General features: G+C 42.2%; 1 protein-coding gene across 1 annotated transcript; it reads right to left on the minus strand.

The window, feature by feature from the left end:
* Positions 1 to 22,709: 22,709 nt before the first annotated feature.
* On the minus strand, positions 22,710 to 34,623 carry LOC309973987 (metabotropic glutamate receptor 7-like; the record flags this gene model as incomplete). The annotated part of the gene is made up of 3 exons (XM_082858444.1): positions 22,710 to 22,787; positions 24,749 to 24,830; positions 34,105 to 34,623. 2 exons carry the CDS (start codon positions 34,621 to 34,623, stop codon positions 24,795 to 24,797), a joined length of 555 nt encoding a protein of 184 aa, XP_082714570.1. The 3' UTR covers positions 22,710 to 22,787; positions 24,749 to 24,794.
* Between the last annotated feature and the right edge of the window lie 25,539 nt (positions 34,624 to 60,162).

Genomic DNA, 60,162 nt, shown 5'->3' on the forward strand with positions numbered 1-60,162 from the left:
AGGAGGACGGTGTATGGTCCTTTCCATCGAGGTTCCAACGTCTGGGTTTGATGCCGACGGACGTATACGGAGTCTCCGACTTGGAAAGGATGAGTTTCTCCCGGTGTTCCCGGTTGGTAGGCCTCGGCGAGTTGGGACCATATTTCTTTCTGGACCAATTGGAGTCCCAGTAGCCTTCCGGGGCATTGAAATCCCAGTTTGGCCTGACGAGTGGGAAACCAGCATCAATCTCGTTAGGCAGCTGGGTAGGTTGCCCATTGGCGCCTAATACATTTTTTCTGGCTTCTAAAAGAACCCGTTGCCTCTCCTCAGTCGTTAGGAGAGTCTGGAGCAGCTGCTGACAATCATCCCATGTGGGCTGGTGGGAGAAACAAGAGATTCTATTAAAGCGGTAAGGGCCTGTGGATTTTCGGAAAAAGTTGGGTTATGCATTTTCCAATTATAAAGATCTGCAGAGGAAAAGGGCCAATATTGGAGAGGTCTATTCCCTTGGCCGTCGGGGGGGCCATATTCTCTAAGAGGTAGGGCAGTGGAGTCTGGGGAGATAGCCCTCCCTCCTAGTGCCCGCTGAGGGACCCCTTTTTTTTTTTCCATCATGGATGGTTCCCTTGGTGCCGAGGGCAGTGGAGCTGGGGGTCCTCTAGGTGGTAGGGGATTTGGGGCCGGAGGATAAGGGGGTGGGGAATCCAAAAGAAGCAAATCGGACTGCGGGTCAGGATAAATCGCCTTCGGTGGATCCGGGGCGTCGGGTAGCTTCTCCGTGTTGGGGTTTTTCTTTAAGGCTAATATCTCCGACGCTGCTGATGTGTGCACGGACGTACCTGTTGAGGAAACAAAGGGCCGGACCCACGGAGGTGGGGAGAGAATTAAATCTTCCCAGACCAAGACATATGGTACTTGGTCTGGATGTCCGTGGGGATCTATATTAAATATCTTAGACTTCAGCAGCTTAATCTTGTCTAATAAAAAGGATCCTTCGGGGGGCCATCCTATCTGAAATGTTGGCCATTCAGAGGCACACAAAGTCTGCCACTTTCCTTTCTTTACCTCTACCGAAAAATTATGGGCTCTGGCCCGAACTTCGGTCCAATGGCTTAGGGTAAGGGAAAGAGGAGTCGTCATAGTTTGTCCCATTGTCGTCCGTCAGAGAAGAAGAATAGACCACAATACAGAAACAGTTAAAACTCCACGAAACACATATACGCATGGGCCACCGCGAGCTCGCTTCAAAACCGAAACCTCTTCAGATGGCAGTTATCACCAAGGGAACTGCCGAAACCGAGTGAAGGGGAGACAGAGTTTGCCTCTCCTTCCAGATGAGCCACCAGGGCGTCCCCTAGGGCTCATGGACGCCGGCTATTAGCACGTCTGCCTAGCCAGAGGTCCGATACAGATTCCATAATAAGCCGATTCTTACGGCTTTCCTCCGATAATGGCCCACAAAGAACAAGGGACAAACAGACAATCAAGCTCGAGCTTACCTGGTACCTCCAACTCCCGATGTTCTTGTGGTCCGGGGCGAGTGGAATCCCGGACAAGCCCCCAAATGTTAGACCTTCGTGGTCCCCTAGGAGTTTCGACTCGCCCAGGAAACAACAAGAGTCGGAAGCCGATGCAAAACGCAAGAGGTTTATTGAAGGCCGGTGCACCGGGGTTCCTTGGTCCTCACGCAGGAGGTCGAAGAAGGAACCCCTTTTGGGCGCGAATATGTCAGTTTTATAGGTTCCCACTTCCCCGTATGTAAATTATAGATTTGGTTGTGTTTTCCTGCTGATTGGTCCCGGTTTAGGCTCGGACCAGAGAGGGAACTTGTCCCCAGCTTCCTGATTGGTCTTTGACAGACACCTTTTTTACATTTTGTTTATCTCCCTCCTTCTCGGAAGGGGGCCGGACATCCTGGAAATTTACCCATTGTCTAAGAAGCCCCTATTGTCTGGAGAGTTCTTAATCATTAGCTGGAACAATGTCCCTCGAGTCCCACAGTAGTACTATTATTATTGTTACTTATTATACAATTTATTGTAGAAATTAACAGGGAGAGTATTAATAAATGTTAATACAGCGCTAAGTGTCACATTTATGATCTCAGCTAAATATTTGTTGATTCAACAAACATTCCACATATCAGAAAATAACCTGTTAGTATATATATATTTTTTTTTCAGAAGAAAAGAAACCCTGAGGCTTAGAAAGTGTAAACAATGTACCAAAAGTCACTCATTTAAGAGGTAATGGAATATAATTCAGCCTTAAAAAATGAAGGAGATCCTTTCATTTGTGACAATATAGATGAAACAGGAGTGCATTATGCTGATGAAATAAGCCAGACAGGATAAATACGAATGATATCATTTATATATGGAATCTAAAAAGAAAAAAAGCCACACTCATAGAAACAGAGTAGAAATCTGGTTGCCAGGGGCTGGGGTGTGGGTGGGGAAAAGAGGGGAAGACTGGTAAAAGGGTACAAACTTTCAGCTGCAGGATGAATAAGGTCTGAGGATCTACTGTATAACATAGTTACTGCAGTCAATAATACTGTATTGTATAACTAACATTTTCTGAGAGAATAGAACTTAAGTGTTCTCACCAAAAAAAGAAAAAAAGGAAAAGGTGTCATGAGCTGTTAGATGTACTAATTAACGTGATGGGAAGGATCCTTTTACAACAGATATGTATATCAAATCATCATGATATACTCTTTGACTATCTTACAGTTTTGTCAATTATACCTCAATAAAACAGAAAAAAAAGAGGTAATAAAGATGAGACTCCAATCCAGGATTATCCAGCTCAAAAAACTACACTCTTAACCATTACAATATAGTATCCATCCTTATGTTGTAACTGTAAAATGCTTAACACAAAGGAAACGGTATTTATTCTAACTCTAATGCTTACTAGATATTAGTTATGTGGTATGCTTTACTTCTAACTACAAGGGTATAAGGTGCAAATTCTTGCTACAGAACATAAAAGCCCCTGTGGTACCCTGTACGATAAACACGGTACCTGTAAATCTCTCATCTCTCAACCCAGAGTCTCCTCAAGTTGGAGGTCTTTACCCCATTTATAATGTGGGAATAATGCCTTTCCCACATTTGCACTGGGCATGAAAATCCATACTTCCAGGTGTATACGGAACCTCCACTTAGCTCCTCGTCACCTTGGAATCACCAGACCAAAGATCATTTATTCCATTAATATAAATGATGTAGGGATAGAAGTACAGAATATACAGAGAGTGTTGGAGGAATCCAAACAAGTCCTCCACTCTCAAAACAAATTTTAGAGTTCCAAAAGTAAAGAGCAATGTTTGGAAATAAAACTAAAAATGAAACTAACATCTACAATTAGCCAAGTATTTATTATGGGCCAGGCTACTTACTAGGCACTTGATAAACATTACAGCTCATCTTCCTGCAGTCCTTCAAAGCATATAATATTGTTTCTATTTCATAGAGAAGAAAATTGTATCTAAGCAGGTTAGTGATTAGCCCAAGACCACAGGGCTAGGCTGTAAGAAAAGAAGGCCAAAATGGTGATGGATGTTATAACTAGAAGATTATGGCTAATCAAATAAAAATATTCAAAATGGTCCTAATGTATTATTAGGATTTCTTTAGAATAACTTGGGTGCCTTAGTGAATACAGTAGTGGTAGGCACTACAGTCTCTTTAATTTGCTAATCATACAAATCTACTTTAATATTCTTGGCGACAAGGAGCTAACTACTGATAAGACAGCTTCTTCAGTTTTGGGGCTACTCCAGGGTGAAATGCCGGAACGTCTTACTGCCTGCAATGTTACCTAGTTCTACCAGGGGGAATAAAGCAGAACAAGTAGCCACTGTTCTTGACAAATGGATACAGTTTCAGTTTTTCAAAATGTGAGTGTCAGATTCATTCATTGTATCAGATAGATCTGTCAAATGGCTTTGCCCATTTACTAATGGATGGCACACTGCAGACACACGTTGGGTCAAAGGACTCAATGTCACCTCATTGATACTGTCATCAATATAACTTGTATTGGCATTTTGTCTCACCCTGACTTTAAGGACTATGTGAGGAGATCCAAGTCTCCAGACCATGGACTGATCGATCACCTCTGCTTGACACAGTATTCTCTGCTCATTTCCAGAGGGGACCAAGGATGAGCTCTTGTACTTCTGAGTCTATTCACCCTACCTGGCAACACATACTAGCTGGGCTGATTGGATCAAGCAGGAGCCCCAGAGTTTAAATTTCCAGCTGCATTAGAGGAAACAGAGGCTATGCCCCAATCCCATAACCCCTCACTTCTTACTGCTAGCCTATCCTAGGCTGTTCTCGCTGATAGGAGTACTTCATGCTAAAAATTAATTTTGCTTACCTGATGGCAGTCACACAACCTCAAATGCCATTTTTATAAATAAGGCAACCACCAATGGAGTGTGATTTAGGGTGTTTTCTTCTGTAGACCCTGCCTACCCTATAAAATCTCCCATTACTGCATCATGGAGACTATAATCCCTTTCTGAGGGAATAGATTCTTTCTAACCATAAGATGAAATAAGAACTTACATTTCCATACTGCCCAAAAGGAAATAAATTGATTACAAAATGCAGGAGAATGACTGATTTTCCACATTTGTTGTGTTCACTAAAGGGTTTTTGAATAGACTTGACAGTATTAAAGAAGTTCAACACACACAAAATAAAAATTAATAAATGAAAAGAAAAAAATTGCATTTACAACAAACAACAAAATAAACACACTGATATATAAAAGGTTGTTATACATCGATGAAAAATGGATGTCTAAAGTCACAAACTAAAAAGTATTAACAGCCAATAAAGATATGAAAATATGTTCAACCTTGCTATTATTAATCAAAGAAATACAAATAAAATAATTCAGGTGTCATATTTTACTGACTAGAATGACAAAGTTTTAAAAAACTTGATAATACTGGTATTGATATTGATAATACTGGTACTGATGAGTGTGTGTAAGAAACCACACTGGATGTTAAATTCTTGGTAGAAATAAAAAGCACGGTAACCTTTCTGGAAGACAATATGTCAGTATGTACCAGAACTGACAACCAGCCATTCAAGTTCTAGAAGTCCATTCTAAGGAAATAAACAAATGCTCAAAGACATATGAACAAGGATGCTTGTCTCATTGTTTAGCAGAGCAAAACAGGAATAATCTAAATGTTGAACAGTAGGGACTGGTTAAATAAATAATAGAATGCTGTTCAACCATTAAAAATGATGCTGCAGATTTTTATTAGGTGATGAGTAATTATACTTATATTACTAAATAAAAATATTATAGAACTGTTTTGTAGTTTGATATAATAATTAAAGGTATTTTATACTTGTATTGTATTTATATGCACCCCGTCACAAAAAAGTTTCAAAAGATACCCTCAAAAATGTTACAGAGATGATTTATCAGAAATGGGATTTTGAGTTATTTTTCCTTTTTTCTTTAAATCCTTTCAATTTTGGAGTTTCTGCAATGAGCCTGTATTATTTTTACAATTAAAAATATTTAAATTTACAACAAAAGGATCTAAATTCCTCCAGTTTTCCATGTATTTTCCACCCTGGCTCAGGGTATTTGTTTAAAAAAGAAAAAAAATCAGCTTATTTTCTCTTTTGTATCAATCTAAATTTACTTTTCATAAGTTAACTATTTTAGTCTGGCAAAAGTTTCACACAGGAAAATTGTTAAGGTCTGAGTATTCTATTACCTTTAAAAGCACTGGAAACTTTGAAATTATTTCTTTCAGAATTTTCATATAATACTGAAAGGCGGGGGGGAGGTAGCAAAATGAAGGCAAATAGATAGTAGTAGTCAACTTCAATTAAGAAAAAGCAACAAGAGGCAGTTTGTACTCTTTTGATACGGCAGAAGCCCCATGTGTCTACTCATGCTAAAAAATGTATATACACACACACACATATATATGTTTGTGTGTATTATATGTATATGTGACACACACATAATTAATCCACAGCCTTAGGCTAATCACTCATTGTGGCAGAAACAATGAGCTGTTGACTACACTTTAATTAGCTCCTCCAGCCTGTAGAGGCATCACTAGGACCAAGATAGGAACAACATTCTCCATCTCCGCTTGCATCTGGGTATGGTTCTATCCCAAAGAATGTGACCAGAGGTGACCTGAAGAGTTTATGTCTGAAGGATAACGAGTTGATAATTGTAGCTTGCAGCTTCCTCTCTCCTTTCCTTTTTAGGACGAACGTAGAGCCACTTGATGAAGGTGGTGGGTCCCTGAATAACTGAGCAGAAAACTGACCCGCAGACCACCAAAGTCCATACTACACTCCTGAGTGAGTGAGAAATGAACTGTCCATGTGTTGCTCCACTGAGGTTTAAGGTTTATTATTTAGTGTTTAACTAACGCATTTTTTCTTTAAACCTCAGTTGCCTTCTCTGTAAAATAAAGTCTTTGAAAAGGATCCACTGTAAGTTTTCTCCATTGCTTATGTTTTTATCTTAGTTTTTAATTCTCAGAAACATTGCACGCATTTTACCTTTTAAGTTAGTAAGTCTACTTTTTTTCCCACAAAGACGGGTTCTTCAAGTTATGGAGAAGTCATATCAGACTGTTGCTTCAGTTTAAGATACGCATTCACATATGAGATGAGAAGGGTGAGGACCCAGAGAAACGCATTTGACAGAGGGGAGTGAGAGCATACTGAAGAATGTTTAGTAATAAAGAATTCAGATGGGAGAAACGGATGGGTTACATCTAACAGATTTGCTCAAAGGAATTCTGGAAAGGCAAATATGTGAAAATGTATAGCAAAGACATGAAATGCCTTTTGGTCCCTAAATGGATTTCATTTCAAAGACGTGCATATTGCAAATACATGTACCATAACACTTCTCTGTCCACTTCTAGAATTTTCTAAAGCCTGACAGAACATCTGCAGAGAGAGGATGTCATTCCAAGATGATCGACTGCAAGTTACTAAATTAAGATAAAAATGTCCTTAGCCTTGAACAGTTTTTAAAGAGATTTTAGAAGAAAGGAGCCCTCCAGGGGGTTGTATAACTATATAATTGTACCCTTTCTAAAAGGCTATTTACAGATACATAATGTTTCCCCTCCATTCTTTAAAGTAAAATATAGGATAAAAACAAATAGTTTGGGGATAATATTTGTTTGGGACAGCAGGCACTGCTAATCAGTACCACTCTCTCCTTATTCCTTACTATCAGAGCCCTGGTTTAGGAGACCCCATTATCCTTAAGGCTAAGGTGGCCAGTTTAAAATCTGAGCTGATGAGATCTAAGTGCAAGTCTGCTGACCAACTGTGGTAAAAAATTTGCTCTCTGAGTTAGACATTGCCTTTTTTTCCTTACTTAATTTCTTTTTTTTTTTCCTTTTCTTTCTTCCTGCCCAAATTGTTGGAACACTATTGGAGATTCTGGGGTCACTTTGAAGCTATGTGGACGTGCTAGAGATGTGGAAGCTGGAAGAGCGAAGCAACCCAGTCCCCTGGTGATGCCCTTCAGCAGCTGGACTAACACTAGAGGGACTATCTCCAAACTTCCTGCTACCCATGGAAAGTAAGGTAAATCACTCATTCACTTTCTGTTACCTACTAACTGATCCAGAACTCTAACCTCAGGGTTCTAGAACCCTTCTCAGTATCCCATAGTCATACTCATGTTCCAGACTCCTGATCATCAGACTTGCTTATAGCAGATGTATGGGGAGGGTGGGCTCTTCTGGAAGCCCTCATACTTCCTCCCCTACCCCCACCACACACAAATAATGATCTTTATGTCCACTCATCCTTCTATCTACACTCAGAGGCCAGGGCCCCCAGGAAGGCTTCACTGACAACCCTTTACTCCTCTCTACAAGCAGAAAGGGTAGAGGTGTGGGCTCTGGAATCAGACTTCCTAGACTTGAATTCTTAATCTGTTACTTACCAGTTTAGGACGTGGGCAAAGTGGTTACCTTCTCTGGACACCCCTGTAAAAGAGGAACACTAAGTAGCACCTATGTACCTTACTGAAAGGATTAAATGAGCAAATGCAGGTAAAGTTCTTATAATTTTTTCTTGGGTCAATCAATTCTAGCTGCTATTGTTACCTTTGGCTAATTTAGGGCAGAGTCCCTTTGCCCTCCTTTGGTTCTCTGGGCCCGTCTCATTCACAAAACACACAACCGCATACTGCATTCACAACACACACAACCGCATACTGCAGAGTTTTGAAAGGTGGTTCTCAAAATGTGGTCCCTGGGCCAGCAGTATCAGCCACACCTGGGAACTGGTTAGAACTCTGGCACTGGAGCCCAGCAATCTGTGTTTTAACAATATTCTCAGGCAAATCTGATGCACACTAAAGGTTGACGACAACTGAGAACATCTGTCTCAGACTCTCCTGGAGGCATTCACCAAAAATAGAGTTACAGGACCTTACACCTGACCAGCTGGAGAAGGGGTCTAGTAATTGCCCTGGTTATCATGCTTGTCATGATTTTTCAGCACCTAAATGTTTGAGAATCACTGCCATTTTGAATGTGTGTTTCACTTGTCTGTTTTTCCAGTGGACTTTACTTCCTTGCAAGGAAGGTTTGTGAAGATTTGTTGCTGTTGTTTGCATTATTAGTTTTATTATGCTAATTCTAGAATCTCTGGTGCATAGTGCAATCTCAGGCAGGAAGTAGTGGCTCATTAAAACAGGTATCCCAAAAGTCTTAGTAGAACGTCAAGATTAATTCCTTCAGGAAGAGGTAAAATTGTCATTAGATGCAGATGATATGATACTATATAGAAAAAACCCTAGAGACTCTACATGAAAACTACTACAACTGATAAACGAATTCAGCAAGGTAGCAGAATACAAGATAAACATACAGAAATTGGTTGCATTTCTTTATACCAACAATGAAATATCGGAAAGGGAATGTAAAAAAACAATGCCTTTTAAAATCACAACCCCAAAAATAAAATACTTAGGAATAAACCTCACCAAGAAGGCAAAAGACTTATACGCGGAGAACTGTAAGACATTAATAAAGGAAAGTGAAGATGATTCAAAGAAATGGAAAGACATCTCATGTTCTTGGGTTGGAGGAATTAATATTGTTAAAATGCTCATACTACCCAAAGCAATCTACAGATTTAATGCGATCCCTATCAAATTACCCATGACATTTTTCACGCAATTAGAACAAATAATCCTAAAATTCATACAGAACCATAAAAGACCCAGAATCGCCAAAGCAATCCTGAAGAAAAAGAACAACGTTGGAGGCATAGCCACCCCAGACTCAGACAGTACTCGAAAGTCACAGTAATCAAAACAGCGTGGTATTGGCACAAAAACAGACATATGGATCAATGGAACAGAATACAGAGCCCAGAAATAAACCCACACACCTCAGTTAATCTTTGACAATTAATCTTTGACAAAGGAGGCAAGAATATATAATGGGAAAGAGACAGGCTCTTCCGCAAGTGGTGTTGGTAAAGTTGGACAGCCTTATATAAACCAGTGAAGTTAGAACACATCCTTTCACCATACACGAAAATAAACTCAAAATGTCTTAAAGACTTAAACATAAGACATGACACCATAAAACTTCTAGAAGAGAACACAGGCAAAATATTCTCTGACATAAATCATACCAATGTTTTCTTAGGTCAGTCTCCCAAGACAATAGAGATAAAAATGAAAATAAACAAAGGGGACTGAATCAAACTTACAAGCTTTTGCACAGCAAAGGAAACCATAAACAAAATGAAAAGACAACCTACAGAATGGGAGAAAATATTTGCAAATGATGCGACCAGCAAGGGCTTAATTTCCAAAATACACAAACAGCTCATACAACTTGATGACAATAAAAGCAAACAACCCAATCAAAAAAATAGGCAGAAGACTTAAAGAGACATTTCTCCAAAGAAGAAATACAGATGGCCAATAGGCACATGAAAAGATGCTCAACACTGCCAATTATTAAAGAAATGCAAATCAAAACTACCATGAGGTACCACCTCACACCAGTCAGAATGGCCACCATTAAAAAGTCTACAAATAACATATGCTGGAGAGGGTGTGGAGAAAAGGGAACCCTCCTACAACACTGTTGGTGGGAATGTAAGTTGGTGCAGCCACTGTGGAAAACACTATGGAGGTTCCTCAGAAAACTAAAAATAGACCTACCATATGATCCAGCAATCCCACTCCTGGGCGTATATCCAGACCAAACTATAATTCAAAAAGACACATTCACCCTGATCTTCACAGCAGCAATACTCACAATAGCCAAGACATGGCAACAACCTAAATGTCCATCAACAGATGAATGGATAAAGACGATGTGGTACATATATACAATGAAATACTACTCAGCCATAAAAAGAAGAATGAAATAATGCCATTTGCAGCAGCAACACGGATGCAACTAGAGATTATCATACTAAGCAAAGTAAGTCAGAAAGAGAAAGACAAATACCATGATACCACTTATATGTGGAATCTAAAATATGACACAAATGAACCTATCTATGAAACAGAAACAGAATCAGAGACATAGAGAATAGACTGGTGGCTGCCAAGGGGGAAGCAGGTGGGAGAGGGATGAACTGGGAGTTTGGGATTAGCAGATGCAAACTGGTATATATAGATTGGCTAAACAACAAGGTCCTACTATATAGCACAGGGAACTATATTCAATATCCTGTGATAAACCATAATGGAAAAGAATATGAAAAAGAATGTATATACATATGTATAACAGAGTCACTTTGCTGTACAGCAGTAATTAACACAACGCTGTAAACCAAGTATACTTCAATAAAAAATAAGTTAATTAAATTTTTAAAAAGATTAATTCCTTCAGAAGAACAAGTACTACACATTCACAAAAAAAGCACCCTTTGAAAGTTTAAATTTTTGAATTTCTTTGCCACTTCCTTAGTTTTGATCATCTTGGACAATATATTTTCAATACTGACTTTTAAAAAGAATTGTGTTTCAGTGTTTGCTATCCTTAGAGAGACAGAAACAGATAAGTACAACTAAATACTTGTTTTTCAAAAGTCTCAAAAGTATAAGGGAAATGAAAGTAATTATATCTTCAAATGATTTTGTGGTATGTTTCTAATCTCATACTTCTGATGCGATTCAAGATTAAAACTGTATTAAGACATTTGAGACATGCCGCATTGGTATTAAATGAATTTAATTTTGTGTAAAGTGGCAGAAATATTTTCTTCAGCAAACATACCTGCAGATATAAAATCACAACCATAAATATACAAAAAAGCAAGCTATTGAATGAAATCTGATTGGTTATTTCCCTGCAGTATGGATCTGCTAATAATTTAATTTACTACTTGCTAACAGAAGCCAAAATTTAAATATACATATATATATATATATATGTGTGTGTGTGTATATATCTATCTCTTCAATTTTAAATCACTCATATATATGAACAAGTATACATACACATATATAACAACTGTTCATATATATAAACAATTTAAATTAAAGAAAGTACATCTGGTGGCCTATTTTTTTCCCCCCGATTTCTAAAGAACACCATATTCTATTCTCGGCAGTGGAATGTCAATCCACCTTAAGGGTTGTTCAGTGAGCATATCTGAGAAACCACTGGTTTAGCCAATGATGTACTTATTGAGGGAGGCCCTAGTGCCACTGTCAAGAGCTTATCCACAGGAGAGATAAGAAGGTACTTGTTTGGTTTGTGAAAAGAAGGAGTAGTGAGGAATGGCAGGTAGCTGCAGGCTGATGACACGTGATGTCCGTATATATGTAGAACCAACACACCCATAATTGCACCCATTTTCCATACCCAAATCCAAAGCCTTTATATCATTAATCCCAGGCAAAAATGGTAAGATTCATGTGTGTTACTATCCCACGGCTTCAAGATGCCTATAAACTCATTTGAGTATGTCTTAGTTTTATCAGTGGAGGACAAACCAGGCTTCTATCACCAAGCCCCATTCCATAACAGGCAAACCAGTCCAAGACTTCTCTGAGTGCAGCAGGAGAGTCTATGGAAGGGGCGCTCACTCCACTGTGATGCCTAAAATGCCTTTGCACAGAGCAAACATTCAATACATGCTGAGTGAATGAATGAGTGAACTGGCTCATTTCAGGGAAATTCCATTCAACAGGCTGGCATTCCTTCCTACCCATCTTAACTGTTAAGCTTGCCATCAGACAAAAATTTAATTATAAAACGTTAGAGCTGAGGAAATTTTAGAAACTATCTACTCTCCAGAGGTATACAACTTTAATTTCGTGGTAAAAATCACTAGGAGTGATTTAGGAGTCTATCAGACCTCAGTCCAAATTCCACATCTACCATATTTTGGTGAGCAAATAACTACTTCTGAGGCTCTGTTCCATATATGCATTATGGGATATCATAATAATACATACATTAATTGTATGACAGGGGATGAAATGACACAATCCATTTGCCATGGTCGGCTAAGTAATTTGCACCAAGTAAGCACTCAAGACATTAGCCAATATTAATAGCGGAGAGATGAAAACAAAACTCTGGGACTGATGCCTACCCTAGTGGCCTCAGTGGTCATAATGACTTTCTTCCATTCAGCCTGCTCTCTTCTCACTAAGACTAAGGAAGAGAAGATGAACAAATTAGGAATAACAATTTGAAAATGGTTTTATACTCCCTGAATGAATGGAATTATAATAAAATGATTCATGAGTTCTGCAGAAATATGATGAGACTTTAGATCTTTATGTTAGTTCTCTACAAAACCAATTTATGGCCCTAAGATGTACCTTCCCACCCAGCCCCATCCTTATCAGGATCAAATATCATTGTAAATGGAAAAGTCAACAACACATAATCAACAAGCTAAGTTACAAGCCAGTGAAGTCTCGGAGCTTTGATAGAGAAAATTCAGATTTATCATTATATGTAAAAATAAGATGGGGGGACCTTGAAGATGGCGGAAGAGTAAGACGCGGAGATCACCTTCCTCCCCACAGATACACCAGAAATACATCTACACGTGGAACAACTCCTACAGAACACCTACTGAACGCTGGCAGAAGACCTCAGACCTCCCAAAAGGCAAGAAACTCCCCACGTACCTGGGTAGGGCAAAAGAAAAAAAAGAAAAAGCAGAGACAAAAGAATAGGGACGGCACCTGCACCAGTGGGAGAGAGCTGTGAAGGAGGAAAAGTTTCCACACACTAGGAAGCCCCTTCGCGGGCGGAGACTGCAGGGGGCGGAGGGGGGAGCTTCGGAGCCGCGGAGGAGTGCACAGCAACGGGTGCGGAGGGCAAAGCGGGGAGATTCCCGCACAGAGGATCGGTGCCGACCGGCACTCACCAGCCCGAGAGGCTTGTCTGCTCACCCGCCGGGGCGGGCGGGGCTGCGAGCTGAGGCCGGAGCGCAGGGAGAGGACTGGGGTTGGCGGCTTGAACACAGCCTGAAGGGGTTAGTGCACCACGGCTAGCTGGGAGGGAGTCCGGGGAAAAGTCTGTACCTGCCGAAGAGGCAAGAGACTTTTTCTTCCTTGTTTCCTGGTGCGTGAGGAGAGGGGTTTAAGAACGCTGCTTAAAGGAGCTCCAGAGACGGGCGCGAGCCGCGGCTAAAAGCGCGAACCCCAGAGACGGGCGCGAACCGCGGCTAAAAGCGCGGACCCCAGAGACGGGCGCGAGCCGCGGCTGAAAGCGCGGACCCCAGAGACGGGCGGGAGACGATAAGGCTGCTGCTGCCGCCACCGAGGGGCCTGTGTGCGACCACAGGTCACTCTCCACACCCCTCTTCCGCGGAGCCTGTGCAGCCCGCCACTGCCAGGTTCCCGGGATCCAGGGACAACTTCCCCGGGAGAACGCACAGCGGGCCCCAGGCTGGTGCAAAGTCACGCTGGCCTTTGCCGCCGCACGCCCGCCCCGCACGCCGTGCCCCTCCCGCCCAGCCGGCCTGAGTGCGCCAGAGCCCCCAATCAGCGGCTCTTTTAACCCCGCCCTGTCTGAGCAAAAAACAGACGCCCTCCAGCGACCTACACGCTGTGGCAGGGCCAAATCCAAAGCTGAGCTCCTGGAAGCTGTGAGAACAAAGAAGAGAAAGGGAAATCTCTCCCAGCAGCCTCCGAAGCAGCGGATTAAAGCTCCACAATCAACTTGATATACCCTGCATCTGTGGAATACCTGAATAGACAACCAATCATCCCAAATTAAGGAAGTGGACTTTAGGAGCAAGATCTATTATTTTTTTCCCTTTTCCTCTTTTTTCTGAATGTATATGTGTATACTTCTGTGTGAGATCTTGTCTGTTTAGTCTTGCTTCCACCATTTGTCCTAGGGTTCTTTCCGTCCATGGTTTTTTTTTTAACTTTTTTTTCTTAATAATCAATTTTAATTTTAATAACGTTATTATACTTTACCTTCGTTCTTTCTTTCTTTCTTTCTTTCTTTCTTTCCTTCCTTCCTTCCCTCCTTTAAACAACGAATCATCCCAAATTGAGGAGGTGGTCTCTGACAGCAAGATTTATGATTTTTCCCCCTTTACCTCTTTTAGTGAGGGTGTATGTGTATGCTTCTGTGTAAGATTTTGTCTGTATAGCTTTGATTCCAACATTTGCCCTAAGGTGCTATCCGTCCCTTTTTTTTTTCTAAATAAGAATTTTTTAATTCAATAATTTTATTATACTTTATTTTATTTTTACTGTGTCTTCTTTCTTTCTTTTTTCCTTCTTGCCCTCCTTCCTTCCTTCCTCCCTCCCTCCCTCCTTTCTTTCCTTCTTTCCTTCTTTGCTTCTTTCTTTCTTTCTTCCTTCCTTCCTTCCCTCCTTTCCTTCTTTCTTTCCTCATACTTCTACTAATTCCCTCTACTTTTTCTCCCTTTTATTCTGAGCCGTGTGGATGAAAAGCTCTTGGTGCTCCAGCCAGGAGTCAGGGCTCTGCCTCTGAGGTAGGAGAGCCAACTTCAGGACACTGGTCAACAAGAGACCTCCCAGCTCCACATAATATCAAACGGCGAAAATCTCCCAGAGACCTCCATCTTAACACCAGCACCCAGCTTCACTCAACGACCAGCAAGCCACAGTGCTGGACAACCTATGCCAAACAACTAGCAAGACAGGAACAGAACCCCACCCATTAGCAGAGAGGCTGCCTAAAATAATAATAAGGCCACAGACACCCCAAACACACCACCAGACGTGAACCTGCCCACTAGAGAGACAAGATCCAGCCTCATCCACCACAACACAGGCACTAGTCCCCTCCACCAGGAAACCTACACAACCCACTGAACCAACCTTAGCCAATGGGGACAGACATCAAAAACAGCAGGAACTACGAACATGCAGCCTGTAAAAAGGAGACCCCAAACACAGTAAGATAAGCAAAATGAGAAGACAGAAAAACACACAGCAGATAAAGGAGCAAGATAAAAATGCACCAAACCTAACAAATGAAGAGGAAATAGGCAGCTTACCTGAAAAAGAATTCAGAATAATGATAGTAAGGATGATCCGAAATCTTGGAGATAGAATGGACAATAGAATGGACAAAATGCAAGAATCAGTTAACAAGGACCTAGAAGAACTAAAGATGAAACAAGCAACAATGAACAACACAATAAATGAAATTAAAAGTACTCTAGATGGGATCAATAGCAGAATAACTGAGGCAGAAGAATGGATAAGTGACCTGGAAGATAAAATAGTGGAAATAACTACTGCAGAGCAGAGTAAAGAAAAAGGAATGAAAAGAACTGAGGACAGTCTCAGAGACCTCTGGGACAACATTAAACGCACCAACATTCGAATTATAGGGGTTCCAGAAGAAGAAGAGAAAAAGAAAGGGAGTGAGAAGATATTTGAAGAGATTATAGTTGAAAACTTCCCTAATATGGGAAAGGAAATAGTTAATCAAGTCCAGGAAGCACAGAGAGTCCCATACAGGATAAATACAAGGAGAAATACACCAAGACATATATTAATCAAACTGTCAAAAATTAAATACAAAGAAAGCATATTAAAAGCAGCAAGGGAAAAACAACAAATAACACACAAGGGAATCCCCATAAGGTTAACAGCTGATCTCTCAGCAGAAACCCTACAAGCCAGAAGGGAGTGGCAGGACATACTGAAAGTGATGAAGGAGAAAAACCTGCAGCCAAGACTACTCTACCCAGCAAGGATCTCATTCAGATTTGATGGAGAAATTAAAACCTTTACAGACAAGCAAAAGCTGAGAGAGTTCAGCACCACCAAACCAGCTTTACAACAAATGCTAAAGGATCTTCTCTAGGCAAGAAACACAAGAGAAGGAAAAGACCTATAATAACGAACCCAAAACAATTTAGAAAATGGGAATAGGAACATACATATCGATAATTACCTTAAATGTAAATGGACTAAATGCTCCCACCAAAAGACACAGATTAGCTGAATGGATACAAAAACAAGACCCTTATATATGCTGTCTACAAGAGACCCACTTCAGACCTAGAGACACATACAGACTGAAAGTAAGGGGATGGAAAAAGATATTCCATGCAAATGGAAACCAAAAGAAAGCTGGAGTAGCAATTCTCATATCAGACAAAATAGACTTTAAAATAAGGACTATTAAAAGAGACAAAGAAGGACACTACATAATGATCAAGGGATCGATCCAAGAAGAAGATATAACAATTGTAAATATTTATGCACCCAACATAGGAGCACCTCAATACATAAGGCAAATACTAACAGCCATAAAAGGGGAAATCGACAGTAACACATTCAGAGTAGGGGACTTAAACACTCCACTTTCACCTATGGACAGATCATCCAAAATGAAAATAAATAAGGAAACACAAGCTTTAAATGATACATTAAACAAGATGGACTTAATTGATATTTATAGGACACTCCATCCAAAAACAACAGAATACACATTTTTCTCAAGTGCTCATGGAACATTCTCCAGGATAGATCATATCTTGGGTCACAAATCAAGCCTTGGTAAATTTAAGAAAATTGAAATTGTATCAAGTATCTTTTCTGACCACAACGCTATGAGAATAGATATCAATTACAGGAAAAGATCTGTAAAAAATACAAACACATGGAGGCTAAACAATACACTACTTAATAATGAAGTGATCACTGAAGAAATCAAAGAGGAAATCAAAAAATACCTAGAAACAAATGACAATGGAGACACAACGACCCAAAACTTGTGGGATGCAGCAAAAGCAGTTCTAAGGGGGAAGTTTATAGCAATACAAGCCCACCTTAAGAAGCAGGAAACATCTCGAATAAACAACCTAACCTTGCACCTCAAGCAATTAGAGAAAGAAGAACAAAAAAACCCCAAAGCTAGCAGAAGGAAAGAAATCATAAAAATCAGATCAGAAATAAATGAAAAAGAAATGAAGGAAACAATAGCAAAGATCAATAAAACTAAAAGCTGGTTCTTTGAGAAGATAAACAAAATAGATAAACCACTAGCCAGACTCATCAAGAAAAAAAGGGAGAAGACTCAAATCAATAGAATTAGAAATGAAAAAGGAGAGGTAACAACTGACACTGCAGAAATAAAAGAGATCATAAGAGATTACTACGAGCAACTCTATGCCAATAAAATGGACAATCTGGAAGAAATGGACAAATTCATAGAAATGCACAACCTGCCAAGACTGAATCAGGAAGAAATAGAAAATATGAACAGACCAAACACAAGCACTGAAATTGAAACTGTGATTAAAAATCTTCCAACAAAGAAAAGCCCAGGACCAGATGGCTTCACAGGCGAATTCTATCAAACATTTAGAGAAGAGCTAACACCTATCCTTCTCAAACTCTTCCAAAATATAGCAGAGGGAGGAACACTCCCAAACTCCTTCTACGAGGCCACCATCACCTTGATACCAAAACCAGACAAGGATGTCACAAAGAAAGAAAACTACAGGCCAATATCACTAATGAGCATAGATGCAAAAATCCTCAACAAAATACTAGCAAACAGAATCCAACAGCACATTAAAGGGATCATACACCATGATCAAGTGGGGTTTATTCCAGTATGCAAGGATTCTTCAATATACGTAAATCTATCAATGTGATAAACCATATTAACAAATTGAAGAAGAAAAACCACATGATCATCTCAATAGATGCAGAGAAAGCTTTTGACAAAATTCAACACTCATTTATGATAAAAACCCTGCAGAAAGTAGGCATAGAGGGAACTTTCCTCAACATAATAAAGGCCATATATGACAAGCCCATAGCAAACATCATCCTCAATGGTGAAAAACTGAAAGCATTTCCACTAAGATCAGGAACAAGACAAGGTTGCCCACTCTCACCACTCTTATTCAACATAGTTTTGGAAGTTTTAGCCCAACAATCAGAGAAGAAAAGGAAATAAAAGGAATCCAAATCGGAAAAGAAGAAGTAAAGCTGTCACTGTTTGCAGATGACATGATCCTATACATAGAGTATCCTAAAGATGCTACCAGAAAACTACTAGAACTAATCAATGAATTTGGTAAAGTTGCAGGATACAAAATTAATGCACAGAAATCTCTGGCATTCCTATATACTAATGATGAAAAATCTGAAAGTGAAATCAAGAAAACACTCCCATTGACCATTGCAACAAAAAGAATAAAATATCTAGGAATAAACCTACCTAAAGAGACAAAAGATCTGTATGCAAAAAATTATAAGACACTGATGAAAGAAATTAAAGATGATACAAATAGATGGAGAGATATACCATGTTCTTGGATTGGAAGAATCAACATTGTGAAAATGACTCTACTACCCAAAGCAATCTATAGATTCAATGCAATCCCTATCAAACTACCACTGGCATTTTTCACAGAACTAGAACAAAAAATTTCGCAATTTGTATGGAAACACAAAAGACCCCGAAGAGCCAAAGCAATCTTGAGAACAAAAAAAGGAACTGGAGGAATCAGGCTCCCTGACTTCAGACTATACTACAAAGCTACAGTTATCAAGACGGTATGGTACTGGCACAAAAACAGAAAGATAGATCAATGGAACAGGATAGAAAGCCCAGAGATAAACCCATGCACATATGGACACCTTATCTTTGATAAAGGTGGCAGGAATGTACAGTGGAGAAAGGACAGCCTCTTCAATAAGTGGTGCTGGGAAAACTGGACAGGTATATGTAAAAGTATGAGATTAGATCACTCCCTAACACCATACACAAAAATAAGCTCAAAATGGATTAAAGACCTAAATATAAGGCCAGAAACTATCAAACTCTTAGAGGAAAACATAGGCAGAACACTCTATGACATAAATCACAGCAAGATCCTTTCTGACCCACCTCCTAGAGTAATGGAAATAAAAACAAAAATAAACAAATGGGACCTAATGAAACTTCAAAGCTTTTGCACAGCAAAGGAAACCATAAACAAGACCAAAAGACAACCCTCAGAATGGGAGAAAATATTTGCAAATGAAGCAACCGACAAAGGATTAATCTCCAAAATTTACAAGCAGCTCATGCAGCTCAATAACAAAAAAACAAACAACCCAATCCAAAAATGGGCAGAAGACCTAAATAGTCATTTCTCCAAAGAAGATATACAGACTGCCACCAAACACATGAAAGAATGCTCAACATCATTAATCGTTAGAGAAATGCAAATCAAAACTACAATGAGATATCATCTCACACCAGTCAGAATGGCCATCATCCAAAAATCTAGAAACAGTAAATGCTGGAGAGGGTGTGGAGAAAAGGGAACACTCTTGCACTGCTGGTGGGAATGTGAATTGGTTCAGCCACTATGGAGAACAGTATGGAGGTTCCTTAAAAAGCTACAAATAGAACTACCATATGACCCAGCAATCCCACTACTGGGCATATACCCTGAGAAAACCATAATTCAAAAAGAGTCATGTACCAAAATGTTCATTGCAGCTCTATTTACAATAGCCCGGAGATGGAAACAACCTAAGTGCCCATCATCGGATGAATGGATAAAGAAGATGTGGCACATATATACAATGGAATATTACTCAGCCATAAAAAGAAACGAAATTGAGCTATTTGTAATGAGGTGGATAGACCTAGAGTCTGTCATACAGAGTGAAGTAAGTCAAAAAGAAAAAGACAAATACCGTATGCTAACACATATATATGGAATTTAAGAAAAAAAAAATGTCATGAAGAACCTAGGGGTAAGGCAGGAATAAAGACGCAGACCTCCTAGAGAACGGACTTGAGGTTATGGGGAGGGGGAAGGGTGAGCTGTGACAGGGCGAGAGAGAGTCATGGACATATACACACTAACAAACATAGTAAGGTAGATAGCTAGTTGGAAGCAGCCGCATGGCACAGGGATATTGGCTTGGTGCTTTGTGACAGCCTGGAGGGGTGGGATAGGGAGGGTGGGAGGGAGGGAGACGCAAGAGGGAAGAGATATAGGAACATATGTATATGTATAACTGATTCACTTTGTTATAAAGCAGAAACTAACACACCATTGTAAAGCAATTATACCCCAATAAAGATGTTAACAAAAAAAATAATAAGATGATATGAAGAACTCAATCTAAAAAATATTACCTGGAGATCTATAATCTCTACAATAGTGCTATAAAAAGTAAAGAGCTAGAAATCTATTTCGATGGTTTTCCTTATAAGAAAGCACTTTCTGTATAACTTTTAATGTACTATTGATGAGAACAATTCAACAAAATTCAAATAAATATCTGCAGATGTCCTACGAGAAGAAAAGAACAGAGTTAGAAGTGACAGGGGATAACTGGACTTCAGGATGAGTAAGACCCTATACTTGACCTCAATAAATTAACATGAAATACAGTGGATGAGTCATGTACAGAATGTCAGAATTCTAAAAGGCCAAGCTAAGTACCAAAAGGAACACGTGGGGACTCTTAAGAAGGAAATAAAATATTGGTTAGTTGATTACGAAAAGGCAGAAGGGAGTAAGTTCCCTTTGGCTGCTCTTTGAAGAGATTACTTCCTTTCCCCCCTAGTCCTGAGGCTAGGGTGGCATGGGCAATAGAAGAATGTGGGGACTGAGAATCATTTCTACTCTCACCAGAGTGGCTGGAAGCAGATTTTCTTACCAGGATGTAGTAGTATGCTAATATTTAAGGGTTCTTGAGGTCAGAGAGAAGGGTTTGAATACTCCGGCTCCATCTCTTGCTGTGGGTCAAGTTTCTTACCTTTCCAACACCTCGGCGTCTTTATCTGAAAATTGGGGACGATGATAATGTCTCCCACCTGAGTGTGAGAACTATATGATACAGTGCATACGCAGGGCTAAATTTGGTGCCTGGCACACAGAAAGTGCTCAGTACGGCAGGCGAGTGTAGTGACAATAAAGGCAAAGATGACGGGGGTAGTGCCGGTGTTGCTTCTGCCCCCAGAACAGGCTCTGACTGGGAGAGAGTTAAAGCACCTTTGGGTTCATGGGGGTTTATACATAAGCAACGGTTGATCAATGTGAGCTGGTTGTCCAAATGATTATGTGCAATCTAAGAAAAAAATGGGCCTCGGATCTGCTCAGCTACTTAATAATATTAGCAGCGGGAGTAGTCAAAGAAGCTAAATTTTATTACGTGTTTATATGCCAAACAACGTGCTGAACGTTTTAAAAGGATTTACTCACTTATTACAAGGAGGCTATACGCTAGGTCCTGATAATGTTATTCGTCTCTTTCAGATGTTGACTGAGCCTCAGACGGGTTACAAAAGCACCTAAGATCCCATTGTCAGTACATGACGGAAATGAGTTCAAATCCAGCCTGTCTGACTTGTTCTTAATCACTAAGGTATGAAATTAAGCATGTTGCCCTTTGCCTGATTCTCCTTCTGAGGCCTGAATATTTCACTTAGCTCTCTGAGTGCAGAAGAGAGAAAATTCTCTCTCCTTGACCCAACTTGGCATCAATATCCAACTCCCCTTCTCAAAATGGGTTGCCTCAACGAGCAGCAATGAATGTCGGGTCGTGGACCAGTCACCTTGATGACTAAGAGTCAGACACTAGGGAAAGAAAATGCTCTGTGACAAACCTACCCTTGTACAGAAACAAGACAGAAATGGGGGGACAGGGCAAAAGATAATGGAATAAGGCATAGGAAAAATAGCACATGGCATCGTGACAGTAATAATAATAATAATAGTAGTAGTAGTAGTAGTAGTAATAGTAATAATAATAGACTTCACTATGCTCTAGGCATTGTATTAAGTGCTTGGCGTAAGTGACTTCATGTTAACATTGAAAACAAGTCTATGGGGATGAAATATTATTAACATCATTTTATAGGCAGGAGTATTGAGGTTCAGGTAATCAGGTAAATTGCCCAAGCTCATATGGTTAGCAAGTGGAAAGCAGAGATTTGAACCAGTACCTACACTCCTAACCATTATGCTATAACCATTATGCTGAAGACATAAGAATTCCAATGGTCTTTCCCCATAACCCACTCCTGCACTCCAGACTTAAATAGTCCAAGATCAAGAGAGAGCAAGCTTGGAGTTGCCACTCTTCAGTAAGTGTCAATCATTTCAAAACAGTGTATTTGCTAACAAGATGCACTTCCTGTGATAATCTTCTCAACCAGCTATCAAGAAACAGGAAGCAAAGATTCAAGTAACAGTATGTTCCTACTTATGAGGAAGGTGGGACAGCACAGTTGACACTGGGCTTAACTGTTCTGGAAAACGTGGTCCCAGTAGGCATACACGCTGGTACATTTTCCCCACCTACCAAATACAAAAGAAGTATTTCATTTCCATGTTGCTCTTCAAAGTTCCACCTCATTCGTGCCTGTCATTCATCCTCTGGCCTCTTCCTGTCTCCATTTCTGTACAGAAAGGTGCTGAGTCTCTGCTCTCGGATACGAAAAGGGTGTGTTAGGAGAGGGAGCCATGGTACCTCGATGTCTTTTTTTTTCATCTTAATTCTATTATGCCAACTCCACTGAACTTAATTAGAGTGAATACAGAATTACACAATTACCCTCTGTTCTATTCTTCAGATGTTATATTTTGATAAAATTTACGACATGCTGCTCTCCCCTTGAACACCAGATGAACACTAGAAATGGATGTGTGTTGACATAAAATCTGTTATAATTACAATTAAAGTACAGCTTACATAATGATAGTGTTAACATAAAATTATAGATGTGTAGAGACAACGTGGTCATGCATTTTTTAGTATAAGTACATGCTTAGACCAATATCTGTTAGCGGAATGAAGGTGAAAGAGAATTTTGGTTAAGCCCGAAAGGCTGTTTAAGGAGTTGCAGATAGCTAAGGGGAACTCAAAGACCAGTAAGATAATATTTCCCCTGCCATGTTTGCAATTGCAAAGTGAAGGGAAGATGTGAAAGTAAGTACCCCTATGGAAATTACAAGACAAGTACATTTTTTTCCTTGAGTACCTGGGTAAATGCTTAAATTCTAATGTATATCAGTGATGCAAATTTTCAACAGAGTTTGATAAATCATAAAATAATAATTATACATATATGTATATAAAACTGCATGGAACTAGACAGTTCAGAATTACTTCTAATTAAAGAGGTACCCTATGACAACTAACTTAAACCTTACAAAATATGGTTCCAAGTACCCTATCAGAGTGAAAAGCAGGAGACTGAAAGGTTTAGTGTAAATGTTTGTAGTCATGGTGTCTTAACTAAAACTACTGTGTCACAAATACTATTAAAATAATTGTGACATTTTATTCACTTTTACTGCAAACAACAAAACAAACTATAGGTATTTTTTCATTTCAGGTAATTATTTTAGCTAACAGTTATTAAATGTTTTGAGAAGACAGAGTGCTAATTGCATTACTTCATTTTATCTTTAAAATAGCGCTTCCACGTAATTATTCTTAATATCTCCATTATATTAAAGTGTATCTCTAGTTTAGACCTTTCTTCAGAACTGCAGACTTGTGTATCCAACTGTGTACTCAGCATCTCTACTTGGATGTCACGAAAACATCTCAAATCTTATACCTCCAAAACTGGTCTTTAATCCCCCAAACATGCTCTACCCCAAACTTTTTCCATCTTAGGTGACAGTAACCACACCTTTCCAGTTCCCCAGGCCCTACATCTCGAATTCACCCTTGACCCCCTCTTCCTTTCCATTCTTGCATTCAATCTACCACGAAATGCTGTCACAACCTTCCCAATGTGCCACTTCTGAGAATTACCAGCCGCTAGCAGCCTGGTGCAGGCCACCAACATAGACCTCGAGGATCCTGTAGTCGCCTCCCGAGATTCTCCCTGACTCCACTCTCTCCCCACATCCTCAAGACCACAGATAGAGTTATGCTTTTCAAACAAGAGACAGTTCATGCCACACCTCGGCTAAAATCCTGCCCCTGGCTGCCTACATTTAGAGTAAAAGACACAATGCATGTGATGGCCTCCCAGGACTTACCCAATCCATCCCATCACATATCCGACCTCCAGCCCTCCTGCTGTCTCTTCCTCCCCACTGACTAAGTCAGCCAGGGTGGCCTCCTTGATATTCCTCCAAGCTGCCCGGCATATTTCTGCCTTAGAGTTTTGGGACTGGTTATTCTTGCTCCCGGCGAGTGGTCTCCCCATCATACATTCTGACAACTCCCTCACTTCAAGTCTTTGCTCAAATGTCAACTTATAAAATCCACCCTGACTACCCTATTTAAAATCAGAACCTACCTGTACACTCCTCCAGCACTCCCAACCCAAGCCTCTTCAGTGAGCTTCACATCCTTTTCCTTATCCCGTAGCGCCCATCAACCTTGTGACAAAGCATAGAATTTATTTATAACATCCGTTTCCACACGAGAGTGTAAGGAGGGAGAAAGCATGCAAGAAGGAGCACGCAGGCAAAGGCTCTTGTCTAATTTATTCATTGATACGTCCAAGCATAGAGAACAGGAAGATGCTTGATAAATAGTCCTGAAAAAGATACAGATGAGGAAACTAGTAGTAAAGCTCAGAAAGTTTAAGTAACTTCCTCAAGGTTCTAGAGCTAGAAGAGGGTCACAGTAGAATTCACACTTGGGGATGTCTAACTTCAAATCTCTTAGCCTCTCTGCTATCTTTTTTTTTTTCTTCTTTGCGGTACGCGGGCTTCTCACTGTTGCAGCCTCTCCCATTGCGGAGCACAGGCTCCGGACGCACAGGCTCAGCAGCCATGGCTCACAGGCCCAGCCGCTCCGCAGCATGTGGGATCTTCCCGGATCGGGTCACGAACTCTCAACCACTGCGCCACCAGGGAAGCCCCTCTCTGCTATCTTAAGTCCATGCAATTCAGGATTTGTTTTAATCAGTGCCATGGAAATTCTCACTCCACTGAATAGGATCACTAAAGTGTTCTCTGTCTAGATTTATATATATATTTTCCATTTAAACAAAGGAAACAGAAGAGGGGAATTCATCATGGGTTATTGTGGTAGTTTTACAGCAATTTTAGCAATAATGACATTTAAGTAATAGTGATATTTAATGATAGCATAATAATAATAGAATAATAGCTCTTAAATGTATTGAAGACGAATCGCATGCTAAACTCAGTGCTAAAATATTTCCATGTACATTTTGTGCAAAATCCTTATGAATATTCTATCAGATGAGCTTTATGTGTAACTCCACCAGGCATACTTCTCTTATTCCGCTTTCAAAGATAAGGAAATTGATGAGAAGTGTGGTAACCGTTTGATCAAGATGAGACTGGTAATAAGTTGTGAGTATGAATTTAAATTCAGGTCTAACTCCAGAATTTGATTCTCAATCCATACATGAAAATTCTGATAATTCCTTTGATAAGGGTATGTTCTCTCCTGGAAAACATCCCCCATTATGTCTGCCTGTGCTCATACCTTCAGGACACAGTCAAGTTTGAAACATGATAAAAATGTTTAAATAGTGTGCTTTAATAAATGGAAATATCTTCATCTAAACAATAACACAAAAAGGCAGGCTCAGCCCTTTGAAGTGGCTTCGTTGCTACCTTCCATCCAGAACAAGAGAAGGAATCAACAGCTGCAGAGTAAAGAAAGCATGAAACCCACAGATGGAGGATTCTGTAAATGACCAATTACAAGACTATTAAGCCACACTTTCATAGCAAGAGGCAAAATATTCCATTAAACTGAAAATTCTTCTACCCCTCACTCCAAGGCCCACACAAACATTAATGTTGCATTTATTAGGATGTATTTCCTGTGCTCTATCAACTTGACTTTCAGCAACTGTATTAATACAGTCCTTTCGCTTTGCACATATATCTGAATGATGGATTCCATTACTGGAGTTTTGTAGAAAGAGTGGAGTGAATGAAGTAAAGTTTGGGAAGAGCCATCATAATCCATAATGATGGGCACTGAATCAGGACAAGAAGAAACCTCTCTTCTCATTTATTTGAATGAAAATTCTACTATATATTTATTGCCTCTGTACAGGGCCATCTGTTGAATAATGGAAAACAAGCATCTTTCATTTGGAGGTAGGATTTGTGTGCTCAAGTTTCTATGGGCCTGCAGAATTAATCTTGTTTTAGAAATGAAATAAAATGTAATTTCTTACTGTAAGTAGATGTGGTTAAGCAACTGGCAACTTTGATGTCTTTAAATCACTGCAGTTTCGGGGTAGGCAAATCTATAATTATTTCAAGCACTTCTTTATTGGTGCAACAATTGAGCAGTGTACATAGTGGTCAACAACCTGGGCATTGTCAGACGACTCTAAGTTTGAATCTAGACTTTGCCACTCACCAGCTATGTGACTTTCAGCTATGAGAATCACTTTCTTCAGCTTTACACTGTGGATTATTATATGCCCTTTGCAGAACTACTGTAAGAACTAAATGTATATGCGCACAGTGGCTCATAGTAAGGGCTCAAATTAGTACTGTGGTCACTACTAGTAGTACTGAAAAGAAATTAGAACTTCTATTCTCATAAAGTGGGATATGTGTCCCTTTATCATTGTAATTTCATATCATTTTACTTTTGACCTTATAATTTAATAGCTTGATCCAAAAAACATTTAGCAGTAAATATAATTGAAAGAAGATTACCTGTCAAACATGAAATACTGTAGTAACAAGTGTGCTGGCACAATACTCTTCTCAGATAATTAACCTGTAAAAATATGTTATTGTCTTCTTTTTAATTGAGCACATTGAACATATATATTTACTGTGCCAATTGGCGAAAGGTCCATTAATTAATCAGTCTAACTATATGTTGCATAAACGTCTTCTAAACATAATCGTATATGTATTTTATTTGTTGGGAAAATGTGTTTGAGATGGTTCTTTTCTGCCTATTTAAAGTAAAAGAGGATGAGAAGTAGAGTTAGGCTTAATGTACTTTGTACTCCATTATGCCATGAAAATGCTTCTGTGTCCTGGAGACAACAACAAAAGATTTGCTTTAATGACAAGAATCAAGTATGTTCTAAAGCTTCCAGGTAGGAGGCGTATAGGTTGCAGTTTATATCAGAAGTCTTTGCTCTCTCTCTCAACTGCGTCTAGATGGGAAAGATGTGGTCACAAATGCTTCAAGGTGATATAGTAAATGTTGGAAAAGAGGGGGGTAGGAGGCAGAGTTTTGAATATCTCAAACCTGAGCTAGAAGGATTTTATTTAAAGAAAATAGCGGATATTATTTTTCACTTAAGGAAGCAAACGTGACATTAACGTAGGAAATTAGCTCTTTTAGCTATGATGCTTTCAAATGCACATGGCTGAAAACAAATTCAAAATAGTCAAAGGAAATTTAAAAACAAAACCCAAACAACAACAACAAGCTCAACAAACAAGTACTAGAAATTCAGGGATGCAGCCATATTCAGATACAGTTGGATCTGGACGTTCCAGAGTATCAGCAGGGTTCCAGCTCTCTCTACATCGCTCAGCCCTGCTTACCTCTGCAAGACTTTATTTTACAGAAAGTCTCTTCTTGTGCTGGATGGTCACTGGGAGTCCCAGAGTCATATCTCCCCAGCTTAGAAATTCCAGAGAGAAAAGACAATTCTTCCATTTTGCTCTGAGACAAAAGTCCTGGGGAGGAGTCTGATAGACTTAGCCGAGGTCAGATGCCTACCCATGAGCCAATCACCTGCTTTACCGGAGTTCAGTCCCTGGGCGACTCATCCCCGGGGCCCGTCAGGAGGCAGGATGGCATTATCTGGCAGTTCTCCAAGAAAAGCCTGCTGTTTTTGTAAGATGAAAGGGGAGAGGACATGGATAATGAAACCTGTATCTGCTTCTGTAAAATCCACAGAATCTTACTCCCTGCCCTGTGTCGATGACCACGCAGTAAGCTGACCCAGGAGGTCATTTTTCCCACAACAGTCTTTATATATATGACTAAGGAACACACTGGTAAAAGAATATGGGAGAAAGTCTGAGTATGACAAGTCAGCTAGACTGATATTAACTAAAAAAGCTGTGTGAAAATATCCTTAAAAAGTTGCCCCCAACTCACTCAAAGTCCAAAGTTGGAGCTGGAAATACAATGTCATGGAGTTTGGATAAGAACAGGTTTTCTCCAAGCTGAACTATGACACAGAGATTAGAGACTTCCAGAAACTATACTTTTTCAAAGAAAAAACATCACATGAGAAAAATGAGGCCTAGAAAAATTAAATGACTTAAGCTAATTAATGGCAGGACTGAGACTAGAGTATACTTTGTGTAATTCGCTATGGCCTTGTTTTTGTTTTTGTTTTTGTTTTGTTATCACTTCAGAACGAGACAAACTTAAAGAAAGGAAACACAACCAAAACTCAATGGTTGGAAAAGAGATGGATGTGAACGCCCACTTGTTTCTTACGTATAAAGTTACCCCTCGCAGTGTTTTGGAGGAGAAAACGCTGGCTCTTCCCAACGTTGGTTACATACACAAAGATTCCAAAGACAAGACAAGTGCTTTGCAAACAAAGTAACTAGAACCAGCTCAGGCTTCCCCGCGCCGGGTCCTACGTTCCACGGTCAGAACCACCAATTGTATCCCCCCGGGTAACAAGGTGATTCAGAAAAGCTGGCGCCTTAAGAGAAGGGAGAAAACTTAGCCGGGAAGAGAGTCAGGAGGAAACTTGCTCAGCTTCTTACTGAGGTCTGAAACGATCCCAATAGTCCTTAAACCCCTCAGGTTTCCCCCATCAAGCACCCTCGCCTCCAACCTGGGCCACCCCAGATCTATCAGACGACAGAAGTCTGCGGACGCACGGAGAGCTGACCACCCCACGAGAGGGACCTACGCGCGGCCGCGCCCACTCACCCGCCGCTCCCTGGGAGACGGGAGACCAGCCCGGGGTCCAAGTCCTGGGCGTGGCAGACTCGCCCCTCTCCGGGCCATGCTCCAGCTCACCTCGGCGCGGCCCGCCTGGGCGCCGCCATCTTGACCACGAAGGGGGCCTCGCGCCGGAGGCCCCTGAGCGGGCGCCCTGAGCGGAGCCGGAGCGCCGAGGAGGCCCAGGTCGGCGCCCTACGTCCCCCGAGCGCTCGCGCCCCGTCCACGAGCGATGAGAGTCCCGCACGCAGCGCCCGACCCAGGCTTCCGCGGAACCGGCGCCCCGCGCAGCCCGCACCGCGGCTCAGGCGGCGCCGAGGGCGGCCCGGGCGGAAGAGCGAGCGCGGGGCAAGCGCTCGGTTACCTGGCAACGCGGAGCAACCTGGCGTCCCCGGCGAACCCCAGCCCTCTACCACGAGGAAGCACGGACCCCCTCACCCGCCGCCCAGCCCGCGCCGCCCCTCGGTCGCTCCGCCCGCCGCTGCCCGCTTGCTATGGTCTTTTAAATCCATGATACAACGTCTATATGTAACAAATCTGTTAAACCCTAAATGTTTATGATATTCAAGTAATCCAGTATCTGAATTATTCTTGAAGATAAAACATCCAAAGACTTCTTAATTGTATGGGTTTACACACATAAAATACACGTGGAGGTAACTTCAAGTATAGTATGTGCCTGTCTCTATTCCTTCCCTCTCCGCTCTTTTAAAAAATGCCCCTTTAAAAATTGCCCACTCACCATCTGTTAGGTAAATTTGCTGAAACACAGTAAATGTGGAGACAGAAATTGTTATAGAGACTATTCCAAATGGCACTGACACCTGTATTTATGAAATTTTTAAAAGGGTAAGTTAGAGTTGTTTTTTTAAAAAAAAAAAATCCCACTATAGTAACACCACATCATCCTAGGTGCCCACTTCTATCCAATTACATAAGATGGAGAAAGAGAGAGAGAGAGAGAGAGGAGACAGAGAAAGAAGAAAGGAAGAAAACCAAGTACTTATGTATAAAATGTTGCTGCCAAAGTTTGAGATTATACTCAAGCATCAATGAACAGAAGGAAAACACAAATTTACAAATGTATTTCATTTATGGTATGTGGGACACAGGTTTAGATTTGCAACACGCTCCCACAAGGGTCAAATTGACCACTTTTTTCTATCTAGTTGCTCTTGAGAGAACAAAACAATTGAAACAGATGCCATTCAATTCCAAGTCTATAGCTTAGACCATGTCACTGCACATGAAATATTGTTCATTCAGAGTCAGCACACAGCAAGAGTAATTTATACTCTCAGAGTGTTTGCTCTCAAGTCAATAGCAGAGAAGCCTTGAATAAAAACGTTCCCATTACTTTCCATTGTAATAGATCTTACTTATAGCCCATGAAACAGTGGTCAGAGGAGATTTATTCTTTGCACACCATATTATATAATCTCTCCACTTTAAGCCATCCCCCACTCGGCGATTATTTTTTAAATATGTTACTCGTAGTCAATATTAATTTACATTTAATCTTTCTTAGCATTAGGAGAGTATTATTTTGTACAGGCTCAGAAATAAATCTCCCGAAATTCCTCCCTGATGCTCCCTTCAGGCTGAAAATGCATTGCAGGGTGGCTGCAGTGACTTAATTCTAGTTGGCAGAGCCCTGGCCACACACTAATTTCATTAGCCTCAAACTCCTGGATTTGAAAGATCCACTGAATATGATTCCTGTCCTCTGACATGTCACTTACTAACCAATTCAGTGTGCATACAGAGGAGAGAAAGGACTTGCTCAGCTCTGGCCCACCGGCAGGCAGATGAGAATTCCCAGTCAGAGACACTGTTTACATCTGAGTGGTCATTCTTGCCCGGGTCCTCATTTTCAGGAAGGAAGTTCAATCCAGGCTTTGCTGGCAGCTGCAGCATTTGTTACATCCATTACTAGCTCCTTGTTCCTTCCTGCCCCCCAGTGCTTAGCATCCCCCATTTCAGTCACTAAGTCTTCCTTCCCCCAGCCTAGAAGCTTACCTCACCATAAATTTTTATCTCAAATGATAGGTTTGGCACATTCCCCACAGCAACCCACAGGGACTGGGGAAAAGAAAACTCAAATCTCTGGAGAGCTAAGAATTCAACCATTTAGAGGAGTTTCTTTTATACAGGACAGTCTTCATTGAGCTGAACCCTGCAATCCCAGAGAAGATTCACCTACCCGTTCATTTCCTCTTTCCCTAAAGTGACTGTGTCTTTGAACAAGGGGTCTGTGTTCCACTATTCTCTCTATTCATTTTGCAGGTTTACAGAGGCTGGGAAACTGGGGGCTGGACTTACATGCCAGGAGCTTCTAAGATCACACGCAAAAATAAGGCTACTGGAAGAGATTGTTGGAATCTATCTCTGTATATTTGAACATGGGCAGTGGTTAACCAGGATGCTCACACCAAGCTTATATCCAGCTTGCAGCACAAGCTACAAGTTGGTGCATCCCTCCTACTACCAGCCTCTTCTCAATAAATGCAGGTGAAAACTGGGGGCTCTTTTCCCTCAGCTGTTCAATCCAACATGAATAGCTGCAATTTGCAAATTAGAGGAAAATGACAGTGTTTTCTCTGAATGGTTTTGGTCCCAACACACACTGCTAATGCTGGCATTCAGTTCCTTTCCTTCCCAGCCCAGGGAAGGGGGGAAGTAACCATAAGGCAAGCGTTCTCTTTTCTTGCAAGTGCCTCAGATCCACACACCAGAGAAGGAATCAGCTCCCCCTGGAATCTTTTTCAGCAAACACAATCCTTCACTAGTCTGCAAGCTCTCTCTTGACTTTAAGATTTCACTCTTTTTTCGACAGGCAGGCCCATCTGCAAGCTCCCAAGCTCCAAGTGAAGGCACCAAAATAATTTTTTAAATGTCAAACAGCAAATGTGCCTTCAACCCCCAGAGCTCCAATAAAAATACTGTGAGTTGCCCCTGTGTTTCTCAGGTGACCTCTGGCCTCATCCTCCCTGCAGCGCTGCCTCCTCAGGTTCTCTAGTTTAAGCTCAGAGGTAAAGGAAGTGCTTCTGGGTTTTGCTTACGACAACCCAGGCTCTTCCTGAAAGCATTACCTCAAAGTGAAGGCTGCCCAGAAGCACTTTTGGCCTTGCAAACATCTAGAGGTGGCATACTCAACAGGTGCTAGGGATGCTCAGAGGCTCAGAGGGGCTATACCAGGCTGCAGCTTTAGACAGGCACCCCTCCTTCTGGCACAAACACAAACTTCATACTCCTGGGTGCTGATGTAGTGACAGCTTGAATCTCACAAGGAGTCCCCTCCAGAAACCCAACATGCTTCAGGAAAGGCACTTGAGAGGGAGCCGACTTTTTAGCTACGGGGAGCATAAGGGTCAGCCAGAACATCTGGAGAAGGGACTAACTGAGCTTGGGTCCTACCAGGCAGGGAGAGAGCTGTGCATTAGGAAAGGATCACTTCAAGACAGAGATGAACAAAAAACTTGGAGATAGGGGTAGAGAAGGAAAAGAGACGCAGAAATTGAAAGGGAGAACATAAAAACAGAGAGACAAAAAAAAAAAAAGCAGGGAGAAAGAGACACAAGGAGAGAGACACACAGGAAGAAAGACAGAGAAACAAGAGAACCCATAGTCACGCAGACCCTGAAACTCAATTTCTTCATCCAGAAGCCATCCATCTATACCCAGGGCAGCACAGGAGCCGTGGGGCCGAGGCTGCGGGAGCAGGCCGTGAGAGAGCACTGCAGCACCGCCCACCGCTCAGCGGGCCCGATCCGCCGTCCTCGCATCTTCCGCCGTTGCCCGCCTGTACCCGGAGCTAGAGGACCGCCCGGCCTTGCTCAGCGCACCCTACTGCCTCCCTCCAGGCGCCTTCTTGTCTGGCTCTGAGAATCGTCCTCAAAACCCAGGACTGGGGTTGGGGGCTGCGTTAGGGAGGTCGTGGGAAAGGATGGGCACAGGGTGGGTGCAGAAAAAGCGACTGTGTCTCGCAGTTAGCATGAGCTCACCTCCGGGCTCTGAGCTGACAGGAGTAGAAAGCTGATCGCCCGGCTCCTGCCAGTGGCCGGATCGCAAAGGCAGTTTAGACGGTGCAAACAACTGCCCAGAGCAAATCACCTGGGGGCACGTCTGCGGGTGGCTTCTCCCCGCTTGAGGACAGTCCCCACGCCTTCCGCCCCATGCCCTCGCAGAGATAGGTGACAGGTCGGGAAATCCAACCCGAGCGAAATGGGCAATTCACGTCCAAATGTAGGTGAAGACCTAGCCTTCGGTTTAAGAACTGCCTCCCTAAGCTCTTCTCGAAATTTTCCAAGGCAGCTGCAGCTTGTCGGGCGGCTTGGGGCAGGGAAGCTGGGGAGTTGAGAAATGCCTAGTTTCTAGGCGTCTTCTCATCTTTCATATTCTTTGCGCCTAAGTGGCTCTCACAGGAGCCCGGCACTTTTACAAGCCTGTTTTGGAACCATATTTCACTGGAATGCAAACCCATTTAAATCATCGCCTTGTTTTTCGGAGACTGTTTCTTGTCAATGGGGCCATAAATCCAGAATGTCAAGCCGGATGGAGTGGAGCGCGGACAGGGGAGAGATGGAAGGGAAATGAATCAAGCAGGGCAAGTACCTCCTCGGGTGAGGTGGGAGGGATTCGGCAGGATCTCCAGGGTGGAAATGAGCGAAGGCTGACCAGACCCCGCACCCCTGGAGTCCAAGCCAGCCTTCAGGATAAAGAGCGCGGGGAGCTACGGCGCGCTCTGCCCCGGAGGGAGCGCCCCCCTACCTGGAAAAGCCTCAGGATGTTGGCTACCATGATGGAGACCGAACTCCCCGAAGCCCCAATCACTCCAACTACTTTCTCGGGCTTGACGAAAACCGGAGGCTCGCCGTTGGTGCAGCGCACTTCGGAGGTGTCCTTCTGGATGAGCGCCTGGACGAAAGTGAGCGACTGTTCGAGCGCATAAGTGTCCCTGGAACAAGTGTCCAGGATCCGCGCTCCCAGCGTCACGTTGGGCAGCAGGTTGGGATCGCTGTTGATCTGGTCCAGGGCGTAGAGCATCGCTTCCAGCCTGTGGATCCCGTTCTCCCTCTTGATGTCGCCGCAGGGCACTCCGCTGGGACCCTTCGCGTGCACCGGGAACAGCCCCCCGAGGGTGACGTCCCCCTCGACCCGAATGGAGTGCGGGGCGTACATCTCCTGGCCGCGCGCCGCCGCCGCCAGCGCGCACAGAAGCACCTCCAGCACGCAGCAGGGAAACTTCATCAAAGTCAGGGCGCGGAGCAGCTTCCCCAACTGGACCATACTGCTCCCGCGGCTGCGGTGGTGGCGGCGGCACTCGAGGGGACGGTGGCGGGCTCGCCGGAGTCCTGGCCCCTTGGGGTGAGCTCCTCCGGGGAAGCCCAGGGTCTCCTGCGGGCGAGGAGGGTAGGGGCGCCCGGGGAAGGGCAGCCGGCGAGGGTGGGGGGTCCCGCGGCGCCTGCCAGCTTGGGGCGCCGTGCGCTCTTGGGTTCCCCGGCCAGCGCGCCGCGCTCGAGCTCGCGCTCGGTGGCTTGCAGCTCGAGCTCTCCAACAGCCCAGCACTGGGGAGAGAGCGAGGATGGCTATCGCTTTAAATGCGCGTTCGGCTCCCTCTCCTCCTCCGCCCACTCCCTCCCACCCTCGCTCGCTCTCAGGCTCTCCCCACCCTTCCCAGCGCCCACCCTCCCCACGGTTTTGCATCATCACGCAGGGAGGGGCTGCGTGCTGAGGTAAGGGGGGAGGGAATGGGTGGGCGGCTGTGGGGGGGGGAGTACCTCCGATTCGGAGTTTCGAGGTCCCCAGGGAATCTGGGGATTGCAGGTCGCAGGCGAAGGCTGAGCTCCTGCTTCGGTCTCACTGTAGAAGCCGCTCGCTCGCCCGCCTGCACCCACACGCACATTCTAGGCACAGGGTGGCATCAGCCCCGGACAGGGCGGTTCTAGCTGGGGCTGACTGCTTCCAACCCTGAGGTCCGGAGCCGGGACTGTCAGCGCCGGGAGAATGCGAGGTAGTCGAAGGTGATGCCGCCAAGCATGAAGGGTAGTAGGGAGACCCCAGTCTGTACTGCTAATTCGTCTGTGCCAGTTTTTCCTAAGAAAAACACACATACACACAGGAGGCTGATTGATGACCTAAAGAACCTTTACGCAGAGACTTCTCCGGGGCCAGGCACTGGGCTAGCCTGTAGGGAAAGATGCCAACAAGAAATGCTGGGAATGGAAATGCATCTTTGGTCTTCAGGGGTTACTGTGGCCGGAGCCGGATGAAGTAACCCTGGTCTCCAGTAAATCTGTGGCGGATTCGCTCCTTTTCTTCCTTTCATCGCAAGAGGTGGAACAACTGAGAACTCTGCAGAGCGCACTTTCTTCTCTGGCGCTGACAGGTGTAAGGCTCCCTCCTGCCCATTTCCAGAGATGCTTTTGGGCTGATGTCAGGTTTCCTCGGGCAGGAAATAGCAAGAAAGAGGTGGCAGTAGGAGGAGCAGACAGAAATCTCCCCATCGATCCAGTGATCCAGTGATCCATTCTTCTTTTTTTTTTTTTTTCTGGCTGAAGATTTGGGGGGTTTGGGGAGTGGAATCAGGATGCCAGAGCAGGTTGTAGTGCAGTTAGGAAGCTGTTTTTCAAAGGTGTCCCCTCCTGCAGGTCCAGCCCAAACTTGGCCCATTAAAGCAACAAGTGGCCCTAGTTCCTACACAAGGAAGGGCAATGTATCTGCCCTTGGTGCCCACGTGTACTGCTTATGGTGGTCTCTACTCTTGCTGAGCCTTTCTGTTGGAGTGCAGTGAAACTGTCTTATACAGAATTGAGGGCGCAGAGAAAACCAAAACAAGACTATACTTTCTGTTGTAATGTTAGTGTACTAAAGAAAAATGTCCTTGCACATAAACAAAACAACACACACACACACACCCCTAAAAAGTCAGAAGTTGGGAAGTTGGTTGTCTCTTCCACCAACCACCTGTCTGACCTTGGCACTTCTGTTCCTGTGCCTGAGTTTTACTTTGCCCATCTGTAAAATGATGACATTGAATTGAATGTTTTACACGTTAACTTTTAGCTTTCAAATCCTCTGTTGAAATAGGTCATGCGCCTTTGGCCATGGGGTTCTTTTTAGACCAATATCCTTTGTTGCTTTATGTGTAGGGCACCCGTTTTTTGATACCCAAACAATACTTCAAACATTTCCTGGTACAGAGGATTTTATTTTTTTTCTTGTTGACCACCCATTTATCTTCCTTCTAGGGAGAGTCCAGTCCATCATTTTCTTTTCAGACATGCCCCTCCTCCAGGTTTCAATACTTAAGGTTTGAGGAGGAAAAAAACCTTCTGGCTACAGTGTTCAAGGAAGGGAATAGAGGCTAACAAGAGTTATGCAGGGCTAATCCCTGGACTTCTGCTGGAGTAACGAGGTTGATGACATAGGGTTACCACTGTCCAATAGACAATCCGTGCCGGAGTTAAAAGAAAAAGGAGCCTCCTTCCTCGAAATGCTTTATGTATATCTTTTGGACAATGTTACACTATTTGATTTTGTAAAAACATACCATTTTACTGCCATCTTCAAGAAAAGTGATGTAAAAACTATGAGAAGCTACCCCTGTGTACAATGTGATCATCCGTCACTCATAGATGTGATGCCCTGCTATATAAGTGCACACCTTGTGCAACCTTATGCTGTGATGCGCCCGCCCCTTCCAGCCAGCCCTGGAGCTGCGAGCGTATAAGCCCGCAGCTGTGCCAGAAGCTCCCACATAAACAGGGAAATATTTGGATCCCATAATGAGAAATACCAGAGAGGAGAAAAGGCAGAGAGAAGAAGGGGTGGGGAAGAGAGAAAGGGACCTGGTTAGAACATGTGAACTCCTGGATCCACATGTGCCTGAAAGATTGCCTCTTTTTTTTCAATTATATAGTATTTTATTTCTGTTGTTTGAAGTTAAAATAATCCTCTTGTAACTCACCTATTCTGCTATTCAATACATTGGATCAAAAAGGCTGGAACAATCGAAATAGATATCCTGGTAAGGCAGCATTAGCTAATTTGGAAAGGGGGAAAGAAGCAAAGCAATAGAAAGGCATCCTTGGGAACACAAATACTGTGATCCTAGTATTTAGGCATCAGTACCTCAGGCTATATTTGATAGAGACTGTATCCTTATTTAGTTTTTAATTTAAGGCTATTTAGTCGGCACTTGGTGCCAAAAAATATATTTGAAGAGCTGTGTTACAAGTAATAACACTTGATTTTTCACCTGCCCATGTGAAGATCTATGTTCTCCTCTTCCATTTCCAGGTCACAGCTTGCAATTGCTCAACAAATAGTTCTTGGCTGACTGTTGAATGTTGCCTTATTCTGTGTTCTCTCTTTGCTCTCCTCATTCTCCCCAAACATCTGGCAGCAATCATTATCTTCTTTTTGTTGCAGTCATCTGTGTGCATGTTTTATTTCCCTTGCTAAGCTGGAAGATCCTTGAGGGTAAGGGGCTAGGTATTATAAGGGGCTAGGTATTATTTATCTTTTAACCTCGGACAATGTTCAGAATGGTGTTTTGTACCTAAGAAGCACTCATGTGTTGAATGAATCAGAATTGGTTTGCCATTCCCCACTGCCTTTATCTCACAATAACAGAAACATAAAGTGGGCAGAGCAGAAACGACGGCAAATAAATTGTCCTCTTAGTCGCAGAATGCAGTTTCTAGAACTTAAAGAATAATTAGTAGATTTTGAAATAATTTTGTTTTACAAAAATTTCATAAGATTGAAATACTCTAACCTTAAAGCTCTCGATCAACTCTAAGGGAGGGCTTTAATTGGCTCTTCCTGAGTCTAGTGTTTATTCCTGGGCCGATAACTGGGGCCATTGTCATAATAGAAAGTGTGATTTGTTACCAGAGAAAGAGGAAAGTGACGCTGGGCTTGCAAGATATTTATATCTTCAGCCAGAGTGCATAGGATCTGGAACTTAATTGGTGACGCAGTATTTGTTTGAGATTATATGAATGAAAAATCTTTGTGTAAGAGTGATTAATCTAAAACTTGGCCAGTCATTGTCCTAGTGTCATATTAAATTGCAGGAGAATCTAGTTTTAGGCACAAAGATCATAAATATAAAATGTGTTTCCAGGCTTGGTTCTGTGTAGTCAGTAATCTATACTCACCCACTCATTAGTAAAAATGAAAGTTAAGGACTCAGTCCTAACTTATATGTTTAGCATTGTATTTTGCTAACAATCTCAGTTTTAGTTTCTTTGTTCTCGTCTGTCCATCATCTTCTGCAGAAAATAATGTCTCCACTTTCAATTCCCTGTCTATTTAAATCCAATTTGTAATTTATAAAGTTGTCCTCCTTAAGGGCTGCTGCTTCTGCCACAGTAATGTACTCTGGCCATTATTATACTCTTCCATCTTTCATGGAGGTCTCCATCCATAGGTTTTGTTTTCATAGCTTTTTTTGTTTTGGCGGTACGCGGGCCTCTCACTGTTGTGGCCTCGCCCAATGCGGAACACAGGCTCCGTATGCGCAGGCTCAGCGGCCATGGCTCACGGGCCCAGCCGCTCCGCGGCATGTGGCATCTTCCCGGACTGGGGCACGAACCCGTGTCCCCTGCATCGGCAGGGGGACTTTCAACCACTGCGCCACCAGGGGAGCCCTATACTTATGATTTTATATTTACTTATTTACTTTTGTCTCCCCCCTCAGCTCAAGAGAGACTATATTCATCTGTGTTAATCACTGCTGTGTCTCCTGAACATGCCTATAAATCATACTGAACAATGGTGCCTGAAATTTGGTAAGGGATCAATCAATTTTCTTGGCTGGATGAAGAAATGTGTTCATAAATTAATGAACAGATCTTCGGGGCTTCTGACTTGAGGACTAATGGGAAGAGGATGGCAAATGGTTGGGACAGGGTACTGCAAGAAGTAGTATTTGGAGTACTCTGATAGCTATCCTAACAGATAAGATTGTGTTCATTTAAGTAGTTCTAATGAGAGAGCTGGGAACTAGGGACACACAGCATTAAGGTTTTTATAATGCATTCTGTAGAGTTCTTTTTAAGTCTGTACAAATATCATTGAAGATATATGCATACATATACACCTCTGTTACTTTACTTAGCGCTTTACGAGAGCCCCTCAAGGAAGGGGTAGTAGCAACTCTCAGTATCCTTCCTTTATGATGAGCTTAATTTATTCAAAGTTACATCATAATTTATTTGTAACTGTGAAACTAGACTTAGTTATTGAATAGACCCTCCCTAGAAACGTATGACATTAATAAAACCAAGAAAACTTTGTTCAGTTTCCAATGATAGACGCACTACAGACTCAAGTATGGGCCATCCAGTTTAATGAAGGGAAGAAGTGATTGAACAAATATAGAGCAAACAGAATATGAAGTTTTATCCTCCATTAACATTAGTAACGGATAGTGTGGGCTCCAATGCCTTCAAGATAGCTTGAGACCATCATCTCTGTGTCATGGGCAGGGGGATGTTCAGCCAGGATGTCTTTCACTGTCACTGAGAAAAATTTCCATAACATATAATGATACCTACTGAAACTGATATGGGGCATTCGGGTAATAAGGAATCCATTAGCATATTTTTCCGGAAGCCTTGACTACAAAATGAAGACAGTAGATTTGGACACTTTCAGCCATGAAGAAGTTGTTTGGATATTCATCTTTATGCCTAATGAAATAAGCTTATTTCATCTCTGCAGCTTCCCATATACCATTTTCCCACCTCTGTTTTATGTTTGGAAAGACTTTTAGAAATTGAAAGTCAAGTTAAAAAGTGAGTGACAACTTAAATGATATATGGAATATTTTGCTGACTTACAAGAGCATGCAGAATTAAATATGACCCAGTTCAAATGTTTATTTTAACGTGTATGTTGAGGTGGCGTTTTCAAGGTGCCAGAAAATGAGAATTCACCTTCCAGTGTGTGTTACCAGTTCTGTTCATTGCACAGAATCATCTTCATAAAACATAGTGTTTTCTATGTACCTGGTATATATCTCAATTAGTCTGAAGAATTTCTCAGATACCTCTTAATATGTAGTGCTCCAATTCCAATCTTGCCGTGTCCTGTACCAGTGACACAGCACACAGGAGTTTTATTTCTCTTTATTTCTCTGGGTTGTTCAGAACCCAATGAAAGAACAATGGAATGGGATCCAAGAGATCAGGGTTCTTGTCCCAGATTTACCATAAAATAATTGTGTCCTCTTGGGAAAATTATAGTCATTCTAGGTCCCTTTTCTTTACTTTGACAGAGCTGCACTAGATGACCCCAAATAATATAGCACTCTTTCAGTAGTCGCTTAGATGTTATTGGTATTCTGAAACAAATGAAGACAATGACACATGGAGCTGTGCAACATCTCTGTAACTCTGTTGTCTTAGAGTTGCCTCCATTTTACAGATGATAAGATGACTGTGCATAGAAGTAGATGTTTGGAACCAGCGGTTCCAAAGTAAGTGGAGGTAAACCGCAAATTTCCTTCCTTCCTGAAGCTCACTTAGCCAAAACATAGGCTTCTGAATATTAAGCTGTAAAGCATATTATCAGTACATTTTAAAAGAAGCTATTCTTCTAGGATTTCCAATTAATAGCAGGAGGTTTTGAAATTCTTAAAAGATCATCTAATTTTGTGAGATTTACAGTTCTATTTTCCTGTCAAGCAAGTTGTATTAGTGCCAGACAGTCATCTGAGCTTCTGGATGCTTCTCTGAACCTCTTGAAGTTTTCTTCTTGCTATCTGAAATTCATGCCAGATAAGCCTTTTTCTAGAGCGTATGTACAGACTTGTGTATTTTTATATAGGAAAGCGAGGCAGTGAGTCAAGTCGGGGGTTAAGCCCTCATTCTCAGAGTGGTATTGAGCTCCTGGTGAAATATAATCATCATTTCCTCAGAATCGAAAAGCAGTTATCTCAGGTGTATAATCCCATTAACTATTTATACATTTACGTATGATACATGGATTTATTGTACCTACGAGGTGTGTTCTCTTTGGGAAGTACAAAGCTCTTAGAGACATAGGTTGTTCATTTTTTGCTTTCCCACAAATACTGTGACCCTTTGAGCAGGAAGGTCTATATTTTACTAACGTCTAGAACCAGCAGTTAACACAGTGTCTAAGATGTAGTCAATAAATATGAAATAGATAAATGAACACATTTTTATGTAAGGGCCAGGACATGGACAAATAGAAATTTTTCATTTTCAGTCACAAAGCAACAACAGACATAAAAATGATACAGACAACAAGTGCTACGGTCATTCAAAGAAGGCATAGAATAGATAGAAGGATCTCCTCTATGGCACAGGGAACTATACTCAATATTTTGTAATAACATCTGTATGGGGCACCTGCTCCACACCAGGCCCTATGACAGGTGCTTACATACTTTCCCTCTCCCCCATCCTATGGGGAAAGTACCTCTGCTATAGATTGAACATTTGCCTCCCCCAAAATTCATATGTTGAAATCCTAACCCCCAAAGTGATGGTATCAGGAGGTGTGGCATTTGGGAGGTGATAAGGTCATGAGGGTAGAGCCCTCATGAACAAAATTAGTGCCCTCATAAAAGAGACCCCGCAGAGGTCCCTCGACCTTTCTGCCATGGGAGGTTACAGAGAAAACACGCCAACTGTGACCCAGGAAGAGGATACTCACCGGACTGTGAATCTGCTCGCACCCTGATCTTAGACTTCCAACCTCCAGAACTATGAGAAATAAATTTCTGTTGTTCATAAGTTACCCAGGCTCTGGTATTTTCTTATAGCAGCCCAAATGGATTACGATCACCTCTGTCCTTAGGTTTCAGACCCAGAAACTCAACTTTGTAGAGGTTACGAGAACCCTAAAGCCACTCAACCAGGCAGAGGCAGATTTGAAATTGAAGTCTCCAATTCCACATGTAAGTCTATCAGACCCTGTCTCCAGACATGATGTCATGAACAAGAGCTAATGCAACAAAGAGTTTACATGCAGCAAAACAATTAGCAAACAAAGTAAGAATATAGTAGACCGACTGTTTTTGTCACCCAATAGTCATTCACCACTCTTCCAGTTGAACAGAAGCCATGCCCCGTGGGCACATTCAGCCCTGCTGTTTTCACTTCCCAGATTTGAGGGGTAGGAAATTATTATCCCTCCTGGCCATCAGCACCCTGACCTCTACCACCCACCGGGCCAGCTTCAAGAACAGCTGGATCCACCTGTTCAAATGAAACAGGTCTGCTCTCTGTGGTGTTGGCTTCTAGTTCAAGCAGCTCTCCCCACATGATAGCAAAGCTGGCTCCCAGCAGTTGCAAGCATGAATCCTACCAGCCTAGCAGTCCCAACAGATACCTTTTAAGTATTTGTTCCCCAAAGCTCCAGTTAAAAGTCCTAGGCTGATTCCAATTTGACCTGCTCTGGACAAACATTTTCTTTACAACCAAGAAGGCTGCCAGACACAATACAGGATGCCCGCCTCGTTAAAGCTGAACTTCACATAAACAGTAATTTTTTTAGTAGAAGTATGTTGCATGCAATGTTGAAGACACCCTAAAAAGTCGTGGTTTTCATCTGCGGTTCAGCTTTAACTGGGCGCCCCGTGTGGGCTTTGCCGGCTGTGGTGGGCGCCGCGCTGGGTCGGCGGGGACGGTGGGGGACTGTGGCCCGAGCCGGGTTGCACACCCAGCCCACAGCGTGCAGGGAGAGAGGGGCAGCCTCGTCTCCGCTGCAGGAGCTGAGACGGGGAGAAGGGGAGCGCCCCAAAAGGAAACCAGCTGCCCCTCCCAGGAGAGAGGAGATGGCTGTTCAGCAGCCAGAAACAGCAGAGGAGCCAGAGCACAGAAGCGGCGGCCTCTGAGGACGCGGCGCACATATTTCTGGTGGGCGAGGGGCACGCGGGCCGGTCCGTGGGAAAGAGGGGAGCTCGCGCCAGCCCCTCCGCCTCCCGAGCCTGTGCGTTTCCCTAAAAGAGCAGCAGCTGTGCAGACTGACTGTTCACAGTTGTGATAAATCGCCTTAGGAAAGCACTTCGATTAAAGTCACATCTAACTAGAACGCAAGAAGTCATCCCTGAACAAATCAATTGCGAGAGGGGCAGCTCTGGGCGCGCACCCACCCCGCTGCTGTTTTGCTTTCCCCGCAGGACGAGGGCCGCTCACTGGGTCGCGGGGACAGCGCGCTGTCTCAGCTGGGGAAGAGGCGCTTGCTCAGGACACATGCAAAACCCAAAGTGTGAAAGGAGGCCTTTATTCCATTCCTTTGGGGGATTTCTTAATGACGTAAAGCCCAACTTGGTTTCAGATCTGCCTGTCATTTCCGTGACAGAACCTTCCTGGGGGGGGGGGGGGTCCACCAGCAGCGGGGTGGCCAGGCGCCACAGGGCTGTGCTCTCCTTCCCAAGCCAGTTCATCTCCATCTGTAGCATTTTCAGAGAAACTCTCGGATAGGTTTTCTCCAACAGGTTCTTTTTCCTTCACTTTATAAAGTCATTCTCCTGCACAAAATGAACGGCCTGAAGACATCACTGAGCCTCTTTTTCTCCCAGGGTCAGGGCCAGCACGGCCCCCAGACCACAGGGGCGCAGGACCTCACAATGGGCTTCAGGCCTTCCCCTCCCCTCCCGCCCCTCCCACCCCGCCCTACCCCTCCCCTCCTCCCCTGCAGAAATCACATCCCTTTCTCCAGACTCCCCACTTCAGCTTGAATTCCAGCAGATCTTTACCCTGCCAGTTAGTAATTCAGGACTAATTAGGTGATTGCTTTCATTTATGGTAGCAGTTGTGGGGGGGTGGATGAAATGGCTTTGCCCCTATTCTTGTTGGAAAAATAAATTACACCCACTGTCACTTGAGATCTTATTTTCCCCCCAATCAAGCAAATTAGCAGCGTGGTTCATTTTCCCAGCATTCACTCCTGAACAGATGGCAGTGCCCTGGAACGTGGCTTAGAGCTGTGTGGTCAGTGCAATTGTTTGGGGCTGTTTGTGCCGACAATGAGAGGAGACGCCTGTCTCCGGAAAGAAAAGTGGCCCTTGTCTTGCTTAGGCCAACGAGCTGCCCAGAGCGCTGCCCGCCTGGCTTCTGAGGAAGATGTACACCGCCATCTAGTGGATATGGGGGCTCACTGCAGTGTGCTCGTTCTCCCGCCTTTCCTTCTGGCCGGTAAGAACAAGCAATAATGCTTCTTGTAAGTTCCTAAAAATAGGGGAGGCCTTATATCACCAGGAGTGAAATGTTTGCCTCAATGTCTGTAATGAAAGTGCAACCCCATGCTTGCACAACGTCTGTCTTGTCAGTAGCCCTCTTTCATCCCGATGTTTAGGTCCAAGACAGGATCCTCATTGTCTGAGCAATGGGTATCTCTCCGAAGCTGGGTCGTTCTCCCCTGTCCCAAGTAGTGTGGGAGGAGACAGTCAGCACCTTCACAGACGCCTTCATCTCTGCAGCCTCGCCATCACTCCTCATCTCGCCCACAGCAAGCCCGATTCCAAAGTGCACAGGGTAGAGGCGTTCGAAAGTTGGCTTGTTCAACCAGGGGCATTGCCACTTCCCAGAGGGAACCAGAAACACACCCACTCCTAAGACTCTTTTCAGTCTTGGCGTTGAGCGGGTTCCCACTCTGTCCCCTGACTACACACAAGTCAGTGTCTTTTTCCTTTCCGCTCATTCTACCTACATGAAGAGCACGTTGATCTCCCCAGTTTTAACACAGGAACCATGATTTTCTTGGGTTTTGTGTATGGTGGGGGGAGAGAATGGGAGAGAGAGCAAGTACATCCCAATATGGAAGGGCTTGGCGCCGTGGTTCTCCACCAGGGGCAATTTTGCACCCAGGAGACATTTGAAAGTGTCTTGGGACACTTTGGATGGTCACAGCTTACGCGAGGCTAAAAGTCCTTCCATCACAGGACAGGCCCACAGCAAAGAAGCAACCAACCCCACCCAGCAGTCGTGCTGAGGCTGAGAAAGCCTGGTTTAGGCTCGCAGATATCGCCCTCCAGCAAGCCGGTTGGAACACTGATTGTCCTCAAATGGCCCACACTGCAGAGGCTGTGGATAGATAATGCATCCTCTCCCAAGTCAGTACTGACCGCTGTTTTTCTTCTTTTAGACTCTTCCATTTTAAACATAATTTAGCTGTCTCTTTTTTTTCCCTCTGCTCTGCTGAGAAGAGAAAGGATTGGAAAGGGGGAGGGGAAGGTGACAGAAAAGGAGGATTAGAGGCCTGACCTGTTTCTCCTGGAGAAGCTGGGCACATTCCTCTCTCACACGTGCTTTGTGACCCAGCAGGGTACAACTAAAAGCACAATAATTTGCTTGTTATTCAAGTCAGGCATTAGTCCGGGTAATGGCGTGCTTGGTGTAGACATGGATTTCCTTGTTCGGAGCTAAGCACAGGACTAGCTGAATTCTCCATGGAGAAATCTTGATTTGTTCAGGTCTTTCATGTTTTCTACAGAGAAGGGATTATGTCTTCCTAAAGAGGGGCGTTGCTTAAAAAGCTACAAAGTGTAAGAAAAGGATTTAGGGCAGAGGGGCCTGTGGTTACGTAGCGGAGGGGTACAGGGAATTTCAGAGCCAAGGATTATTTAAAGCCATAGAGTTAAAAAAATCATTGCTTTAGGGACTTCCCTGGTGGTGCAGTGGTTAAGAATCTTCCTGTCAGTGCAGGAAACACGGGTTCGAGCCCTGGTCCGGGAAGATCCCACATGCCGTGGAGCAACTAAGCCCCTGAGGATAGGTGCCAACTGGCACTCACCAGCCCGAGAGGTTTGTCTGCTCAGCCGCGGGGGCAGGCGGGGCTGCAAGCTGAGGATCGGGCTTTAGTCGGAGCGCAGGGAGAGGACTAGGGTTGGTGGCGTGAACATAGCCTGAAGGGGTTAGTGCACCACGGCCAGCCGGGGGGTGGGGGGTGGGGGGTGGGGGGGTGGGGGGGGTGTCGTCTGGGAAAAGATCTGGAGCTCCCGAAGAGGCAAGAGACTTTTACTTCCCTCTTTGTTTCCTGCTGCGCGAGGAGAGGGGATTAAGAGCGCTGCTTAAAGGAGCTCCAGAGACGGGCGCGAGTCGTGGCTAAAAGCGGGGACCCCAGAGACGGGCATGAGACGCTAAGGCTGCTGCTGCCGCCACCAAGAAGCCTGTGTGCGAGCACAGGTCACTATCCACACCCCGCCTCCGGGGAGCCTGTGCAGCCCGCCAGTGCCAGGTTCCCGGGATCCAGGGACAACTTCCCCGGGAGAACGCATGGTGAGCCTCAGGCTGGTGCAAAGTCACGCCAGCCTCTGGCGCCGCAGGCTCGCCCCGCACTCCGTGCCCCTCCCTCCCCCCGGCCTGAGAGAGCCAGAGCCCCCGAATCAGCGGCTTCTTTAACCCCTTCTTGTCTGAGTGAAAAACAGACGCCCTCCAGCGACCTACACGCAGAGGCGGGGCCAAATCCAAAGCTGAGCCCCTGGGAGCTGTGAGAACAAAGAAGAGAAAGGGAAATCTCTCCCAGCAGCCTCAGAAGCAGCGGATTAAAGCTCCACAATCAACTTGATGTACCCTGCATCTGTGGAATACATGAATAGACAACGAATCATCCCAAATTGAGGAGGTGGACTTTGAGAGCAAGATTTATCATTTTTTCCCCTTTACCTCTTTTTCTGAGCGTGTATGTGTATGCTTCTCTGTGAGATTTTGCCTGTATAGCTTTGCTTCCACCATTTGTCCTAGGGTTCTATCCGTCTGTTTTTTTAAAAAATTTTTTCCTTAATAATTATTTTTATTTTAATAACTTTATTTTATATTACTTTACCTTTTCTTTCTTTCTTTCTTTCTTTCTTTCTTTCTTTCTTTCTTTCTTTCTTTCTTTCTTTCTTTCTTTCCTTCCTTCCTTCCTTCCTTCTTTCCTTCCCTCATTTAGACAAAGAATCATCCCAAATTGAGCAAGTGGACTTTGAGAGCAACATTTATCATTATTTCCCCTATTCCTCTTTTTGTGAGTTTCTAAGTGTATGCTTCTGTATGAGATTTTGTCTGTATAGCTTTGCTTCCACGATTTATCCAAAGGTTCTATCCGTTCGTTTTTTTCTTAATTTTTTTTATAATAAGTATTTTTAATTTAATAACTTTATTTTACTTTATCTTCTTTCTTTCTTTCCTTTTTCTTCCTTCCCTCCTCCCTTCCTTCCTTCCTTCCTTCCTCCAACCGTCCCTCCCTCCCTCTGTCCTTTCTTTCTTTCTTTCCTTCTTTTCTTCTTTCTTCCTTCCTTAAATTAAATTCAATATAGATATTTAAATTTAAGGTAAAATTAAATTATAATTTGAAATTATATGTGGAGTTTTATTTCCTAAAGAATATTTTGGAAATTTCTACTCCTATTTTAACTTATATTTTCAGAGAAGGTATTTGGTCCAAATGAAGAATATCTTCAATTATTGTTCTTCTATTGCAAGCAAAAAAGGATTTATACTTCTTTTCATGAAATACCTTCTGTTTGACAACAGAAGGATAAATATTTTATATTTTTAGAAACAACAGTCAGGCTACTGATATTCTTAATGAGTTTTAATAAATCTGAATGCTTCTTATCATCTACTCTTTAGCTGGTACCTGAGGAGTTGTATACCTCCAGGAAGATATGTGCTCCAGACCCGTAAATATGCAGTTCACAGAGCCCACCACCAGAGGACAATAATGAAGTAAAATCTTGAAACCATGTAGTGAAAATAGTGGGAGTTTAAATAAAAGCAACATTTCACAGTATGCTTTTCTGACCAATGTTATATCTAATACCCTAATGGATTATATGTACATGGATTCTGAAAAGTCAGCAGCACACTTCACTGGTCAATTTCTATGATAAGGGGAACGGAATTTGAGTGTAGAAAAACAGTATACTTACATCTTAAAATTCCACCCCTACAGAATCTACTCACTATTGAAAACTGGTAAGAATAATAGCTTTCTGTGTCTCAGTGACCAGTTAACATTTTCAAGAGTAGAATTTATCTTCCTATGATGCTCAAATACACAGGAAAAATGCATATCTAGGACAATGAATAAACTCTATATGACATGAGAAAATAGTTATTCAAATGGAAAAAGTATAAGATCTACAAGGCACAGTTTTATATGCATTAGTGTGGATATATATACATAAAGAAGCTCTAAGAAACATAAAAATCACTTCCAGGAAGCAATTTTAGGTAGAAGAGAATTAACATGGATGAGGAAGAAAAGAGAGTTGGTTTTAAAATAGTTTCATTGACTTGTTTTTTTTGTTTGTTTATTTATTTGTTTTATTTATTTGGTCTTTGGAATATAAGAAAACAGTGGCTTTCAGATCAGTATCCCAGTGGAACAAAGGGACCGAGGTCTATCCTGGAGCCCAGCCATTGTTTGACACTCTTGTAATAATACTGGTGAAATACAACCAAACCATTTGAACTATAAGCATCCTCTCTGACAATAAACTTAAGACACCAACATTATATATTAAAGAAAGTAAAGAGAGAATACTGTTTTCTTTAGAGAAAATACAGATCCTGGACCAAATCAATAATGTCAGCAAACCTCATGGGTATAAAATATTCTGCTGTCTATCATTTAGAACATGCCTCTAGAGGAGGGAAACTGGGTGATAATTTCCCCAGATTTTATATTTAATTCAAATATTTTAGATAAGAGGCATCTCTAGTAAAACATTGTATTATTGATTCTTTCCAATATGATAGCTCAGAGGAGTTCCTCTTTCCTTCTCAAATACATATGGGGAAATGGAGGTGGGTGTGGGTTATAGGAAGTATCTAAATAGAGCATAATAATCAACAGTTTGTTTTTTAAAAATAGAAATTTCTATTCAAATTGTTTCCAGAGACAGAAACACACAGAGACAATTCCATGTGACAACAGTGAAAGAGACCAGAGTGATGCAGCTGCAAATCAAAAAACTGCCAACACCAGTGACTGATGGCCACCACCAGAATCTGGTTAAGACAAAGAAGGATCCTCCCCTTGAGGCGTCAGAAAGAACATGGCCCTCTCAACACTTTGAGTTTGAACTTCTGGCCTCTAGAGCTGTGATAAAATAAATTTCTGTTCTTTTAAGCTAACAAGTTTGTGGTATCTTGTTATGGTAGCCCTAGAGATGACAGTATTTGATTCCTGAGCTGGCAACTGTATTTTGACTATGTAATGACTATTCCAAGATAATCAACAGACACAAAGATAAAGGCAAAACTGAGACTAAGCCCAGTTCTTTTTATTCCCAGAATAATAAATGATTTTTTAATTAATTTAGATCTCTTTGTCTAACCCCTCTGCTTTTCAGAAGAGTATGTGGGACCAATCAAATATTAATATGTTATACTTTCACTTTAATTCATCTCAAATTATTTCTAATTCCCCTTATGAGTTCTTACTTGACTCATGAATTATTTAGGAATACATTCTTTAATTTCCATTTGTGATTTTCAACAAATTTCTTTCTGTTAACGGTTGCTTATTGCATTCTGTTGTCATCTGAGAGCACTCTCTGTATTGTTTATGTCCTTTAAAATGTACTGAAATTTGTTTTATGGCCTAGCATATAGTATATCCATGTGCATTTGAAAAGAATGTATATTCTGATGCTGTTGGGTGGAATGTTTTATAGATGGCTGTTACGTCTACTTGATTGATAATGCTGTTCAAGGTTTTTATTTTCTTGTTGATTTTCTGTCTGTTCTGCTATTGAAAGAAGGGTATTAAAGTATCCAACTATTATTGTAGAACTGTCTGTTTCTCTTTTCTGTTGTGCCGATTTTGCCTCATTGTATTTTGAAGTCCTGTTGTTAGGTGCATATAAGTTTATAATTATTATGCATTCTAGATGGAATAATCATTTTATCATTTTAAAATGTCTTTGTCGCTAGTAAAAATTTTCGTCTTAAAATGTAATTTTTTTCTGATATTTTCTTAGCCACTTGTTGTTTTGTTTTGTTTTTACTGTTATGGTATATCTATTCCAACCCTTTTACACTTCACCTATATATTTTCTTTTTTTTTTTTTTTTGGTAACATCTTTATTGGGGTATAATTGCTTTACAAAGGTGTGTTAGTTTCTGTTTTATAACAAAGTGAATCAGTTACACACATACATATGTTCCCATATCTCTTCCCGCTTGCGTCTCCCTCCCTCCCACCCTCCCTATCCCACCACTCCAGGCGGTCACAAAGCACCGAGCTGATATCCCCTGTGCTATGCGGCTGCTTCCCACTAGCTATCTACCTTACGTTTGTTAGTGTATATATGTCTATGCCTCTCTCCCGCTTTGTCACAAATCACCCTTCCCCCTCCCCATATCCTCAAGTCCGTTCTCCAGTAGGTCTGTGTCTTTATTCCTGTCTTACCCCTAGGTTCTTCATGACATTTCTTTTTCTTAAATTCCATATATATGTGTTAGCATACGGTATTTGTCTTTCTCTTTCTGACTTACTTCACTCTGTATGACAGGCTCTAGGTCTATCCACCTCATTACAAATAGCTCAATTTCGTTTCTTTTTATGGCTGAGTAATATTCCATTGTATATATGTGCCACATCTTCTTTATCCATTCATCCGATGACGGGCACTTAGGTTGTTTCCATCTCCGGGCTATTGTAAATAGAGCTGCAATGAACATTTTGGTACATGACTCTTTTTGAATTTTGGTTTTCTCAGGGTATATGCCCAGTAGTGGGATTGCTGGGTCATATGGTAGTTCTATTTGTAGTTTTTTAAGGAACCTCCATACTGTTCTCCATAGTGGCTGAACCAATTCACATTCCCACCAGCAGTGCAAGAGTGTTCCCTTTTCTCCACACCCTCTCCAGCATTTATTGTTTCTGGATTTTTGGTGATGGCCATTCTGACTGGTGTGAGATGATATCTCATTGTAGTTTTGATTTGCATTTCTCTAATGATTAATGATGTTGAGCATTCTTTCATGTGTTTGTTGGCAGTCTGTATATTTTCTTTGGAGAAATGTCTATTTAGGTCTTCTGCCCATTTTTGGATTGGCTTGTTTTCTTTTTTTGTTATTGAGCTGCATGAGCTGCTTGTAAATTTTGGAAATTAATCCTTTGTCAGTTGCTTCATTTGCAAGTATTTTCTCCCATTCTGAGGGTTGTCTTTTGGTCTTGTTTATGGTTTCCTTTGCTGTGCAAAAGCTTTGAAGTTTCATTAGGTCCCATTTGTTTATTTTTGTTTTTATTTCCATTTCTCTAGGAGGTGGATCAAAAAGGATCTTGCTGTGATTTATGTCATAGAGTGTTCTGCCTATGTTTTCCTCTAAGAGTTTCATAGTTTCTGGGCTTACACATAGGTCTTTAATCCATTTTGAGCTTATTTTTGTGTATGGTGTTAGGGAGTGATCTAATCTCATACTTCTACATGCACCTGTCCAGTTTTCCCAGCACCACTTACTGAAAAGGCTGTCCTTTCTCCACTGTACATTCCTGCCTCCTTTATCAAAGATAAGGTGACCATATGTGCGTGTGTTTATCTCTGGGCTTTCTATCCTGTTCCATTCATCTATCTTTCTGTTTTTGTGCCAGTACCATACTGTCTTGATTACTGTAGCTGTGTTGTATAGTCTGAAGTCAGGGAGCCTGATTCCTCCAGCTCCGTGTTTCGTTCTCAAGATTGCTTTGGGTATTCGGGGTCTTTTGTGTTTCCATACAAATTGTGAAATTTTTTGTTCTAGTTCTGTGAAAAATGCCAGTGGTAGTTTGATAGGGATTGCAGTGAATCAGTAGATTGCTTTGGGTAGTAGAATCATTTTCACAATGTTGATTCTTCCAATCCGAGAACATGGTCTATCTCTCCATCTATTTGTATCATCTCTAATTTCTTTCATCAGTGTCTTATAATTTTCTGCATACAGGTCTTTTGTCTCCTTAGGTAGGTTTATTCCTAGATATTTTTTCTTTTTGTTGCAATGGTAAATGGGAGTGTTTTCTTGATTTCACTTTCAGATTTTTCATCATTAGTATATAGGAATGCCAGAGATTTCTGTGCATTAATTTTGTATCCTGCCACTTTACCAGATTCATTGATTAGCTCTAGTAGTTTTCTGGTAGCATCTTTAGGATTCTCTATGTATAGGATCATGTCCTCTGCAAACAGTGACAGCTTTACTTCTTCTTTTCCGATTTGGATTCCTTTTATTTCCTTTTCTTCTCTGATTGCTGTGGCTAAAACTTCCAAAAGTATATTGAGGAAGAGTGGTGACAGTGCGCAACCTTGTCTTGTTCCTGATCTTAGTGGAAACGGTTTCAATTTTTCACCATTGAGGATGATGTTTGCTGTGGGTTTGTCATATATGGCCTTTATTATGTTGAGGAAAGTTCCCTGTATGCCTACTTTCTGCAGGGTTTTTATCATAAATGGGTGTTGAATTTTGTCAAAAGCTTTCTCTGCATGTATTGAAATGATCATATGGTTTTTCTCCTTCAATTTGTTATTATGGTTTATCACATTGATAGATTTGTGTATATTGAAGAATCCTTGCATTCCTGGAATAAACCCCTCTTGATCATGGTGTATGATCCTTTGAATGTGTTGTCGGATTGTGTTTGCTAGTATTTTGTTGAGGATTTTTGCATCTATGATCATCAGTGATATTGGCCTGTAGTTTTCTTTCTTTGTGACATCATTGTCTGGTATTGGAATCAAGGTGATGGTGGCCTCATAGAATGAATTTGGGAGTGTTCCTCCCTCTGCTATATTTTGGAAGAGTTTGAGAAGGATAGGTGTTAGCTCTTCTCTAAATGTTTGATAGAATTCGCCTGTGAAGCCATCTGGTCCTGGGCTTTGGTTTGTTGGAAGACTGTTAATCACAGTTTCAATTTCAGTGCTTGTGATTGGTCTGTTCATATTTTCTATTTCTTCCTGATTCACTCTTGGCAGGTTGTGCATTTCTAAGAATTTGTCCATGTCTTCCGGGTTGTCCATTTTATTGGCATAGAGTTGCTTGTAGTAATCTCTCATGATCTTTTGTACTGCTGCAGTGTCAGTTGTTACTTCTCCTTTTTCATTTCTAATTCTATTGATTTGAGTCTTCTCCCTTTTTTTCTTGATGAGTCTGGCTAATGGTTTATCAATTTTGTTTATCGTCTCAAAGGACCAGCTTTTAGTTTTATTGATCTTTGCTATCATTTCCTTCATTTCTTTATCATTTATTTCTGATCTGATTTTTATGATTTCTTTCCTTCTGCTAACTTTGGGGTGTTTTTTGTCCTTCTTTCTCTAATTGCATTAGGTGCAAGGTTAGGTTGTTTATTCGAGATGTTTCCTGTTTCTTAAGGTAGGATTCTATTGCTATAAACTTCCCTCTCCCTCTTAAAACTGCTTTTGCTGCATCCCATAGGTTTTAGATCACAGTGTCTCCATTGTCATTTGTTTCCGGTATTTTTTGATTTCCTCTTTGATTTCTTCAGTGATCACTTCGTTATTAATTAGTGTATTGTTTAGCCTCCATGTGCTTGTATTTTTTACAGATCTTTTCCTGTAATTGATATCTATTCTCGTAGCGTTGTGGTCAGAAAAGATACTTGATACAATTTCAATTTCCTTAAATTTACCTAGGCTTGATTTGTGACCCAAGATATGATCTATCCTGGAGAATGTTCCATGAGCACTTGAGAAAAATGTGTATTCTGTTGTTTTGGATGGAATGTCCTATAAATATCAATTAAGTCCCTCTTGTTTAATGTATCATTTAAAGCTTGTGTTTCCTTATTTCTTTTCATTTTGGATGATCTGTCCATTAGTGAAACTGGGGTGTTGAAGTCCCCTACTATCAATGTGTTACTGTCGATTTCCCCTTTTATGGCTGTTAGTATTTGCCTTATGTATTGAGGTGCTCCTATGTTGGGTGCATAAATATTTACAATTGTTATATCTTCTTCTTGGATCGATCCCTTGATCATTATGTAGTGTCCTTCTTTGTCTCTTCTAATAGTCTTTATTTTAAAGTCTATTTTGTCTGATATGACAATTGCTACTCCAGCTTTTTTTGGATTTCCATTTGCATGGAATATCTTTTTTCATCCGTTCACTTTCAGTCTGTGTGAGTCTCTAGGTCTGAAGCGGGTCTCTTTTAGACAGCGTATATATGGGTCTTATTTTTGTATCCATTCATCCAGTCTGTGTCTTTTGGTTGGAGGATTTAATCCATTTACATTTAAGGTAGTTATCGATATGTATGTTCCTATTCCCATTTACTTAATTGTTTTGCGTTGGGTATTATAGGTCTTTTCCTTCTCTTGTGTTTCTTGCCTAGAGAAGTTCCTTTAGCATTTGTTGTAAAGCTGGTTTGGTAGTGCTGAACTCTCTCAGCTTTTGCTTGTCTGTAAATGTTTTCATTTCTCCATCAAACCTGAATGAGATCCTTGCAGGGTAGAGTAATCTTGGTTGCAGGTTTTTCTCCTTCATCATTTTAAATATGTCCTGCCAGTCCCTTCTGGCTTGCAGAGTTTCTGCTGAAAGATCAGCTGTTAACCTTATTGGGATTCCCTTGTATGTTATTTTTGCTTTTCCCTTGCTGCTTTCAACAATTTTTCTTTATATTTAATTTTTGGCAGTTTGATTAATACGTGTCTTGGCGTATTTCTCCTTGGATTTATCCTGTATGAGACTCTCTGTGCTTCCTAGAGTTGATTAACTATTTCCTTTCCCACATTAGGGAAGTTTTCAACTATAATCTCTTCAAATACTTTCTCAGTCCCTTTCTTTTTCTCTTCTACTTCTGGAACCCCTATAATTCGAATGTTAGTGAATTTAATGTTGTCCCAGAGGTCTCTGAGACTGTCCTAAGTTATTTTCATTGTTTTTTCTTTATTCTGCTCTGTAGTAGTTATTTCCACTACTTTATCTTCCAGGTCACTTATGCATTCTTTTGCCTCAGTTATTCTGCTATTCATCCATTCTAGAGTTTTTTTTTTTTTTTTTTTTGCAGTACGTGGGCCTCTCACTGTTGTGACCTCTCCCATTGTGGAGCACAGGCACCGAATGCGCAGGCTCAGTGGCCATGCCTCACAGGACCAGCCACTCCACGGCATGTGGGATCTACCCAGACCGGGGCACGAACCCGTGTCCCCTGCATCGGCAGGTGGACTCTCAACCACTGCGCCAACAGGGAAGTCCCATTTTTTCCTTTTGTGTTCAACCACAGTTGTCTTTTTCACTTTTAAAAGTTGCCAAAGGGCTTCCGGGAATATGGTGGAATGGGAAGATGGGGAGATCACCTTCCTCCCCACAGATACACCAGAAATACATCTACACGTGGAACAACTCCTACAGAACACCTACTGAACGCTGGCAGAAGACCTCAGACCTCCCAAAAGGCAAGAAACCCCCCACGTACCTGGGTATGGCACAAGAAAAAAGAATAAACAGAGACAAAAGGATAGGAACGGGACCTGCACCAGTGGGAGGGAGCTGTGAAGGAGGAAAGGTTTCCACACACTAGGAAGCCCCTTCGAGGGCAGAGACTGTGGGTGGCGGAGGGGGAAACCTTCGGAGCCACGGAGGAGAGCACAGCAACAGGGGTGCGGGGGGCAAAGTGGAGAGATTCCTGCACAGAAGATAGGTGCCGCCTGGCACTAACCAGCCCGAGAGGTTTGTCTTCTCCTCCGCCGGGGTGGGTGGGGCTGGGAGCTGAGGCTCGGGCTTTGGTCGGAGCGCAGGGAGAGGACTGGGTTTGGCTGCGTGAACACAGCCTGCAGGGATTTAGTGTGCCACGGCTGGCCTGAGGGAGTCTGGGGAAAAGTCTGGAGCTGCCGAAGAGGCAAGAGACTTTTTCTTCCCTCTTTGTTTCCTGGTGCGGGGATTAAGAGCACTGCTTAAAGGAGCTCCAGAGACGGGCGCGAGCCGCGGATGAAAGCGCGGAACCCAGAGACGGGCATGAGACGCTAAGGCTGTTGCTGCCGCCACCAAGAAGCCTGTGTGTGAGCACAGGTCACTATCCACACCCCTCTTCCGGGGAGCCTGTGCAGCCCACCACTGCCAGGTTCCCGGGATCCAGGGACAACTTCCCGGGAGAACGCACGGCGCGCCTCAGGCTAGTGCAACGTCACGTCGGCCTGTGGCATCACAGGCTCGCCCTGCCCTCGGTGCCCCTCCCTCCCCCCAGCCTGAGAGAGCCAGAGCCCCCGAATCAGTTCCTCCTTTAACCCCGTCCTGTCTGAGCGAAGAACAGATGCCCTCCGGCGACCTACATGTAGAGGCGGGGCCAAATCCAAAGCTGAGCCCCTGGGAGCTGTGAGAACAAAGAAGAGAAAGGGATATCTCTCCCAGCAGCCTCAGAAGCAGCGGATTAAAGCTCCACAATCAACTTGATGTACCCTGCATCTGTGGAATACATGAATAGAAAACGAATCATTCCAAATTGAGGAGGTGGACTTTGAGAGCAAGATTTATCATTTTTTCCCCTTTACCTCTTTTTGTGAGTGGGTATGTGTATGCTTCTCTGTGAGATTTTGCCTGTATAGCTTTGCTTCCACCATTTGTCCTAGGGTTCTATCCGTCTGTTTTTTTTTTTAAATTTTATTCTTAATAATTACTTTTTAATAACTTTATTTTATTTTACTCTATCTTCATTCTTTGTTTCCTTCCTTCCCTCCTTTAGACAACCAATCATCCCAAATTCAGGAGGTGGACTTTGAGAGCATGATTTATGATGTTTTCCACTTTTCCTCTTTTTGTGAGTGTGTATGTGTATGCTTCTGTGTGAGATTTTGTCTGTATAGCTTTGCTTCCACCATTTGTCCTAGGGTTCTATCCGTCCGTTTTTTTTTCTCTTAATAATTTTTTTTATTTTAATAACTTTATTATATTTTATCTCATTTTACCTTATCTTCTTCCTTTCTTCCTTCCTTCCTCCCTCCCTCCCTCCCTCCTTTCTTTGTACTGCTACTAATTCTTTCTTTCTAATTTTTCTCCCTTTTCTTGTGAGCCGTGTGGATGAAAGGCTCTTGGTGCTGCAGCCAGGAGTCAGTGCTGTGCCTCTGAGGTGCGAGAGCCAACTTCAGGACACTGGCCCACAAGAGACCTCCCAGCTCCACATAATATCAAATGGCAAAAATCTCCCAGAGATCTCCATCTGAACATCAGCACCCAGCTTCACTCAATGACTACCAGGCTACAGTGCTGGACATTCTATGCCAAACAACTAGCAAGACAGGAACACAACCCCAACCATTAGCACAGAGGCTGCCTCAAATAATAACGAGTCCACAGACACCCCAAAACACACCACCAGACGTGGACCTGCCCACCAGAAAGACAAGATCCAGCCTCATCCACCAGAACACAGGCACTAGTCCCCATACAACCATACAACCAAGCAATTCCACTCAGGTAGTTACCTGAGAGAAATGAAAACATATATGTTCACACACAGACTTGCACATGAACAGTCATAGCAGCATGATTCATAATAGCCAATGAGTAGAAACAATCATAATTACCACTATCACTACAATAATATATGGACCTGTTGCTTAAGGGAGAGGCCAGGGCTCTAGATATAAAACTGAGCATCACTAACATATAGATGGTATAAAAGCCATGATCTGGTCTGGATCATCTAGGGGGAAAGTACAGATGGCAAACAGTAAAGGACCCATATTAGAGCTCTGAGGCATTCCAACAGTTAGAAATTGAGCAAAGGAAGAAAAAAAGAGGTAGAGGAAGAGAGGATAATAGGGAGTATGGTCTCTTGTGTCTTGGAAGGTATCAGAGGGAACGTTTCAAGGAGGGAAGAGTCAGCCATATCTAATCTGCTGAGAGGCCAAGTAAGATAAGCAGTATTTTCCAAAATTGCCATCCTTGGTAACTTGAACAAATGCAGCTTTAGTGGAGATATGAAAACAGAAGACTGATGGAAGTTTGTTAAAAATTGAATTAGAGGTGAAGAAGTAGAGACAATAAGTATGGACAATTCCTACAAGGTGTTTAGATCTAAATGGGAGTAGAAAAATGAGGTGGTAGCTGAAGGATGATATGGGGTCAAGAATTTTTTTCCTATATAAAGACAGGATATAATAATAGCATAGATCTGTATGACAGATGAACGATCCAGTAGACAGGCAGAGATTGGCAATGCAAGAGCAGAGAGAGAATATAAAGAACAGAATGCTGGAGAGAGTAAGGGAATGGCATCCAGAGCACAAGTAATACTGTTTACAATTGTGTAAGAACACTTTTTTCCCACTGTAAAAGAGATAAAGCAGGAAAGACAGGTCAAGTACAACTAAGTTTATAGATCTGGTAGTGGAACTACGAGGGAGTTCTCTCTCATGGTTTCTACTTTCTCAATGCTCAAAAGAAATACAGAACATAGGGTGTAGGAGGTTTAAGAAGGGAAGATAAGGTACAATATGCATTACCCCTGTCTTGTCTTCCTAAGTTCAGAATCTATTAAGAAAAGCCACACAATAATGAGAGATGATGATCAAAACATCACCTTTATTACTGATAAAGCTAATTGGAATCTGTCCCTTTTTAGATCTGTAGCATATGGGCTTAGTAACACTTTGTCCCTTCAGTTGACAGTTTTACTCACTCAGCTACAGGCCTCACCTGCTTCCATATGGGGAAGCACAAAATGTGTGCATCCTTTAGACAAGCTTACTTCTAAAAGGAGGAGAAAACTGAGAAGGGACTAGATAAGTACGCTTGCTTTTTCTCTAAAACTAACAAATGAGGAGGAGGAGTGCTGAGGGGCAGATAGGACTAGAAATGTTCCTCCCATGCTTTCCTTCTTAGGGATTGAAATGGAATTTCATCTTCACTTTGGAAACATGAAGTATGGGACTTACGCATCTCCTACAGTAGTACAAGATGATCATCTAGTCTGTAATTTGCAAACTTTTGGGTCTCAGAACTCTTCAAAATTATTAAGAGCTTTTGTATATGTTGGTCATATCTATTGATATTTACTACATTAGATTAAAACAGAAAATTTTAACACATCAGAGTATATGAAAACACATTCCATTATCCGTTGGAGCAATGATATCATCATACTTAATTTAGTCTCTGGAAAGATTTTTCCAGAGGATGAGAGTAAAAAGGGAAAACAATACCTTAATATTTATTATTTTGAAAAGTTTTGATTTTGTGAACCACTTAGGAAAGTCTCAGGAACCAATCCCACCTCCAGAGGTCCCTGCACCACAACTTAAGAACAGGTGATATATGAGAATGGAATAGTAGATGTATTTGAGAAACATAACAGAATTGCTAAGTAGAGTTTAGTGCCTAGTTTTAGCCATTAATTTAAAGAGAAACCAATGAATTCCATTTCTGGCCAAGATGAAGAAACAAGGACCAATTCACCCTCCTGCCGTAAGCAACCATTAGCCAGACAAAATGCATGAAACAGTGGTTTTCAAGACACTAGATATCAGGCAACAAAGGACAGTGATCTCTAAGTGATAGGAAACAACTGAGGTCAGCCTTATGACAGCCTGACTACCCAAGCTTACTGCCTTGGGAGAGTTTCCAGCTATACTACAGGGTAGAGAAGTAAGGCAGGGCCCAGAGGAAGCTCAGAGTTGAAGACACAGGGCTGGGAGTTAGGGTAGACGGAGGCAGATAGAGTTTATAGGACAGAGCACCAAAGAGGAGAAGTACACAGACAGAGAACTCCAGAGATCCGCAGAGCGCTCCTCTCAAATATTCAGCAGCACTGATCAATGCAGGATGTAGAAGTAAGTAAGCCAAAAGCCATTGTTCTGCAATGAACAATAGGGAAAAACCAGGAAGTTTGTAGAGAAGTACTGCCTAATGGCATGATCTTC

Source organism: Leucopleurus acutus (genome assembly GCF_964270905.1).
Source record: "Leucopleurus acutus genome assembly, chromosome: 17".
NCBI classification, from domain to species: domain Eukaryota; kingdom Metazoa; phylum Chordata; class Mammalia; order Artiodactyla; family Delphinidae; genus Leucopleurus; species Leucopleurus acutus.